Below are 72,089 nucleotides of genomic sequence, written 5' to 3' on the forward strand. Positions count from 1 at the left end.
ATTACCACATATATTTTAATTACTTACCAATTAATTAATTAAAAACAAATTACCAATATTAATTTAATTAATTACCAATTCATCAATTAATTAAAATTAATCACCAATTACATTTTAATTAATAACCAATGAATAATTAATTAAAAATTAATTCTAATTAAATGCCAATAAATAAATTAACATATTTAATTAATTTTAATTAAATTACTTCCCACCTTATTCCCCTATAAACTCACAACCTGCAGCAGAAAATAAATTAATATAATTAACATAATTATCAATTAACCAATTAATTATAATTATTTACCAATTTATTTTTAATTATTTACCAATTAATAATTAATTAACAATTAATTAAAAATTAATACCAATAAACACATTAACATATTTAATTAATTATAATTAAATTACTTCCCACCCTATTCCCCTATAAACCCACAACCTGCTACAGAAAATAAATTAATATAATTAACATAATTATCAATTAATCTAATAATTAAAATGAATTAGCAATTACATATTAATTAATTATCAATTAATAATTAATTAACAATTAATTCAAAATAAATACCAATAAATAAATTAACATATTTAATTAATTATAATTAAATTACTTCCCACCCTTTTCCCCTATAAACCCACAACCCGCTACTGATTTATATTACGCAAAAATAAAATACCACAAAATTAATTAATTAAAATAAATTATAAAATAAATATACACTTTTTTACACATATAGTAACATAAAAAACACTTTTAAAAATTGATATTAACTTACTTACCTCTAATTCGATATTTTTGTTGCCTATATTCTGTCCATTCAATATTTTGTCCATTCTATATTTAGGAATCGATATTAATGCTATTCTACTCGATATTTTTGTAGTCTATATTCTGTCCAGTCAATATTGTGTCCATTCTATGTTTTGGAATCAATATTAATGTAATTCGAAATAAAAAACTCTATATTTTGACTCTATACCGAAATAGACCTCTCAATCCTCCGGATAGAAGTCCTGTTTCCTATAAAGGAAGAAAAATTGACTTAACAGGATTTTTTTTAGACTTCTTTAGTTTTTAAGGAGAGGCACATTCAAGGGAAGATTTATGTAGCCAAAAAGGGGCTAAACATTCTTGGTTGGTATCACCATGGGTTATTTGGTATGACTCTCAGTCCTGGCACCTCTGAACAGGTTTCTGTAGTGGGTGATCAGCCTGTAGAGGAGAGTTTGGTTTATTAGTCAAAAAAAATTCTCAAAGCTTTTGGGAACAATTTAGGTTGTATTACTGGTTTCAAACATTTCATTAAAGTAAAGGATGGGGCTTCACTAATTAAACACAAACTACGCAATGTACCTTTCAGTATCAGAGATGATCTTTCTTCTGAACTCAAGAAAATGTGTGAAAGTGGGGTCATTGAACCTATATAGCCATCTCTTTGGTTAAGTCATTTGGTGGTAGCAAGAAAAAAAATTGAAATCTTAGGGTATGTATTGACTTTTCACCCTGGGAACAACAAGATCGTTGGAAGAGGATGAACAACGATTACGTGCTGGAATTTAGACTGACAGATTACGTTTTAGAAAAACAGGTCCTATGTCCTGAGTGGTCTTGAAAACAATGCATAGAGCCTTGAACTCTATGCGTTTTTTTAATGGCAGCCAATGAAGATCCTTTAGTGCCGGAGAAACTGATTTATATCTTGGGATATTCAGCAGGAGCCTGGCCGTGGCATTTTGGACGACCTGCAGTTTGGCTAAGCATATTTTGCAAAGGTTAATAAAGAGCCCATTGCAGGAATCGGCTCTTGAAAGGACAAGTGCTGAGAGCACCAGCTTATGAAGCTCAGCTGGAATGAATGGGAGGATTTTTTGAAGGATTTTTAATGTATCAAAAGAGAGGGAGGTAACCTGACTGACATTGTATTCAAATGAAAGTTTAGAGTCAAAAGTGACTCCCAAATTCTTAACCTTGGTCACTGGTGTAGGTAGTGATCCCAATTCCAAAGGCCAGAGATCTAGTGACCAAAAGTTGGTGGGAGCCCAGGGAGGACCTGGCCTGGCAGTTCGGGCTGGACTGTTCCCATTGGGCGCAGGGTCGAACTGATTTGCATATGGCTGGGTCCAAACTGGAAAGGCATGGTGAGCAAAAAAACGATGGATTTAGGCCCAGATATCTGTACTGGGGTGAATGTATGACATTGTTCTGCATTCTGTCCATCAATTGTTGTTTTGCATTTGCCACCCGAGTGGGATGGGTATGCCAAGATGTCGGTCCCATGCTCTCCATGCCACTGGAGTCAAGCTAGCCTGGTTGATGAGGGCTGAAAGCCTGAAACCGGTCCTAGGATGCTTGTTTGCAGTCCAGGGAGGACCTGATCTGGCAGTTCGGGTTGGACTGTTCCCATCAGGAGCAGGGTCAAGACTGATTTGCAAATGGCTGGATCCAAACTGGAATGGCATGGTGAGCAAAAAAACTATGAATTTAGGTCCAGATCTCTGTACTGTGGTGGATGTATGACATTGTTCTGCATTCTGTCTACCAATTGTTGTTTTTGCATTTGTCCCCCCGAGTGGGACGGGTATGCCCAGACGTGGGTCCTGTGCTCTCCATGCCACTGGAGTCAAGCTAGCCGGGCTGAAAGCCCAAAACCGGTCCTAGGATGCTTGTTTCCAGACCAGGGAGGACCTGGCCTGGCAGCCCGAGCTGGACTGTTCCCATTGGGCGAAGGTCGAGGCTGATTTGCATATGGCTGGGTCTAAACTGGATTGGCATGGTGAGCAAAAAAACGATGGATTTAGGCCCAGATATCTGTACTGGGGTGAATGTATGACATTGTTCTGCATACGGTCCATCAATTGTTGTTTTAACTAAGGAGGGACTAACAAGCCTATTTACAATCAGAAGCCAGCATTTATGAAGGACAATGACACAAGCCAATGACAAATATGGGCGTAGAGTGGGTGGGGCTCCAAGTGAATACTCCATACAGCATGCCTCGCATAGCAGTACATGCTCTGCCCAGGCTCGATATAAAAAATGTAAGAATTCAGGACCCGCTTGGAGCATTTTTTGTAAAATAAGAAACCAAAATAATTTGCTGTTAAAATGCTGCAAATGTAAAAAAAAATTGCAACTCAAAATTCTCGTTTCAGTGCCCCTAAATGTACTAATTTATGCCGCAATATCCTGGGGGGGGGGGGTTCATGATGATTTGAATTGTGTTAATTTTTGTTGTCTTCTGCATCAGTCATTCAGTGAAAAGGCTTAGCCTTAAAAAATGTTGTTTGAACTCCCTCGATTTTCACCTGATCTCTATGAAAAGGCTTAATACCATGGACCTCCGTGTCCATTCTTGTTCTCTGTCAAACTATTCTGCTATCTCTATCTTTGATATATGGAAATGCGCACGCTCCGGTTCGCGCCCTTTTCTCATCCGGGGAAAAGCGATTAGCTTGCCCGGCTCCTTTTTTGGGACTTTTCGATAAACCCCAAAAGGTTTCACATTTTCTCCGGAAAGCCTGCGCCGTGGGGCTCAGGAAGGACTTATTTTAAGTGGGTGGAGCGCAGAAACGTTTTCCCTACCCATCCTACCCTCCCATTCCTGCATATCTTCCAAATCCTGTGCTTTTCCCGCGGGCAGTAAACGCAGCGTGGTGCCAGGGCTCAGTCCTGGCGCGGTGCCCCCGCACGAGGTGGTTAATCCCTTGTTCATATTTTCCTCGCAGCTTGTAAGCAGACCCAGGCCCTGTTAATCTCATTTTCCGGTTCCCACTCCGGATCGAATCCCACAGGCCGTCCGTGGCGCTGGTTAGGGACAGCTTCTGAGCTTTAGTTTCCTGATTTCTCAGTTTGCTTTTTAATGGTTCTGCAGTTTCCTACCTCCCCTTCCTCATGGCGTAAAATGAGTTTTCAACAGCTGGACCCAGGCAGAGGATTATAAATTCTTCTCCGGAAGGGTACCGCTGGTAGCGTGCTGGGCAAACTCCGTCTGCGATGAAATACTGTCTAGGGTGGTACTAAAGGGAAGTGTCTACACGACCAACACAGTCGTAAAATAAGTGGTCTTTTTTGAACGATTTAACAGCAAATGAATCACAGGTAGTTATGCTACGCCTTTTCATGTGGAAAGAAGTTCATCAGCCCATCTGCTTTAGTCTTGCAGAGCTGCAGCAATGAGAAGGTGAATCGGATTTTACACTCTGTAAATAAGGACAAATAAGTAACCATAGTACATGTGGTGCTTACCTTCTACTAAGGAATGAAAGTGCAAATCAGTTGATGCAAAGGATCTGCCTTTTCCTTATCCTCCCTTTAAGCTCAACCCCAGCTCAGCTCAGAGTTGGCCAACAATTTAGCAGAATTCTTGAACTTGAAAATTGCCAGGAACTGTCAAATTTTACCCACCACCATCCTGTTCTCTCCATCACCCCTTTGAAATTTACCATCTTCCTCTTGTCTACTTCTCTCAAATGGAGCCCATTCTCCACTCACCTTTTTGCTCCTGTGCCCCTCTGGGAAGTTTCAACATCTCTACATGCCATTCATCTCCTTGCCTTTACTTCATCTGATCATCTTCCAGGCTATTTAATCAATGACTATATGACTGCCATGTTCCATCTCTCAAGAGGCTGGAAGACGCCGAATGGTTAAATACACACAATAGGGTTTGCATCCATGTCAACTATCAGTGTGCATCTAGTTCCTCATGTTGAAAGTCATGGCACGCCTGATCCCCCTTTACATCTCAATGAATAATCTTTTCACTCCAAACCAATCAGACATATCGACTGCATACCATATTGAGTACTCCATAAGGGTCTGTCTTGTTGCCTCCTCTTCTCACTGAGAAACAACAACTATTTGATATCATTGCCACATTTGGATACCTCGACTTTGTCTTCACTTATGAGAATCAGATTGTAATTTATTTGTACTGCTTCAGCTCCTACATCCATTTCAAGATAGCATGCTCCCTCACTATATCCCAGCATTACATGGACCATCGCTGCACTTTTCCACAAACAGACAGAGTTTCTATTTTGTACGTCCCATCATTCACCCGCCTACATCTGCCACTCCCATATCACAATTTCATTGCCCCCTGATCAGAACCTTGGACATCACCTAAACCGGGCATGAGGCTATCCCTCTAGATTGTCACAACTTCGTTCTCCATCAGCTTTGACCTCCTCAACACCCACCGTGATCTACCTACCCGGCTCTTGATTTTATTGGCCATCGCCAAATAATAGGTGGCTATAGAAGATGAACATGCAGACCATGTACATAAATGAACATACACTTTACTAGCAGCACTACTTTCTATCTGGTGATGAATGTGCTTATACTTCCGATAGTCACTCCATCAGCCATTAGTGGTTTGATCATGGTGGTGTAGCGTGAACTTCAGAAAATCTATGTTCTACAGTTTAAGACTTGAATGCAACCACTGGATAAGACTGAATCAACTCTTCACCAGATTGTGCTTGTTGCACTCCGGCTTGCAATTCTCTCAGAAATGCCATCATGGCTAAAGTGCTACCTATACTTTTCAAGTCCTACGAAAAGGAGGTTGGCAGAACATTTATGGCATTATATATTGTTCCAGAATATGCACTTAACAATTGTTAAAACTATGAACTAAACAATTATAAAAAATATGAAGAAGGCCTCAATCCTGATAGTTGTTCACAATTCTCAAAAATCACAACAATTTTTTACGGAGTTCATTTATTTCCCGATGTTTATATATTGCTATCGATTAGAACATATCCTTTTTTCTTATTGTGTACAAATTATTACAGTAAAGAATAACACAGTTCATGTTTAATACACAATTCACATCACTTAAAAAGATCTTTTTGTTGTAATCCAATTTTTACAACACAATATTAATATTCATGTCTCTTTAACACATATTAATAGTGCACAATAATATATTTAATATTATAAAAACATATGAGAAACAATTGATTTTTTTATTGTATTTTCTGTCTCTCTTGTTTTCTCCTGCAGATGTGGTGCTCTTTGTGGGTCATAGTCCAGCTTCATCTTCGTTGTTGTCATCTTTCACGTTATTCAAAGGCGAGATTCAAGTCGCAGTAGAAAAAAATAAGACATTGCAGTGGTGGTTGAGACGCGCTTACAGCTCTTCGGGTCCCCCTGTCCTGTCCTGCCTGGTGTATCCTTGGCTGCCAGGAAAAGACTGGATGGTGGCACTGCTGTCCTCTCCTTCGGTTCAGGGCCTGTGCTCCTTATGGTGGTGCCCCACTCTCCTATGGGAATTATCTTTGGGCGATCTGTCTTGCCCTCCCAGGCTTCAAAAAGGTGGCAGCGGTGGTCCATGACGACAATACATGATACAAAACCAATGTAATTTGAGTTGGTGGAATTGGTCATGAACTTCATCATCTGTCACTTTAAAGATCAGCCTTCTTTGTAGAGGCTCATGTGTTTAGTTTCTCAGCCATTCAGAGTGGAGGTGTACAAAACAGGAGCAGACAACTTGAATGGAATTCCTCACACCTCCACAATTTCTGTCTCTGACGGGAATCCTGTTCTTAGGTTCAGATTAAGGGTGGGCGTAGTTCGCGAAGTAGCGCTACGCGAAGCTACGCGAAGTGCACTTCGCACTAACGCGAACTTCACGTAGCACTACACGAGCCGCGTAGTAGCATGTTCGCACTGTGCAAGATGCGTTTTCAATGATTGCACAGCGCGGACAAGCATCCAGCACTGTGCAATCATTGAAAACGGCATCTTGCACAGTGAGAGCTGTAGTTTGCTGCTGCTCGAGTAGATTTTTACTCGAGCGGCAGCTTTCTCAACACGAACTGGTAGTTTCTCATTGCGAGCAGTCGCGAGCATGCGCAACCACTCGCAATGAGAAACCTGACTTCCCCACGTTGAGAATCTCGCCGGGATGTAATTTTGCTTGCTCGCGGTCACGAACATGACGTTGAGGACCGCCAACAAGCAAAAATGACTGCTGCACTACGCTACGCTGCACTACGCGTGTTCGCACTGTGCTACGTGCAGCTCGTGTAGTGCGAAGTTGCGCAAACTATGCGAGCCCAGGGATAGTTCTGATCACCTAGAGTGGAACTCTTTGCAGACCACTGGAGTTCACCACATGTCTTGTTCTGCTTCTGCTTCCCAGAGGAAGGGCTGCGTAGGTAAATGCCATAAAGCACCTCTAGCCAGAGCTGCTTCTGTTTGTGTTACCTCTTTTTCCGCTCACTCTCAGGCGCAGGGAACATGTTCTAAAGGAGGTTAACTGGGGTTGGATAATTGTGCCCTTCTGGCTATAAATGCCTTAGTTCCTCCATTCTAGGTAACTGGATTTCAGATGGCCAGAATGCATATTCCCTTTAGATCACTGTCCACCCAGGGCTCCTTTGCTCTCTGTGCGGGCCGCTTCACCAACAAAATGATTCAATTTCAAACAGCCCCAATGTCCATATAAACAGGTGCATTGGCTCCGTTCTGTTTCAGTCCTGTCAACTAATCAGCAACAGCAGCCTCTGCGAATGTATCCATTTCCCCTTATGGGCAACTAACCTGTGAGGTGCAGGTCCTTTTATGCAGTCACAGACTTCTTTTCCGATCTTTGAACTTGTAGGAGTTCCCACTCTTTAATAACACTAGCCCTCTGTCTGTTCCCACTAATGGAATAGACGTTGTGCTTCACCTTGAAGCCACCCAGCCTATAATAATTATATGAAAACTGATCAATGCTGTCTGTTCTGTGCAGTCGATGGCCCATGTTTCTGTGTCTTCTGTAGAGGATGGGTGGCTTTTGACGGTTCTTGAAAGTGATCAGCATATCTGCTCGGAGTACTCAGAAACCTTACGAGAGACTTGAAGATCTACGCACATACTATAGGTATTCTTTCAAATAACTATACTGCTTATCAGAACAAACGATAAGGCACAACAGTACATTGGAGCAACGGATGGTAAATGGATGGACGCGACCGAAAGGCGTTGCAGAGGCTTAATGATGTCACATGCATGTCTTGAGGTAAATGCACTTATGTGACAATTGCATTTAATGTATGAATGAAAATGAATTGTATCACAGTTTGGATTGTCCAGCCTGCTTTCCATTGTCCATCCCAATGTGTGTCGTCCACTTCTATCGCCCTTTGAACTGTCTACTGTGCTTTGCACTGTCACTCGTTCTTGGACTGTCCATTGTGCTTTGGACTGTCCATCATGCTTTGCATTGTGCATTGTGCTTTGCGCTGTCCATTGCCCTTTGCACTGTTCATCGTTCTTGGACTGTCCATTGGGCTGTGGACTGTCCATCATGCTTTGCATTGTGATTTGTGCTTTGCGCTGTCCATTGCCCTTTGCACTGTCCATCGTTCTTGGACTGTCCATTGGGCTGTGGACTGTCTATCATGCTTTGCATTGTACATCGTGATTTGCACTGTCCATCATTCTTTGCACTGTTCATCATGCTTTGCACTGTTCATCATGCTTTGCATTGTCCATCGTGCTTTGCATTGTCCATCGTGCTTTGCACTGTCCATCATGCTTTGCATTGTCCATCGTGCTTTGCACTGTCCATCATTCTTTGCACTGTTCATCATGCTTTGCATTGTCCATCGTGCTTTGCATTGTCCATCGTGCTTTGCACTGTCCATCATTCTTTGCACTGTCCATCATTCTTTGCACTGTTCATCATGCTTTGCACTGTTCATCATGCTTTGCATTTTCCATCGTGCTTTGCATTGTCCATCGTGCTTTGCATTGTCCATCGTGCTTTGCACTGTCCATCATTCTTTGCACTGTTCATCACGCTTTGCATTGTCCATCGTGCTTTGCATTGTCCATCGTGCTTTGCATTGTCCATCGTGCTTTGCACTGTCCATCATGCTTTGCATTGTCCATCGTGCTTTGCACTGTCCATCATTCTTTGCACTGTTCATCATGCTTTGCATTGTCCATCGTGCTTTGCACTGTCCATCATGCTTTGCATTGTCCATCGTGCTTTGCACTGTCCATCATTCTTTGCACTGTTCATCATGCTTTGCATTGTCCATCGTGCTTTGCATTGTCCATCGTGCTTTGCACTGTTCATCATGCTTTGCATTGTCCATCGTGCTTTGCATTGTCCATCGTGCTTTGCACTGTCCATCATGCTTTGCATTGTCCATCGTGCTTTGCACTGTCCATCATTCTTTGCACTGTTCATCACGCTTTGCATTGTCCATCGTGCTTTGCATTGTCCATCGTGCTTTGCATTGTCCATCGTGCTTTGCACTGTCCATCATGCTTTGCATTGTCCATCGTGCTTTGCACTGTCCATCATTCTTTGCATTGTCCATCGTGCTTTGCACTGTCCATCATTCTTTGCACTGTTCATCATGCTTTGCATTGTCCATCGTGCTTTGCACTGTCCATCATGCTTTGCATTGTCCATCGTGCTTTGCACTGTCCATCATTCTTTGCACTGTTCATCATGCTTTGCATTGTCCATCGTGCTTTGCATTGTCCATCGTGCTTTGCACTGTTCATCATGCTTTGCATTGTCCATCGTGCTTTGCATTGTCCATCGTGCTTTGCACTGTCCATCATGCTTTGCATTGTCCATCGTGCTTTGCACTGTCCATCATTCTTTGCACTGTTCATCATGCTTTGCATTGTAAATCGTGCTTTGCACTGTCCATTGCCTTTTGCACTCTCTATTGCCCTTGGCATTGTCCATCGCACTTTACACTGTCCATCGCCTTTTGTACATTACATTTGCACTTTGCACTGTCCTTGGCCTTTTGCACTGTCCATCATCCATTACACTGTTTATCGACCTCTGCAGTGTCTATCTCCCTTTGCACTGTCCATCACTCTTTCACTGTCCATCGAGCTTTGCAATGGACATCGTCCTTGGACTATCCATCATCCTTTGCATTGTCCACTCAGTTTTACTTTGTCCATCTACCGTTGCATTGACCATCTCCCTTAGAATCATCCAATGCCCCTTCCACTGTCCATTACCCTTTTCAATATATTTCTCCCTGTGCTCCGTCCATCATCCTTAGCACTGTTCATTTTACCTTGCACTGTCCATCAACACCAGTTGTACTGTTTGCTTTGCACTGTCCTTCACCCTTTGTACTCTCCCACGCCCTTTGCACTGTCCATTACCCTTTTCACTATCCTTCACCCTTTGCTCCGTCCATCATACTTTGCACTGTCCATAAACACCAGTTATAATGTTTGGTATGCACTGTCCGTCACCCTTTGCACTCTCCTCCGCCTTTTGCACTGTCCATCACTTTTTGCACTATCCATTGCACTTTGCACTGTCGATTGTGCTTTGCACTGTCCATCACCCGTTGAACTGTTTGCTTTTCACTTTCTGTCACCCTTTGTACTCTCCTCCAACTTTTGCACTGTCCATCACACTTTGCACTGTCCATTGCACTTTGCACCATCAATTGTGCTTTGTATTGTATTTGCGCTTTACTTTTTTCATCGCACTTTGCACTATCTTGCTTCACTGTCTATAACACTTTGCCCTGTCCATCGCGCTTTGCACTGTCTATCTTGCTTCACACTGTCCCTCATCCTGTGCACAGTTCATCTCTCTTTTTATTTTCCATTGCACATTTTTTTATTTCACCAACATGCTCTGGAATATCTGTAGCGCTTTACACTGCCCATTATCCATGGCGCTTTACTTTTCCCAGTCCCCTTTGCATTGCCCATCGTACTTTGTGTTTCCCTCTAAGTTTTGTATTGTCCATCACTTTCTTTGTTTTCCATTGCACTTTTATCTGTCCATTTTGCTTTGTGTTGTCTGCTACTCTTACTTTGTCGATCAGACTTTGTCATACACTTTCCGTTGCCCTTCGCACCCTTTTCCCTGCTGTAAGGGTGTCCATCACCCCCTGATCCGAGGTCGCCATTCATAATGACCTATTGCATGAAATCTGACGGTCCAAGAAAGAAGCTGTTAAAGTTGAGGACTGTCAGGCCCCGATTCACAGAACTAACTTAAGACAAAATCCTAAAAGTACTACTCTTGGTATTCACAGAAGGCATTTAGTAGTAGTAAAGTTAGGATTTTGTCCTAAGTCTGTCTTAAGTCTGTCTAAAGTCTGTCCTAAGTTTTTCTTAAGTTTGTCTTAAGTCTGTCTTAAGTCAAACTTAAGACAAAATCCTAACTTTACTACTACTAAATGCCTTCTGTGAATACCAAAAGTAAAAGGACAGACTTAAGACAGACTTAAGACAAACGTAGGACAGACTTAAGACAGATTTAAGACAAACTTAAGACAGACTTAAGACAAAATTAAGACAAACTTAGGACAGACTTAAGGCAGACTTAAGACAAAATCCAAAATTTACTACTACTAAATGCCTTCTCTGAATACCAGTAGTAAGTTTAGGATTTTGTCTTAAGTTAGTTCTGTGAATCGGGCCCATAGTGCGTGAGTTCGCCAATGAGCTTAGCCTCATGGGTCATCAGTAGTACACCCTACAGTTACAGCAGTGTTTAAACCTCAGTTTCACGACTGAATATCAACAGTATAACTATCGTCCTACAAAAATATCGAAAACGAGAAAATCGTCTACCAGTATGTATTGAGAAAGTCAGCATCTATAGTTAAGTGTAGCCCCAGAGTTCTTTCTTTCACCTCAACATACATTGAAGCCACATACTCCCATGGTACGCATATGTGGCGTCAAGAGTAATACAGGCATACTTAACTACATATATACGTACCTTTGCAAAATAGTTAAAGTCCATATTCTGGATACAATCTTTTAATATTAAAACTCGAATTCCTGGTAGTACCCAAGTTGGTTAAATTCATAATAACATTTAACTTAGAATGACAAGATATTATGTTTGTATCTGAGTTCTGTTCTGTCTGCCTCTTCGTGCCTTTATATCATGTTTGTGTCTGATTTCTGGTCTGCCTGCCTCTTCGTGCCTTTATGTTATGTTTGTATCTGAGTTCTGGTCTGCCTGCCTCTTCGTGCCTTTGTATTATGTTTGTATCTGAGTTCTGGTCTGCCTGCCTCTTCGTGCCTTTGTATTATGTTTGTATCTGAGTTCTGGTGTGCCCGCCTCTTCGTGCCTTTGTATTATGTTTGTATCTGAGTTCTGGTCTGCCTGCCTCTTCGTGCCTTTATGTTATGTTTGTATCTGAGTTCTGGTCTGCCTGCCTCTTCGTGCCTTTATGTTATGTTTGTATCTGAGTTCTGGTCTGCCTGCCTCTTCGTGCCTTTGTATTATGTTTGTATCTGAGTTCTGGTCTGCCTGCCTCTTCGTGCCTTTGTATTATGTTTGTATCTGAGTTCTGGTGTGCCCGCCTCTTCGTGCCTTTGTATTATGTTTGTATCTGAGTTCTGGTCTGCCTGCCTCTTCGTGCCTTTATGTTATGTTTGTATCTGAGTTCTGGTCTGCCTGCCTCTTCGTGCCTTTATGTTATGTTTGTATCTGAGTTCTGGTCTGCCTGCCTCTTCGTGCCTTTGTATTATGTTTGTATCTGAGTTCTGGTCTGCCTGCCTCTTCGTGCCTTTGTATTATGTTTGTATCTGAGTTCTGGTCTGCCTGCCTCTTCGTGCCTTTGTATTATGTTTGTATCTGAGTTCTGGTCTGCCTGCCTCTCCGTGCCTTTGTATTATGTGTGCATCTGATTTCTGGTGTGCCTGCCTCTTCGTGCCTTTCCCTTGGTCAGGGCACTTTTAATGACAGGCTCTGCCAGCTGCAGAGGCGGGCTGTACCTGCTGCCCCCGAGCAGCTGACACTGATGTCTGCAGACAGCTTCCCAGCTAGTGCCTGCACTGAAGCGTGGGGTCCTCCCAGGCCTTCCAGCTGGCTCTGCCCTGGCCCCTGCCTGTTGCTAAGAAGTTCCCACCGCAGGCAGGGCGCCGGGCTGCCCCCTGCCGCCACAAGCAATCTTCCCTGCCCTTTGAGCCCCAGCATGTGAAATTAACCGACCTGCTACACGTATGGCTTCGAAGAAAGGTGGGGCAAATTTTACAAATTCCTACAGACAAATCTGTCTGAGAGTCTCCGGTGGGGAGAATAGATACAGAGGCGCTCAAAAGAGGGGGGCATAGGAGGTCTGACTAGCACCCCAGAATGATTAAACTTCTTTTTATAGCACAGACCTGGTCTAAAGGCACTACAGCGGTTTATAACAGAAGCAGACCACTTTCCAAGTTTTGGGCCTCATTTACTATATTTTGATGCAGGGCAGCGCAGCAAGCCTCCCTGATGCGCTGTTGTGCATCAAAATAAAAGGGCAGCAATGCGCTGTGTCAGAGAGATATGGCACACTCCTGTCCTTCCCCTCTGCACCGTCGCAAAAACAGCATCCGTGCGTAGGCGCAGACGCCCATGCGTCATTTTGAAAGAGTGTCTGCGCTGAGGGGATGATTGTTTTGTGCAGGAAGGGACGTTTTCCTGTACAAAAACAATCAATAAATGCATTTTCCTCTTTCTGTGCATGCTGCAGAATGTATCAACCATAGAAAGAGGAAAAAACAAGGAGAAATAAAAGTATTTCTCCTCATTGTGCCTCCTTACAGCTCCTCTGGGGAGGCGTGAGATACTGATGTATTTCTAGGTTAACAAAATGTTGTAAATCTGGGAATGAGTCATGTCCATGGATGTTGAGTGAGAACCCTCACAGCAACCCCCATGATACCCCCTTTTTAACGCGGGCCATGAAAAGTCACGCAGCCTGACTTTACATGGCCTTTTAAATACGGGGAAGCACATTGTGCTGCTGGTGGGTCAATACAAGTGACACACTGGCAGCACATTGGGATTGTAAATATGCCTACCATGCCTAGCAGTCTCTGCGTCACCACATGCTCTTTCAGGGCCTCTGGAAATGTATTCCAAATCAAACGCGTCATATGGGCAGGCGAGCACACCGCAAAAAACGCCCCATCCGCACCCTGAATTATCCATGTGTCTAATCAAAAGTGATGAATCATTTATTGGGGAATAAGTACTGACTTCTCTACAGCCTCCCTTCAGCCATCCCTGAAATGACATGTCATTCTTTAACTCATCAAAATAGGATCTAGATAGGAACATCGGCATCAAAGGGAACCAGAATTCCACCATTTGCTGAATCGAAAAAGGTATATTTTTCCGTACACCCTTCTCCTTCATAAACAAAAGTGATCGCAAGTGCTGTCCATATGTACCAGCCAATACCGGCTTCTCCCAGTTATCACTGTTCTCAAACCAAGAAGCGACGTGCTGTAGTTAGGCCGCCGCATAATATAAAAAAAGAGCTTCAGGAGTCTCATCCCTGACTCTACCCACAGGAGTTTTAATGTATCGAATTTAACCCAGCTACCCTTCCCTGCCCTCCCCAATGCACACATTAAGCTGTCTAGCCTATGAAACGTGGCATTCAGGATAGGAAAAAAAGTACTTTGCAACAAATAGAGGCCGTGAAACAGAAAAAAACTATTTGCCACTGATATATTTGAAAGGGGCAAAGCTTTCCAAAAGTCCACCATTCTGCCTAGCCTCTCCAGCACTCCCTGCATGTTAAGCATGTACTGAGCCTGTGAGCATGATGACACCCACATCCCCAAGTATTGAAAACTATGCCGTTTCCATTCCAGTCCCACAGTCAGTAGGTCAATCAATCAGGCATTTGTAGAGTGCACTACTCACCCGCTAGGGTCTCAAGGCACTAGGGGGGGGGAGGGGGGGACTACTACTGCTCGAACAGCCAGGTCTTGAGAAGTCTCCTGAAGGTCAGTTGGTTTCCGGGTCTGTTGCAGGTGGATGGGGAGGGTGTTCCATGTCTTGGCGGCGAGGTGGGAGAAAGATCTGCCGCCAGTGGTCATTCGGTGGATGTGTGAAACGGTGGTGAGGGCAAAGTCAGCGGAGCGAAGCTGGCGGTTGGGAGTCTAGAAGGTGAGTCGTTTATTGAGGTATGTTGGTCTGGCGTCGTGGAGTTCTTTGTGAGCATGGGTGAGGAGTTTGAAGGTGATCTTCTTGTTGATGGGGAACCAGTGCAGGTCTCTCAGGTGGGCAGTGATGTGGCTGTGGAGGGGGATGTTGAGGACGAGGCGTGCTGAGGCGTTCTGTATGTGTTGAAGTCTTTTCTGGAGTTTGGTTGTGGTTCCCGCATAGAGGGCGTTGCCATAGTCCTGCCTGCTGCTGACAAGGGCCTGGGTGACCGTCCTTCTGGTTCCAGTGGGGATCCATCTGTAGATCTTGTGAAGCATGCAGAGGGTGTTGAACTCGGAGGAGTAGACTGTGTTGACTTTCTGGGTCATTGACAGTGATGAGTGCAGGATGAACCTCAGGTTGCATGCGTGGTCGGTGGGTGTCGGCGCAGCTCCCAGCGAGGCCGGCCACCAGGAGTTGTCCAAGGTGGAGGGGGTGGAGCCAAGGATGAGGACCTCCGTCTTGTCCGAGTTTAGTTTCAGGCGACAGTTCTTCATCCATTCGGCGACGGCCTTCATTCCTTTGTGGAAGTTGGTTCTGGTGGTGGCGGGATCCTTGGTGAGGGAGAGGATCAGCTGGGTGTCGTCGGCGTATGAGACGATGTTGAGGTCGTGCGATCGGACGATGTTGGTGAGCGGTGTCATGTAGACGTTGAAAAGGGTCGGGCCGAGGGAAGATCCTTGCGGTATGCCGCAGGTGATCTTGGTGGCTTCGGAATGGAGGGAGGCTTACTCTCTGGGTTCTGTTGGTGAGGAAGGAGGTGATCCAGTTTAGGGCTTTGTCACGGATAACTGAGTTGCAGAGGCGTGTGCCTATGTTGTGGTGGCAGACGGTGTCAAAGGTGGCCGAGAGGTCTAGGAGGATGAGGGCAGTGGTTTCGCCGTTGTCCAGCATGGTCCTGATGTCATCGGTGGCAGCGATGAGGGAGGTTTCGATGCTGTGGTTGCTGCGGAGTCCGGATTGGGACGAGTTCAGGGTGTTGTTCTCTTTGAGGAAGCGGGTCAGTTGTTTGTTGACGATCTTCTTGATGACTTTCGCAGGGAACGGGATCAGGGAGATGGGCCGGAAATTCTTGAGGTCCTTAAGGTTTGCCTTGGGTTTCTTGAGTAGGGCGTTGATCTCGGCGTGTTTCCAGCTCTCCGGGAAGGTGGCGGTCTCGAAGGAGTTGTTGAAGATCTTCCGGAGTTTGGGGTGCGATGATGGAGCTCGCTTTGTTGAAGATGTGGTGAGTGCAGGGGTCTGACGGTGAGCCGGAGTGAATGGTGTTCATGGTTTCTATGGTGTCTTTGTTGACTTGGTTCCAGGAGAGCAGGAGGCCGGTGTGGCTGGGAGGCAGTGAGTCTGGGGTGTCGGCGGCTGTCGGGTGGGTCTGAGTGTTGAAGCTGTCGTAGATGTCTATGAACTTGCAGTGGAAGAAGGTGGCTAGAGAGTCACAGAGGTCTTGTGACGGCAGGATGTCGTTAGAGCTGGAGCTGGGGTTGGCGAGTTCCTTCACTATGTTGAAGAGCTCTTTGCTGTTGTGTGCGTTGTTGTTGATGTGTTCTTTGAAGGAGGTCCTTTTGGCAATTCGATTGAGTTGGTGGTGCCTGCGGCTGGCGTTCTTGACGGCTGCGTGGTTGTCCGTTGTCTGCTTGTGTCACCACTTCTTCTCGACTCTTCGGCAGGTCTGCTTGGATGGTGAACCAGATGACCCTTCTGTTGGTGCGTCTTTTTGAGGGTTTCTTAATCGGGGCAAAATTGTTGGCGCAGTCGTTGATCCATTGCCTGAGGTTACGGGCAGCTGTGTCGGTGTGGTCGGTTGGTGGGTCTCGGGCGAGAGTGGTGATTAGCTGGTCTTCGGTGACCTTGTTCCAGCTGCGGTGGGGGATTCATTGCGGGTGGTTGTGTGCGGTGTTTTTCTCGAAGGAGAAGTGGATACAGTGGTGGCCGGTCCAGTTGAGTTTGGTGGTGTGGCTGAAGGTGACGTGGTTGCTAGTGGAAAAGATGGGGTCGAGCGGGTGTCCAGCGGAGTAGGTGGGTGTCGTTATGAGCTGTTTAAGTCCGAGATTGTCGAGGTTGTCGAGCAGGGTGGTGGAGTTGCTGTCGTTGACATTCTTGAGGTAGAAGTTCAGGTCTGTGAGGAGGATGTAGTCTGTGGAGGCCAAGTCGTGCGAGCTGACGATGTCGGTGATGGAGTCATTGAACTCTGGCCAGGGTCCATGGGGTCTGTAGATTAGGGTTCCTCTGAGGGTGGTGTTGGGATCGATGTGGATCTGGAAGTGCAGGTGTTCGGCGGTGCTGAGGGTGTTTTCGGTGCTGGTTGACATTCTGAGGGTGTTCTTGTGGACGATGGCGATTCTTCCTCCCGGTCTGTTGGTGCGGTCCCTTTGGGTGATCTTGTAGCCATCCGGGATGACTATGGAAACATCGGGTGCCGATGAGGGGTTCAGCCAGGTCTCCGTCAGGAAGGCAATGTCCGGGGAGGATGAGTCGAGAAGGTCCCAGAGTTCGACGGTGTGTTTGTGGACCGAGAGGATGTTGAGTAGTATGCATTTGAGGTGGTTGTGGCCTGCCCTGGTGGGATGGGCAGGACGTGCAGGTCTTCGCTGGTTAGGTCCCATATTCAACATTCCTGGCCCCACTGTGCCACAGAGGAAAACGTCTAGATTAATCACTTTAAACTCCTCCAAGCTTTATAGAAGCTAAGGCACCAATGGTCTAGTGGTGAAGTTAGACTAGAGCAACACATAAAAATGATTAACAGAATGCTGTACATTGTCAAACATTCACCCCAATCACATTCCTCAGTTAAATCCATCTGTTTCCTGCTCACCATGCCCCTCCAGTTTGGACCCAGTCATATGCAAATCAGTCTTGACCCTGCTCCCCACAGAAACAGTCTAGCCCAAACTATCAGTCCAGGTCATCCCTGTACTCGAAAACAAGCATCCTGGGACCGGTTTCGGAGTATCACCCCTCATAAGCCAGACAAGCTTGAATCCATTGTCATAGTGAGCATACGACCTACTTCTGGGCATACCGTTCCAACTTAGGGTAACCATAACAATATAAAAAGATGACGGTGGAATGCTGAACATTGTCAAACATTCACCCCCAGTTACAGATCTGGGTTGAATCCATTGGTTTATTTTGCTCATCATACCACCCCAGTTCAGACCCAGCCATGTGCAAATCAGTCTTGACCCTGCTCCTCATGGTGAGTAAAAAAACAGTGGATTTAGCCCAGATCTATGACTTGGGGTGAATGTTTGACAACGATCACCATTCCATCTAACATTGTTTTCTGGTGAAAAGTAAATAAAGCACTATAATTATCAACATTTTCAAGATAGGTCTAAACAAGGGGAGATGAAAAGCTGCTAATGGTGTAAGCCCCAATTGGTCTTGTACAGAGTAATTTGCTTTCCAGAGGGTTTGCTGGGTTTTTCAGAAGGCGTTGCGATAATACCTGTACACATATATAAGTACTTATCTCTGTCTGCGTGTTTGTGTAGGAAGGCATTTGTGTGTGTTTGGATACAAGTTTGTAAAAAAAATATTTGTGGAATTACAATGGGGGTTTGAAAGAAATATATAACATACGTGACAAATGTTTTTTGCACTTGATTCCTTATACTGCTTTGGAGTTCGTAGCAGAAAACACGCAAGCTCAGGTTATGCACTGAATCTGAGTTAGACCAAGTGAAAGTTGTTTTAATATGATTTTAAGCTTATCTCATGCTGCTTGACAGAAACAAGGTAGAACGTCTGTTGAACATGTGGCCTTCCTTGATACTTTTTAAGTAGACCTTATTGCCTGGCTTCACAGATAAACAGTTTTGAATTAATAAGCAAGTGCCTCATCATGGTGGCTTACAGTGCCCAAGAAATGGTGGATAATTTATTAAAAATTCCAATTTAGAAACTTGTAAAGAAACATTGTTCTTTTGGGGTTTGGGTTATTATGAATAATGCAGCACTATTTTAAGGTATCGAAAAAGAAAATTAGGATTAATAAAATATTACTTTCATTTTCCTGAGATACTGCTGAGATATGGCAGGATAGATCTGGATCTGTAGGAACTCAAAATAAGGTAGTGAGATATGGAACAATATCGTTTAATTAAGTGCTTCCTATCAGGTCAACACATTTTGACTAACTTGTAATAGATTCAAGACACCTGGAATTAACTATTGTGCAGACAAGATCTGAAAGGAATCAGCAGTGGTGAATGAGTTAAAAGCACACTGAATAATGGATCTAGAGTTGTTGCATCCAGGTAAATACCTAACCCATGTACAGAGTTTCATAAGAGCCCAGCGGAAATTCCATAACGAAATTTGTAATAAAAGGATGATCCCATGGAAAAGTGAGGTCCTTCAAAAGGACATTAGAAGGCAATGGACCACTGAAAGACTTTAAAAAATGTGAGCGAGCATAGCTATCGACACAGGGAGACATTTGTAGAACAAACATCTCTTAGGACAGACCGTACAGACGTCATTTCAAAACGATGTAATTTAAGAAAAAACTTTGCTCATTTCACAGAGTGGGAATCACTTTCACAAAGAGGCTTTCGTGAAACTTTGAGACAACTGGCCTCATTTATGAGGCTGTGCGTCACTTTTATGCCGCCGGTGCGTCACTTTTTGTGACGCACAAGTGGCGTAAAAAATGCACCTTGTTGCGCCATAATTACAAAGTGACGCATCTAGGTAAATGCGTCACTTTGTAAACCCCTGCACCACATTATACCTGCGCCAGGTATATTGGGCCTCATTTATGAAAAGTGAAGCATCGCTGCGTAAAAAACAGCAAAGCGTCACTTTTCAGTTGCGCCCTCCTTGAGACACCAATGATGTGTCATATTTACAGTATGACGCATCATGTTGCAAGGAGTTACAGATACGTCAGTATTTCCTCATGGGAACAGTCCAGCCCGAACTGCCAAACCATGTCTTCCCTGGACCGGAAACAAGCTTCCGAGGACCGGTTTCTGGCATCCCACCCGTCTTCAGCCCGGCTTGCTTGAATCCAGTGGCAAAGTGAGCAAGGGACTCACGTCTGAGCATACCCTGCCACACGGTGATGGATTAAACCCAGATCTTTTGACTGGGTGTGAGTGTTTGATTGATGCAGATGCTCCGTCCATCACCACCCCCTTTTGTACCACTTTGTAAATATGGCGCAACAAGGCGCATTTTTTACGCCACTGGTGCGTCACAAAAAGTGATGCACCAGTGGCGTAAAGGTGACACACAGCTCATAAATGAGGCCCAATGTATGCAAGGGGGGCGTATTGACGCAAGAAAGGGTCATGGAAGTGATGCAGTGAAATCTATGAGATTTTACTGCGCCACTTCTAGGACTCAAATGCGTCAAAATCTTACGCCTGCCTCACAGCAGACATAAGACTGACGCAAGCCCTTTCACATGGGGCTTGCCCCATGTGAAAGGACACATTGCTGGAGTTGCGTCACTTTTGTGACACACTCCAGCAATGCGTCACTTTTGCGCCTACAGATACGTCAGAAATTCTGACGTATCTGTAACTCCTTGCGACATGATGCGTCATACTGTAAATATGACCCATCATTGGTGTCGCAAGGAGGGCGCAACTGAAAGTGACGCATCGCTGTATTCATGCAGCGATGCGTCACTTTTAATAAATGAGGCCCAACATCTCTAACACAGACACATACATTTTAGCATCCAAATAATTTTCTTCTGAACTTTCTACATTAGTCAAAGCAGTGTACACATTTTTAAACAAAACAACTGTGCATTGTGAGTGAGAGAGATGATGTGTACTGGAAAGAGCCAGGAGTGAGGAAACAGAGGTAATGAGAGCACTTAGGACTGAGCGTACCTGCCCTTGTATTGGAGAAACAGAATGTACAGGTGAGAGAGCTACTGGAGCCACCGCTTTCTTGAGGATGGCATTTTCTGGTAAGGTGAAAGGCGATTAATAGTAATGAACTGTATGTCCTCCTCCTCCCAAGCTACCGGTACCCCCTATGTTGGTAACTCCTGGGTAAAATACCATCCCTTTTCCAAGAATACTATTAATGGAGCCAGAATTAGTTTTTTTCACAATAGGAAGCCATTCCGAAAAAGACCCCGTGAGTCAAAAATGCAATCAGTTAGATATTGAATGTACAAATCTTAGAAAAGTGTGCTAATCACAAAAAGAGACAAGTGCATTTCCGAGTTACTTGTTTAAAAATCTGAATTCTTTTAATTACGGTTTTACAGACAATCTGCTGTAGAAAACCTAATTCGTGGTTCAGTGTGGGGCCTACAAAATACCACTAGAAAATGTATAAGACTAGTTCTAGGTGTGGCATTAGGAAACGAAAAAGAGGGAATCTCAATGTCTCTGTACCCTAAGAACGCCCCATATAGCAAGCCCAATTCACTTTGAATTTTCATTCACAGCAGACGTTTTGAGGCATGGGCTAAGTGGGGTCTAGTCCAGGGCCCCAGCTTTTCAGGGGGGGGGCCTGATAGAGACAGCTCTGTACTGCAGAGAGTGTTGCCCTGATGGCCTTGAATAATTCTTAAACAGATTGTTTTAGAAAGGGGTTTGCTTTAATCTCTTTTTAATGTGGGTGATGTGTGAATGTCTATAACAGACATTTTGGAAAGAAATGTTTGTGTTTATGTTGCATGCAACACCCATAAAAAAGTTTCTTTTACATCAAAACAGGACCTCACATATGAGAAATGGGAGGGTGTCAAATAGATTATTTTCAGTAATATTAGTGAGCAGCTGCTGTCTTTCAGTATTGAAAGCACACATCTCTATTCCTGTATATTTGATGTAAACACATTTAGAATTGTCTGAGTGTGCCTGTTCACTGTCAGTTACCTGGCCAAATATGGCATAAAAGAGATGAAATTGCATCGTAATTCAAAACAGTTCCCAGTTCCAAACAGGGCCCCCTAAAAAATGTTTGGCCCAGTGCCCCCAAAATCCTTAAGATGTCCCAGAGATGTTTTACGGCATGGGCAAGGAGGGCTCTGGCCCAGGGCCCCTGCCTTTCAGGCCCCCCTCCCCCGGCTTGACAGAGCCAGCTCTGTTTTGCAGAGCATTGAGACCTAGAATAATTCTTAAACAGATTGTTTTAAATACTTTGTTCCTTTAATTATTTTTAAATGCAGGTAATGTGTGAGAGTCTATGACAGACCTTTTGCAGATAAACATTATGTTTATGTTTTTTGCAACATCCATAAAGAAGTTTAATTTAGATCAATATATGACCACACATATGAGAAATGGGAGGTTGTCTCAGAAATTGTTTACAATAATGTTAGTGGGCTGCTGCAGTGTTACAATATTGAGAAGACACCTCACTATCCCTGAATGTTAGATGTGAAAACATTAACCCTGGGCGTAGTTCGCTAAGTAGCGCTATGTGAAGCTAAGCAAAGAGCACTTCGCACTACGCGAGCTACGCATAGTGCGAAGTGCACGAACTGCGTAGTACGCTGTTCGCTATGATTGCACAGTGTCGGATGCTTGTCTGCACTGTGCAATCATTTAAAACGGCATCTTGCACAGTGCGAGATGTCTTTTACTGCCTCACGAGTAGATTTTTACTTGAGCGGCAGCTTTCTCAACGTGGACTGGTAGTTTCTCATTGTGAGCGGTTACGAGCATACGTGAACACTCGCAATGAGAAACCTAACCTCCCCGCTTTGAGAAGCTCGCCGGGAGGTTTATTTTCCACGCTCGCCTTGGCAACTTGATGTTGCTGATCGCGAACAAGGAAAAAGTCTCACTGGGATGTCATTTTGCTTGCTTGCGGTCGCCAATTTGACGTTGAGGACCGCGAGCAAGCAAAAAATGACAGCTGCACTATGCTATGCTACGCTACGTGTATTTGCACTGTGCTACGTGCAATTTGCGTAGTGGGAAGTAGCGCAAACTACGCAAGCGTAGCGTAGTGCTTTGCCCAGGGTTAGAAAACATGTAGAATTTGGAGGAGCGTGCCTGTACATTGTAAGTGACCTGGACAATGAAGGCATAAAAAAGATGAAATTGGATCATAAATTCAGAGCTGTTCCGAACAGGGGCCCCAAAATACATTTGGTACAGGGTCCCGAAAGTCCTTAAGATGTCCCTGCTGCTCCGCGATCGTCCAAGTGGTGCGTGCGGGGGAAACTTACACTCCCATAAGCTTGTCAATGATGGGACTACTTAGAAGGGCTTTTACTCCCACAACACGTCGTACTGGCCAGAGGGGCTCAGCTGATTAAACTGAGCCACTGCAGTGATCAGACCACAAGCTGTCCCCCTAGCCTGTTGCCAGGATGGCAGCCAACCACTGACTGCACTAATATGGGCTATTCCTTAGAGCATCACGATCACGAGAAAACGATGTTAGATGGAATGTTAATCATTGTCAAACATTCACCCCAAGTCATAGATCTGGGCTAAATCCACAGTTTTGTGCCTGATCCCACTTCTTCCACTCAAAGAGCCAATCTCCAAGGGGTGAGGCAAGATTGTGGATGGCACTGGAGTGACTGGATTCGAAAGGCATATATCAGACAGACATAGCACGAAAATGTCGGTCTTCCTCTCTCTGCTCCACCAGGAAAGTCAACAGTGTGCCAAGGTATTCAATCCCCAGGGGCTCCCATAGGCGTAAGTGTCCTAAAGCAGAGGCAGCAGCTCCACACGGCTGCTCAGAGAGGCAGGTTCAAGGGATTGCACCAGGGGTCAGGGCCGCTCATTGACGCCAGTCAAGAGTCATGAGGCTGCCAAGTTGGTGTTCGTTCCTCCCTCTGCATGGGCACTGTAAGTGTTGGGGCCCTAGGCCCCCATGCAGTTATAATGACCCCGGAGACACAGTGACATACATTCTGGAACTGGCCCAGGGCACATGAGCCTGGCCCCTTTTATTAGCAGGGTCTCATGACCTGTGACACCTGTGATGGATGCTGTGGGGTGAGTGTGGAAGCCAGCCCTCTATTAGTGGTTGGTTAAAGCATATTATTCAGAAACATTAGAACATGACCAGCCGGTCAATACAGGCACCACCCGGGGGACAGGCGTGCCTGGGCCTCTCTAAGCAAGGGTGCCGCACTAGGCCAAGGTGATGCAGTGTGGGTCCCGATGGAGTTCACAAGCATCTCTCATCTGCGACACTCGGGGACCTCCATCGGCTGTTTCAGTGGTCCATACTGCCGCCGCATTGCGGGAACCCCATTTGCTTCATAGTCGGTCCCAAGGCAGGACTATCACAGCACTCTTCACAGCAGTGCCATGTCAGGCCACTCACCCTCCGCCCGCTCACTGCACGCAAGGCCGGTGCTCCAGTCCACCTCCTAGGCCTCGCTGCAAACCTCGTTGGGGGTAAGTGTTAGTGGGCCATTAAACACATCACCAGAATCTCCGCAGATCACAGGGCAAGGAGGAGTCCTGCGGTATTGGTAGATGGATGTTGAAAGGAAGGTGAAAAGGATAGTTCGGGATTTGACTAGCTGCAGAAAACAGCCATCTCCCTTGGCCTACGTGACTAACTCTTGAACGTTGAGTGGTATATCTTATGTTATCCCTCTTTTTATCGAGAGCAATTCGGACACATTTTGCACAGTTCCTGTCTTTTGCTTGGTGTTATATTATTGCATTTTGGCGTCAACTTGTCTGGTCTTGTCCTGTGTTTACCTCTACTTGTACCCTTCTTAGACTTGTCAGACTCTGTAAAGACTGCTGCGAATGGGAGTTTATCTAAACACTTAACAACAAAAACATTTGTAGGCTGGAGGCCAAGTTCCGAAAAAGAAATGTATGTCAATTCAACAAAACTAAAATCTAGTAGAAAGGCACTGCGGCTTTGGCCTTCCTAATAATGGGATGCAATGTGTGCGTTGTCCTGTTGTCTCTACATCAAGAGTCACAAATATAAACTTGGCCTGCCAATTAGAACTATATATTTTGGCTCCTACATTAGTAGGAGTGTCCCCATTTATCAACACATGGCACAGGGTCAGATGCCTACTTTCTATTATTAAGATTTTTTTTCTCCAAAAGCACAATAGTGAAACCGGGTGTTGATCACACTTTCCCAAAAGATGGATGAACCTCATACCACCATCACAAATCAGCAAACCCCAGGCTGACTCCTGTCCATTTAGGAATACAAGAGGTTTATCCTCCAAGCTCTTCAGCATCTCCTAGGCTGGGGATTAATGTCCTCTGTTAACCTCTGGCTGGGAAACAATGAGAAGATCTAGATCCCAATTTGCTCCCACAGCAGCATTAAAAGCATGAAACCTGCCACTAAATGTCTTAAAGCATTCCAGCAACAAAGCCGCTCATTTCCTAGCCGCTGCTTTACTTCCGATGACCTTTCTAGTAGCAATCTGTCTGCATAAAGAACAACATGGATGCTGTAAACAATGGCAATGCATTGAAGAAGATCAACGAAACTGAGTGCAGAAAGAAGGGCACACCAAATTCTGAATTAAATGGAGAAAGGACGAACTAGAAACAGAAATAGCACATGCGCTCTCTTGACCGGTTGTGTCCTCATGCGAACACTTTTAATAACATTTTTTGAAGTTTCTCATAAGGTAAAGCAATATCAGTTCACGCAGGTTAAGTAATTCTGTTTTCATAAAGTTGCAACTCTTTTTAAAACTTTTCCAACACAAGATGCAGGATTAGTATCCCTGTGAGACAGGGGCAAACATTTCCTGCAGCTGTGTGGTGCTGCAGGCAGCAGTGCCTGTACTGCTACTGCTCGTCAGCCATGCACTGCAATTCCCTACCAGAAGCTACACCCTCTAAAGCATTGGTACTCACAAACATTTCCCTGAGGGCTGCAAACTACTGTCTGTGGCATGCCCGAGGGCCGCACTGATGGCAGCAATGCAAGGGTCGTGGTGATGAAAGACGTAGGTAGAGGACGCGAAGCAGATGCTTACTGTGGACAACAAACTGAGCCTTCAAAAAACTTCTGTTGTCCACCAATGCTCTATTCTCATGCACCAAAAATTTAAGTCAAAGCATTAACTTCTAATGTAAAACATGAGAGGGAAAGAGATACTTACCTGGTGGCTGAATTGCAAAATGTGAAACCAGAAAACCTGGTATCAGTCCTGGCTTCTCCACTTGACCAAATTGTGTGATCCTAGGCAATTGTTTACTTTCACTTTGCCTCCGATTTGTTCATTACCACATATGAGACCCCCTTAAAATATCTGAGTTCAGAATGTGAGCTGTACAAATCTTTTCTTGTGTTTTATTTAATAAAATATAATGTTTTTCCAATTATATACAACCAAGGCTACACAGAAGGTGCACCTGACAATTGACTTGCCTCTTGGTTCACTAATGGCATTGTTTTAAGTATGGGGATGGCATGAATGTTTCCAAGATCATTTTTGAAAAATATCACTGATAATAAATTCCTCCCAATGCAGTAATATCATCTGACCTACCAAGGTAAAACACTCATACAAGTTAATAAAATACATTTTTTTGAAGTTTGCAGAGAGTTTACCATGTTTTTAAATTTTTAGAGCAAAATGTCTTTGAGTGTTCCTAACGATAAATTATTTAGGACACTTTCTTTTCTTCTATACAGTTACCGTAGATAATGCTTAAATAAAGCATGCCTGTTTGTTTCACAGCTTTCTGAATGTTCCTTCTCTGTCAAGTGAACAGCAGCCCAGTGTTGCTGTTCACCAGGGGGCCACAATTAAAGGTCAGAAGGGCCACATGTGCCCCCCACCCCCCGGGCAGAACTTTAAGTAGTTTTTAGGTCTCGAATAAGCAATTGCGTTAGCAATGCTTGATGGCAAGATATCATGTAGGGGCTTTAAAAAAATTCACCCAAAGGTTTTTCTAGTCGGATTGCCTACAGTGCATGTGTGCCGGGCGCATGCACATAGCACATCATTTGTCAGCCTCTGCATCAGACTTCAAAGGAATCCGTTCCCCCGCCCCGCCACACAATGCCGAGAGCTTGTTAAAGGAGCCGCTTCTCCCCGGCAAGCTCTTAAACACAAGGAATCCGCTCCCCCGCCACGCAATGCAGAGAACTCGTGTTCTTTGAGAGAGCTTTTCATGAGCGGCAGTTACAATGTGCTTTTTTTTCCCTATCTCCTTCACTTCACCTTGCCTTATATCAGTCTTGCCCCTTGCCACTTTACGCGTACTGGTGCACATTAAGCCTAACTCAGGCAGCACTGCACTGTTGTGAATAACACCTACTGTTTTATTTAAAGCACAAAAGTATTCTTAAGACGTGCTTCAGCGGGTATACTGGGGGACATCTCACTGGCTCGAACATGGCCAATATTGTCTTAAATTCTGATCATGTGGTGGTTGAAGTGCTGTTCCTACCACGGTATCCATTGTTTATTGTATTAATAAGTACATCACGAGATCAACATTCAACAAAGAGACAGAATACCAGTGCTGCACACAACAGCACAAATATTGCTTTTTAAGTATTCGCCTTGAGCATAATTTAGAAAAATTATGTCACAATAGACCTAATTGCCCCTCCACCTAGAAATATGTATATATAGTACTCTGCATTTATTAATAGTTCAATTTAAAACGATGAGCACTTCTACAACCTCACACACACACAACCCCCACACAGACACAAACAACCCCACACACACACAAACCCCACAACCACACAACCCCACACACACAACCCCCAAACCCCCCCACACACACAACCACACAACCCCACCCACACAACTACACACACAACCCCCCACACACAACCACAACCCACACACACACAACCTCACACCACACAACCCCCCACACACAACCACAACCTCACACACACTAATACCCACACCACACACCCCCCACACACACAACCACAACCCCACACACACAACCCCACCCACACAAGCACACACACACACACCCCACACACACAACCCCCCACACACACAAACACACAACCACACACATGCAAAAATAAAACCACACACACAACCCCACACACCCACAACCACACACAACCCCCCACACACACAACCACACACACACAACCACACACACATACCCACACACACAACCACACACACATACCCACACAACCACACACACAACCACACACAACCCCACACACACAACCACACACACACCCACACACACACACACAACCCCACACACACACAACCCCACACACACAACCACACGCACTCACAACCACACACAGCCACACACACAACCGCACACCAGGATAGCAAGCCATAGCATAGCAAAACAAAACATAGCATAGCATAACAAAACATAGTTTAACATAACAAAACATAGCATAACAAACCACAACAAAACATAGCATAACAAAACACAACAAAACATAGCATAGCATCACAAAACACAACAAAACATAGCATAGCATCACAAAACATAGCATAGTATAACAAAACACAACAAAACATAGCATAGCATAACAAAACATAGCATAACAAAACAAAGCATAGCATAGCATAACAAAACATAGCATAACATAGCATGACAAAACAAAACATAGCATAACGAAGCATAGCTTAACAAAACACAACAAAACATAGCATAACAAAACATAGCATAGAATAACAAAGCATAGCATAGAAAACACAACAAAACAGAACATAGCATAAGAAACACAACAAAACATAGCACAACAAAACATAGCATAGCATAACAAAGCATAGCATAGCATATCGCAACAAAACAGAGCGTAGCATAGCATAACAAAACGCAACAAAACATAGCACAACAAAATATAGCATAGCATAACATAGCATAGCAAAAACAAAGCATAGCATAACAAAACATAACAAAACATAGCATAACTAAACAAAACCTAGCATAACAAAACAAAGCATAGCACAGCATGGCATATCATACCAAAACACAACAAAACACAGCATAGCATAGCATAACAAAACACAGCATAGCATAACAAAATAAAGCAAAGCATAGCATAACACAGCAAAAGATAGCATAGCATAACAAAACATAGCATAGCATAACAAAACACAACGAAACATAGCATAACAAACCATACCATAGCATAACAAAGCACAGCATAACAAAACAAAACATAGCATAACATAAAACATAGCATAACAAAACACAACATAGCATCGCATAACAAAAGATGACATAGCATAACAAAACATAGTATAGCGTAACAAAACATAGCATAGCCTAACAAAACATGACATAGCATAACAAAATAAAGCAACACATAGCATAGCACAAAAAAACATAGCATAGCATAATAAAACAGCATAGCATAACAAAATACAACAAAACATAGCATAACAAAACAGAGAATAGCAAAACAAAACATAGCTTAGCATAACAAAGCGCAGCATAACAAAACAAAACATAGCACAGTATAACAAAACACAACAAAACATAACATAACAAAACAAAGCATAGCATGGCATATCTTAACAAAACACAACAAAACATAGCATAGCATAACAAAGCATAGCATATCGCAACAAAACAGAGCGTAGCATAGCACAACAAAACATAGCACAACAAAACATAGCATAGAATAACATAGCATAGCATAGCAAAGCATGGTATAAAAAAATAGCATGGCTTAACAAAACATAACAAAACATAGCATAACAAAACAAAACCTAGAATAACAAAACAAAGCATAGCATGGCATATCATAAAAAACACAACAAAACATAGCATAGCAAAACAAAACATAGCATAGCTTAACAAAATAAAGAAAAGCATAGCATAACACAACAAAACATATCATATCATAGCATAAGAAAACATAGCATAGTATAACAAACACAACGAAACATAGCATAACAAAACATAGCATAGCAAAACAAAACATAGCTTAGCATAACAAAATAAAGCAGAGCATAGCATGACACAACCAAACATAGCATAGCATACCAAAACATAGCATAGCATATCAAAACACAACGAAACATAGCATAACAAAATATAGCATAGCAAAACAAAACATAGCATAGCATAACAAAGCACAGCATAACAAAACAAAACATAGCATAACATAATACATAGCATAGCATAACAATACACAACAAAACATGGCATAGCATAACAAAACAAAACATAGTATAGCATAACAAAACATGGCATAGCATGACAAAACACAACAAAAAACAGCATAACAAAATATAGCATAGCATAACAAAACATAGCATAGCATAGCAAAACACAACAAAAGATAGCATAGCATAACAAAACACAAAAAACACAGCATAGAATAGCATAACAAAGTATAGCATAACAAATCACAACAAAGCATAGCATAACAAAACAAAACAGAACAGCATAACAAAGCATAGCACAGCATAACAAAGCATAGCATAGCATAACAAAACACAACAAAGCTTAGCATAGCATAACAAAACATAGCATAGCATAACAAAACATAGCCTAGCATTACAAAACATAGCATAACAAAACACAACAAAGCATAGAATAACAAAACATAGCATAACATAACAAAACAAAGCATAGCATAACAAAACACAATAAAACATAGCATAACAAAACATAGCACAACACAACAAAACATAGCATAGCATAACTCTCTAACTAACTGACTCTCCCACTCTCTCACTCCCTCACTCACTCACTCACTCACTGTCACTGACAGACTCTCACTGACCGACTCGCCCACTCTCTCTCACTCACTAACTGACTCTCCCACTCACTGACTGACTCTCCCACTCATTCTCACTCACTGACTCACTCACTCTCAACACATATTGCATTACAAATGCAATAGGTGTCACAATTGCAAAAGTTTAAGCTATTGGCATTGTAAATGACAATGCTATTAATGTATCTATTTTCAAAACCAGCACATAAATAAAAAATGTGTCATTTACAATGACAATAGCTCAAACTTTCCTAATGCAAGACCAATTGCATTGCAATTGCTTGCTCTCTAAAGGGAGGGACTTTTGGTGGCAGTGAAATGCTAGCGTATTGCCAGGGCCACAAGAATTATTAGGCCTGGGTGGGTCAAATTACGTGGCAAGGGTGACTAAATTATATGACAGTTAAAGGCAAATTATGCAGTATAATATGGCACATTTTGTGATAGCATAATTTAATTATTTTGTCATTTTTAGACTTGTTAACACTCTCTGGGCATAGGTTGAACCTCATTGGTACCAGTTTAATACCTAAATATACCAATAAGAAACAGAAAGGTGACATTTCATCCTTTGTAAGGGCCTTTCACTGCACAGCCACACATGTCTGTTCGTTATTAGTAACTTTTGAACTGTGTGAGCTAGAACAAAGTGTCTTTGTTAATAAAATCTGCAGAGCATGCAGCAGACGATGAAGTATGTGGCAAATGCAACAAACCCCTATTTATGTGCAAAACGCAGCAGCCGCACAAACGTATAACTCCAGTGGTCCTGCCAATGAATGGCTGACAAGCAGCGACTGTTGCCCCTTGCTGCTTATGTCTAAGGTGACCCATGAGATGTGGTGGGTAAATATCCCTAGTTGGTAGCCAGTGTTCACTCAGAGGTTCTAGTCCTCAATGATTCCCTGCCACTGTAGGTGCCTACCTCCTTGAGTCGAACACCTGGCACTGAATGGACCTGCTGCAGGCCAAGATGCTTAAAATTCATCTCGGGATAAAACATTTCACTCATTTTTAGGGGGAAATATTTGAAATGTTCACTGCCCCCTGAAAAATGTGCGCCCTTTCTGTCAGGGCCTCATAAACAAATCAGGACTGGCAGAAGTCACAAATCTGCTACTGTAGCCTTACTTGAATGAGTGTGGTGCACTTCAACAGCCAGATGTATCAAGGAATTGCGAATCCTAAATAGCGATTTTTAAGGAATCGCTATTTAGGAATCGCAAAAGCCTATGCATGTAGGAATCGCTATAAAAATAGTGATTCCTACACATTCCTTAATTGCGACTCGCAAATTGCGAGTCACAATTAAGGAATGCTGTCCCATTCATTCCTATGGGTCTACAGGCCCATAGGAATGAATTGGAGATTGCATGAGCAATGTGCGAGTACCAGTACGGTACTCGCAAATTGCTGATGCAATTTCAATGGTGCAAGGGTGTCAAAATGACACCCTGTTGCACCCCTGAAATTGATCTGTGCACACATGTTGCACATGAAACTTTGAAAAATGCACAAAAGTGAATTTTTCAAAGTTTTTGCAAATTACCATGAAGTTCAACTTCATGGTATTTTGCTACTCCTGTTAGCGAAATCGCTAATTTTTTGACTTTGATGCATTGCATTTAAGGAACCTCAATTTGGGGTTCTTAAATGCAATCACAATTTAAGGAATCTCAATTTAGAGATTCCTTAAATTGCGATTTTTGCATTTGGGATGATGCATCCAAAATGCAAAAATACGGGTCGCAAAGGGGCAGATTCTGAGATCTGCCCGTTTGCGACCGGTTTTTAGCTTGATGCATGTGGCTGCAAATTTTTTATGGATTTACAAGGAATGTCAGCAGTACTGCTGTACATCTATGACAGCCGAAGAATGTAAGGGGTTCACCATCTGGCCAAAATGGGCTCGTGTATATTTTCTAGGGTGGACAATATGCATGAAAATATTTCATAATCCGGCCTCTCCAAGTCATATTAACACTCGCCCTTAATGTTACACGGCTATTTTTCCGTTCCTCGTGAAGAAACACTTCCCCATAAATCTCCATAAAATAAGGGTGGGCTGCCTTGCATTATCCAACAAGTGTTAGCTAATAATAGTTTTACTTGCATTTTCAGGATGTTAAACTACCTGCAAAATGTTGGTGAATTCTCATAAATGTACAAGCCTGTATGCACTAGTAGTCTTACAGCATGAATGCAGCAGAGGTAGCAAAGGAGAGCTTTAATGATGTGGGAGGCTGGGAGCTGCTACAAGAAGTGCCGAGTTACATCTTTGAAATAAACAATTACATTTCACATATTTACATTTTTAACCACAGTGAGATTAAGTGATTTTCCCAGAATCAAATGATTTTCAGTTAAGTGTTGTTGTGGCTGCGATTCTGGCTCAAATACTTAAGTTTCGTAGTGCCCACCTTTTGCGACTAGACTACAATTCTCTTTTGTGGGAGTTTAATACATTTTTCGGAAAATCCTTCAACCTCACTCCCTCTTTGACTGAACTATTTGCAACGAAATTCTTTACAGCAGTGAAAAATCCACCACACTGAGGGGCAGATTTACAAGAACTTGCGCATCTCAGCATATTAGCAGAGATGCGCCAGTTAAAATGCATCACGTAAAAATGCCCTTGCGCCACCATGGATGCGTCGCATTTACAATGTGGCGCACTGTGGTGCAAGGATAGACAGATGCATGATGCATCTTTTAATGTACAAGCAGCGCATTGCTGGAGTCGTGTCGCAAGCACGACGCAACTCCAGCAATGGTTTGAAGGGCTATTCCCAACATGCTGTGTCACTCCTTACACCTGTTTCAAGCAGGCATAGGTTTTTGACGCAGTGCCATTGTAAAAGTGACTCAGTGAAACTTTTACGAGGCTTTTCTGCATGGGGACGCCCACCCTGCATACATTATAGCTAACGCAGGTATAAGGTAGCGCAGGGCTTTACAACGTGACGCATCTCCCTAGATGCATCACGTTGTAAATATGTTGCAACGTGGAGCATTGTTTACGATGTTGTGCATCACAGAAGTGACGCAACTGTGGCGCAAAGTTGACGCAAGGAAATTGTAAATCTGCCCCTGAGTCTTTTTCCCTTTTCTTTTATGTTCTTCAAAAATTCCGCTATTCCTTTTTACATGAAACTGGATGTGAAATTTCCAAGACCAACTTGAAATTTGTTGACACTTACGTGCAAAACGTTATGTGATTTGGGTCCTCTGTGAATTGGGCAGTGAGGGGCACTTGTATTTTAGCAAATCGGTGGCAGGAACTAACGCCACTTCCGAATCCTCTATTGTGGAGTTTCACCCAGTGAGAAATCGGAAATTCCAGGCTGAATGCACGGTGCATGAGGGGCCGAAGGGGCGGTCACAGGTTCAATGGGTTTATAAGCTGAGCTGAGGCTGGTATTTCTTCTTTGTTCCTGTGCCTTCCCGCTCATCCTTGCCCCCTCTCGCCCACAGTGCCAAGTACCTTCCTATGTTTTGGCCTTGCCGCAGGTGGACCACCATCCCTTGCACTATTTCTGAGTCAAAAGTGAAATCTTTCTTTTATCTCTGGTGTGGGTTTGAGGGGGTTCTTAGTGTCAGTGTCAGGGTCGAGAAGTAGCTATTCACGAACCTAACTGGGTGCTGTTCTATATCCAGGGCCAATGGAATTCTGCGGCAGGGGAGGCCCAAATTATGCGACATAGTTGGGTAAATTATACGGCAAGAAAAGGCGAAATATGCAGCATTATGCAGCACATTTTGGGATAGTATTACTTCATTATTTTGTAATTTTTAAACTTGACACTTCTTGGGAATTAGTTGTAACTCATTAGTACCAGTTTAACACCCAGACACAGGAATAAGCTACACATAGGTGACCAGTCAACTTTTACAAGGGGTGTTTCACTGCACACAACACTTGTCACTACGTTTTTAATAGCTTTTGAACCATTTGAGCAAGAAACAAAAAATGTTGTCGTTAAAATCTGCAGATTTTGCAGTAGATTATGGATTATGCGGCAAATCTATAATTACGTGAAACCCGCTGCACCCACACAATCGCATAGTTCTTGTGGCCCTGTCTATATCTCATAGGACCTGTGGAGAGGGGCCTCGACCAGTGTTTATTGTTTCTGTCCCAGTTTCCCAGTACTGCCCCCTAGGAGGGTGTCAGGTCAAGGATCCTTACGTGTCACTTTCTGCCATGGCTTGGATCCAATCAAAATTATTGGAATGGATGCCCTGTGTGGGGATTTAGAGTTAAGAAAAGAATTGGAGCAGCGCTTTATACCTCTTCAGAAAAAAAGCGTTGGGCATTAAAGGGCTTCACTGGTGTATCTCTGGGTCGTATTGCTTGGCGCTATGAAGTGCACAGTAAATTCTGTAAATTGTGTTTATATAAATATGCTCAATGATTGATCTTTTGCTTTTGAATGTTATGGTACCTTCCTTCTTTCACTGATAAATGTGTTACAATAAGTGCTTCAAATGAGCATCTACTGTCCAATACTTTTTACCTGCAATTCTTTAATTTGAAAGGAAGAGTACCTGAACTTCTCAGTACTGTTGCAATACATTTAATGGAAGAGTACCAGCACTTCTCAGGAGCAAACAGGTAGTCTAAATAGTGAGGGCCTTATTTATGAAAAGTGATGCATTGCTGCGTGAAAACAGCGATGCGTCACTTCTCAGTGCACCCTCCTTCTTGCGACATGATGGATGCGTCATATTTACTGCATGACGCATTTTGTCGCAAGGAGTTACAGATATGTCAGTATTTCTGACGTATCTGTAGGTTTAAAAGTGACGCATTGCTGTGGTGTGTCTGAAAACAGACGCAACTCCAGCAATGTGTCATTTCACATGGGGCAAGCCCCATGTGAAAGGGCCTGCTTCAGTCTTACGCCTGCTGTGAGGCAGGCATAAGATATTGTAGCAATGGCGTCTTAGAAGAGGCAAACTAAAATCTCACAGATTTCAATGTGCCACTTCTACAATGCTTTTCGCAGGGTGAAACACCCACCCTGCATACATTATACCTGGCGCAGGTATAATGTGGTGCAGGGTTTTACAAAGTAACGCAGTTGCATAGATGCGTCACTTTGTCAATAGCCAGCAGCAGAAACGCACACGATTCAAACCACAGTGGGAAATGACGACACGCAAACAGCATTACAAGTCGTAAAACCATCCTCCATCATTAACATTTCCGAAAAAATTCTGACTCCAGCTGAAAAAGAAGTTTTGGAACTAGGTCTTTCCTTCGTTCCCGGGATCGCTATGGACTTTACCAAAATCAAACTAGAGGTGATTGAATTTTTCAGAAAAATAAGACTGAGATGGTTTTTTAAAGAGTCACCACACCAGCTCTCTGTGGAAGCCTCAGGACTACGCAACAAATCTACATTTTGTCCTCCTAACCATAACACCTCTAAGAACATCATCGCTTTCGAACGTTCTGTGATGTCATCCCTCAATATACTTGAGAAGAAACGCCCATTTGTGCCTGGGAATGTTACGAAAAAACAGAGAGAAGCTATCTGTGAATTGAAGAACCAGAAGGAGGCCATTATAAGGCCTGCAGATAAAGGGGGAGCTGTAGTTCTTTGGTCTAAGGATCTGTATCGAGCCGAAGGACGTAAACATGTATACAACCAGGAATGGTACCGCCGGATCACACATGACCCCACAGCTCAGATACTTGATGAGATCAACAGACTGGTCAAGACTGCCAGAGAGGCAGGAACATTGGGTCCAAAGGAGGCCGAATACCTGGTCAAAAAATATCCACGTACTCCCCATCTCTACTTTCTTCTGAAGGTGCATAAAGACTCCAAAACACCGCCAGGACGTCCAATCGTGTCGGGTTGTGACTCTGTGTTCGAACCTATTTCCCTAATCGTGGACATCTTCCTCACACCCCTTGTAGTCCAAGTACCATCTTACCTTAGAGACACCATGGACTTCATTACCAAGGTGGAAGGCATCAAATTTGATTCTAACTCCCAACTGCTTGTCACCATGGACGTATCTTCTTTATATACGCAGATTCCGCAGCAGGATGGCCTTGATGTAATTGAACTCTATTTGGAGACTAGACCTCGTCCACACAGGGTCCCCACAGAGTTCATCGTCTCGTTCGCCACGTTGGCACTGAAAAAGAACTTTTTCACCTTTGAAGAAGAAATGCTCCTGCAAATTAAAGGCTCAGCTATGGGCTGTCCCTTTGCGCCTGAAATGGCTATTCTTTACATGGGCCAATATGAGGAGAGATACGTCTATACCAACAACCCTTACAGAAACCATATTGAGCAATGGCTCAGATATATAGACGATGTCTGGTGCATTTGGAATGGGTCCCCCTCTTTACTGGAAGAATTTCACACCTGGTTGAACGACAGGAGTCCTGACATCAAATTCAGTCTCAGCTACGATTCCAAAACTTTACCTTTCTTGGATGTCGAGGTGTCAGCGAACACAGATGAACTTGTGTGTTCCCTATATCAGAAAAAAACTGATAAAAACAACGCACTTCACTACAGAAGTTACCATCCCCGGAGTCTGAGGGACAATCTCCCATATGGACAATTCCTCCGGGTGCAACGGAATTGCTCGTCAACTGAGCAATTCAATCTCCAGGCACTCGTGAATAAACTTCACGAAAGAGGGTATCCCGAAAGTTGCTGAAGCATTCTATGAAAAGGGCAAGATGGACACCAAGGGAGCATCTTCTAGAAAAAAGATCAAGACCCCCAACCCAAAGGATGGTATGCGTCTCGACTTTCGGGCCCCATACCAACCAGCTACAAAAAATCATTAAGAAGTCCTGGCACCTGGTGGAAGAAGTGCTACCAGACGTGGGGGCACCATTGTTCGCCCTCAAAAAGAACAGGAGCATTGGCCAAATGATCACATCGACACGGCCGCCGATCAAGAAAGACCCACAAAGTACCATCTTCGGGTCAAATCCTGTGATGGGGCATCGGAAATACGGTACATGCACAGTCTGTGACCTCACTATGGAGGGGTCTCTGTTCACAGATGGCAAAAAAATTTGGAGACACGATGAACACACAAACTGCAAAACTAAAAACACAGTGTACGCCATCCAATGTCCGTGCAAAAAGGTGTATATTGGGAAGACCACTCAAGAGGTTCGTCAACGAATCCTCCAACATCGATCCAGAATAAACAACAAGACTCTGACAGCCCCCATTGTCTCTCACTTTTTGCAACACAAACATTCAGCCAATGACATTAAATGGACTGTGCTTGCAGTCATAAGAGGAGGAAGTGGAGACCCTGATGCACGCCTCGCCCAAAAAGAGGCGTATCTGATTTTGAAATTTGATACCTCTAATTCGGGGTTGAGTGAGATGTCTGAACTTGGTAATCTGTAATCTTACCCCCTTCCTGCGGTTAGCTCTAGCCGTGCTGCTTATATAACGACGTGTATTTGTCCCATTTATATTAAACACTGTATTGTTATTTGTTATTTTTCATTTCTTTCACCTTAAGAAACTCTCTGTGACATTTACGTTCTGTGTCGAGAAGTGAATTTTTGTTTAGCTGTGGCTATGCTCTGTGACAACTACCTGTACCCTTTGGACGCTGTCTAAATTCCCCAAATCACACAATGTCGTGATGGCGTGCACATATACTTCGCAATTTGAACTGCACCTTGAATGCTGTTCTGGGTATGGCTACAAACTCCGTTATTAAAGTGTGTAATTATTGCTTGAAGAAACGCACGGTTCTGCTGCACACAAAGTTCGTATTTGTGCACTGATGCTATGTCCGTGAAGAAATCACTGTATTTGGACTTTGTTATTATTACCATGAAAGTGTGACTCAAGGCATTGTAGACTTGGTTAGCGAGAACTTCACAATAATTACATGTTACATGCTGTGTTTCTGTGGAGTCAATGAAAAGATAGAGACTCTGGTACATTTAGTTGATTATTTATTATCAAGACGGAGCGCTGGGAATACACTTCTGCTCTGCTCTAACGGTAGGCGCCAATGGTTACAACGGCCGCCTTCCGTTAACGCCTGACGTATTTCCTGTCCCGCCTAGCGGAACGCTGACGCGTTGACGCAAGTGCGTCACCACATATCTCCCCCCTTTACACAGCACAATTTAAATTTTAAAGTTCTTACTTCCAGTTCATATCAAAGTCTTTGAATCTCTCTGGCGTCTTCACTTCTCTTCCCCTTCTGGTTCTCACCTTCGTCAAACCCTCTCTGCACTCCTGTTCCTCGCTCTCTCTGATCAGTGTACCACTCTTGTCCTTCATGTCCTTGCTCCCTTCTCCGTTACGTTCTCTTCCTGATTCTCCTTCCTCTCCTGCTCCGTTGCTCTCCTCTGCCATCTCCTGCTGTCCTACTTCTACTTCCACGTCCATTCCTCTGTCACTTTCATCTCTTCCACTGTATTCGCCATTCTCCATATCTTCCTTCACGTCACTTTCCACGTTTATCCTTCCGCTGCACTTTGCCATCCTGTCCTGTGACCAAACCCTTCCGTCACTTAGCAAGGCAGACCTGTCGTACGGTTCCAAAACTTGCAAAGGCGACGAAAACTTGCTCTCGCCCTTTTTCTTATGGACTGCCAGTTTAACTCTAACCCAGTCCCCTTTGTCCAGTTCCGCTTCTTTCACTTTGTGGTTCTTGTTGAAGTGATTAGTGTACATTTCTTGAGCTCTTTCTAGGTTTCGTTTTACAATCGCCGGGGACCACTTACTTTGTATCACCAGCTTCTTCCATGCCAGATTGTCCTTGGTGAACGCTTCTCTCCCTCGCAATACTTTGAACGGGCTGTACCCGGTGCTCCCCGGGGTGATCCTGTACGCCCATACCATCTTCTCCAGTTCCTTCTCCCAATCCAACCCGTCGTTGATGGCCGCCTGGATGGTTCCCATTATGACGCGGTTGAACCGCTCCACTTGGCCATTGCCTGCTGGGTGGTATATGGGTGGATGTTTAACTACAATTCCATTCCTTTCAGTGAAGGATGCCCATCTCGTTGATGTGAACTGAGGACCGTTATCACTCACGATGATCCTGGGTATGCCTTCTCTCAGGAATACGGACTGTAAGAAGTTCACCACCGCCTCAGTGTCCATGGTTTCTTTAACTTCAATCTCGGGCCATTTGGAATACTTGTCCACCAACGCCACCACGTACTTCTGAACCCCTGCTTTGTTCTGGACTGGCCCCAAGATGTCTACCGACAGCACTTCCCACGGGCCGTCCGGTATGGGAAACTTCCCCAGGGGTGGTCTGATCATGGTTTGGGATTTGTCTGCCTTCGCACAGGATTCACATTTCCTCACGTGCCTTTCGATTTGCATGTCCACCGCTGGCCACCAGTAAGCCTGTCTGGCTAGGGCTTTGGTCTTTGTGATGCCCTGGTGTCCTTCATGCAGCAACCCCATCAGACGTTCCAATATTCCTTTCGGTGGTATGACTTTGTCTCCTCTCAGGAGAAAGATGGAGTCTTCCGCCAAGGACAGCTCATCCCTGACCTCCCAATATCTGCGGAGTTCCTCTTTTAGGTGCCTCTTCTCCGGCCATCCGTGGACAATGTATCCTTTAATGGCTTCTAGTTCCTCATCCTCATTGTACGCCTCCTCCCAGTCTTGTCGACTTATCGCCTTCTTTGTCTCCTGGATGGTGGCCACCACATATCCTGCCCATTCCCGATTTTCGAGTTCACTCCTCACTTCCATGGCAGCTGCCCTGCTGAGAAAATCAGCGACTTTGTTTTGTGGCCCGGGGATGTGTTCCACGTCATAGAGAAAGTCTAAGAGACGCAGGGTCATCTTTGCGATTCTAGGCGTGGCGTGTGCATGGCCGCTCGATGTTAACACCCGGACCAGAGGCTTGTGATCCGTTTTGACTAGGAACCTCGCTCCCCACAGATACTGGCGGAATTTCTCCATGGCCCATACCACCGCCAGCATCTCCTTCTCTACCACGCTGAACTTCTCTTCGTTGGGGGCCAGAGACCTGGATGCGAAGCTGACTGTGTGCACATCTCCATTGCTCGAGCGCTGTGTTAGGACTGCTCCCAGACCTCGGTCGCTCGCGTCAGTCGTGAGAATTGTCTCTGCCTGTGGATCGAAGCCTTTGAGCGGGATGGCAGTGCCCATTTCCTTCTTTAAGTTGTCGAATTCACTTTGTTCCGCTTGTCCCCACTGGAATCCGTTCCTTTCCTTGAGTAGTTGTCTTAGGTGGTGTGTTTTTTAGGCGAATTGTGGCACAAACTTGCTATAATATTCGGCCATTCCTAGGAATGACCTAACATCCTCCTTTTTGCTCGGGGTGGGTGCGTCTTGAATAGCCTTCATGTTGGTCGTTTTGGGTCTGATGCCTTCTTCACTTATTTCGTGCCCTAAGTAAGTGACTGTTCTCACTCCCAATCTGCACTTTGACCACTCTGCTGTCAATCCGTTGTCTTGTAAGATCCTGAAGACTTTGTGGAGCTTTTCGTTATGGTCGTGCATGGATTTCCCCATCACCAATATATCATCCTGAAAGAATTGGACGTCGACCACTCCTCTCAACAGTTTATGCATCATTTTTTGAAAGACTGCCGCTGCCGAGGCTAGGCCGAATGGCATTCTTAGGAACTCGTAGCAGCCAAATGGTGTGATGAAGGATGTGAGGTGTGTGCAGGAAGGGTGAAGCTTTACTTGATGGTACGCAGACGACAGATCCACTGTGGAGAACCACTTGATGTTCTTTGTCTTGGATAACATCTCGTTTATGCGTGGCAGGGGGAACTTGTCCACTAGTATGTTCTTATTCAGTTCTCTCAGGTCCACGCATAATCTGATCTTGCCATTTGGTTTGTGGGCCACTACCAAGGGGGAAAGCCACTCCGCACTTTCTATGGCCCTGATCACACCTTCCTTCTCAAGCCTGTCCTATTCCTGCTGCACTGCTTCTCTGCTCCTGAACGGGATGTTTCTTACTTTGTGAATCACTGGCAGTGCGCCTTCTTTCAGTCTGATCAAATGCTTGTATTTCGCCAACTCCCCAATCTGTCCGTTAAACACCCTCGGGTACGCTCTCCTCCACGACTCTACGTCGTCACTTTTTTCTACGTCCATCAGGAGAATCTTCTCGATGACCCCCGGATTCAACTGGATCCCTAGGGCTCCCAGGTCTCTCCAGCTCAGCACTGAGGGGCCTTTCTCCGCCACATACAGCTTGCATAACGCCTGTCTGTCTCTGAATTCAAATGACAAAGGGCAGTACCCTAACATTGGGATCTTCTGGCCCGTGTACGTGACTGGACGCAGGTCCATGGGACGTAGCTTTTCACCGTGTGTGGAGGCGAACTTGTCTTCCCATACCTTCCTCTGAATGATCGAGATGGGTGCACCGCTGTCCGCAATCATTTCTAATGGAATGCCTCCAATGTGCATGTCCAGCCTGGGTTTGTCATTGCCTGAGTCGTCCATCTCCAACACTTGGACGTCGATGTACAGAATTTCTTCCTGGTCATCGGTGCTCTCTCAGTCACCAGTACCTTCTTGTTGTTCCCGGTCGACAAACTTCACCGTGGGCCCCTTGGGTTTCCGGCGGCAAACCTTCTCATAGTGGCCAAATATTCCGCAGAACGAGCACTTCGCTCGGAACGCTGGACACGTTTTGTCATTTCCTAGATGGTTACCGCTCCCACATCTGTAGCAACTCGGGCGTCCACCCTTTGCTCCCCTCTGGTCGGTGTGATGCGTGGACTTCTGCTTCTTGCCGTCGAGTTTCTTCTGTGGTTCTTTTTGTTTCGGGCGGTCTCCTTTCTGATGAGCCGATATCTGACACACTGACGGTGCATTGCCTGAGTCTTTCTTGGCTGCTTGGGCACAGCGTTTCGAGAGTTCAGCCTTTTTGACCATGGCCCAAATCTCCTTGAGTGGGGCATCGCCGTTTACCCACAGTTTGTCTTGAACGTGGGAGCTTGAGGTATGCATTATGATTTGATCTCGGATGAGTTCGTCGTGTAGCGCGCCAAATTTGAACGAAATGGCGAGCTTCTGCAGGGCGACGACATATTCGTCAACTGACTCGCTGTTCTTCTGTTTCCTTTGGAAGAAGTTGTAGCGGTCGATCGCGACGCAGACTACTGGTCGGAAGTGCGCATCCAAGTCGGCAATTGCGTGGCTGAAAACGTCGTTGTCCGCTGCGTCTCTTTCTGCCTTCACGATGGTGTCGTAGACTCTTATTCCCTCCGGGCCCAGGTTGTGAAGCAAGATCTTTTTCCTGCGTTTGCTCGAATATGGAGCGCCTGCTTCCTCCTCTAAGGCGTCGAGGTAGTTGAGGAAGTACCTCTTCCAGTCTTCCCATTGCCTCTCTGGTTCTCCTGGGTTGGTCCAAAATGGCACCAGTTGCGTGAGGGACGACGAGTGCGCCGCCATTTTGTCTTCCCTGTGTCTGGAGGGATGAGCTGGGACCGGTTTCCCTTGGGGGCTGCCCGGAGCGTCGTGCTTGGTGGAATCCCTTTCTTCTGGGTCACTATCGCTGTCTGTTCGTAGTTGTGCGTCGGGAAAGGTGGGTGATGGTTGTGCCCCGGCCCCTTCTCCCGCCTGCACCAGCTCGTCGGGGCGAGTGTTCGATGACTCTCCCTTGCTTTCAATCTGTTCCGCCAGTTTGCTCAACGGTCTATATCTCTTTGGGCTGTGAACCCCCTTCAGTCTCTTTTAATGCTTCCGTTGGCGCGGGCACCCTCAATGCGCCTGCTAGCTATCTCTGGTCTTCTTGGCGCCTGGCACCTCATGTACTGCAGGCCTACCTCCGTTTCTGTGCAGTTTCGCGTGACTTGCTGGGGTGTGCGCCCGTCGGAGTAGAGTGTAGGCCTCTGCCACGCTCCGTCTTGCAGGTTGACACGTGGGGTTGAGTCCGCCGCTGGAATGAGCGACTCTCGGCCTCGGTAGCTGTCTGCTCGCCTCAGGGTTCTAGGTCAATCCCGTATCCTCGTCGCCATTGTGGAGTCAATGAAAAGATAGAGACTCTGGTACATTTAGTTGATTATTTATTATCAAGACGGAGCGCCGGGAATACACTTCTGCTCTGCTCTAACGGTAGGCGCCAATGGTTACAACGGCCGCCTTCCGTTAACGCCTGACGTATTTCCTGTCCCGCCTAGCGGAACGCTGACGCGCTGACGCAAGTGCGTCACCACAGTTTCTGGTAAGAAGGGGTGCGCTGGTGACACATTGCTAATACTGCAGGTAATTTGACCATGCCCACTTTTAGTGTAGGATACACTCCAGCCGTGTGCTAAGACAGACTGTCAGGTTAGGGACGTACACTTCAGATCCCAGTTACCGAGCCGCGACCCCGCTGGACTACTAGTACCAGCATCCCCGGTTACCTCCGTCGTCCCTTTTCGCTTTCGTTCATTCAGAAAGCTTTTAACAACTGATTCCCGGGCCCGCGCCAAGGACTATCGGAACGCCTTCAGCAGCGGACCTGATCTCCGGTTGAAATGTAAGTCGTGCACTGACTTCTCCAGCGCTTTTTATCAAAACAGTATTCGCTCCTCTATACAGATCACCATATGCCTCTGTTATTTCCCCTCCATAGTTTCTCATTGTTAACGCCGCCTTCTATACTTGATGTTTTGCGGTAGGGTTACATGTATCTGGTGGCCACCGAACGTTGCAGGCACTCATGATTCCTCATTTTCATTCATTTTTTCAGTACACTAAGGATGTGAGTGTCGTCTCACCTCACGACAGCGTACCGCTGGGCGGACGCCAATAATTTCTGACACTGACCGTATTGGCTCAGGTAATGGAGATTCCATTGTTTACCACCCAGCTGCTTGAGTATGCCACAGTTTCCGAATTCTCCACCTTGACTGCCTCCCCCTGCTTTTTATTTCTGTAGAGAGCCACTGTCCTGTTCTACAGTTCTCGCTGTCACACGTGCAATTCTCTGTGCTCGGGTGCAGGTAAATCCTCATTTTCTGTTTATATGTCGAGATAGAGAGGGCGTGTACATTGTGAGACCTTCATTTTTGACACCATCCCTTAAATTTCCCTACAGTGATTACTCCAGTCCCTGTCCTGAGGAGAACCTTGAATTTTGTTGGTTCGAAACGCGTAGACCCCCAGCCTGTGACAAGAAGGAAGTGTGCGACTTGGGATCAACTTACCCCACTGTGGTGGGCCCTAGTGTGCGACTAGATAGAATACAGAGTCACAGGTCTTGTGGACAGGCAGGCAGTCATTCTCCACCTTGTATTCCGCCTGTCCATTGGTATTGCAGTCAAAGGACTGGTCTTGCATTGATTCTTAATGTTATATGTTTTTGACTTCTAAATTGATTTGTTTTGTGTGTATAGAAGTCCAAGTCATCTTTTGATGTTTATTTAATGTAACAAGATTCATTCATTTTTTTCATTGTCTGTATATTTTGTAACTTCGGTGTTCACAATTGCCTGTTTTGCTTTGTGATTTAACTGTCCTGATGGTGTGTTTTCTTTGTACGTCATTTTCTTATCAACTTTGAAGATTTGTCTTTTAAATTAAAATAAACGTTTGCTAACAAAAGGCGTGACCACGCAGCACTCATTGGCTGTGTGGGACCTGATTGGCTTTTTAAAGTTGTCTGACCAGCCGCATGTTTTTCTGTTTATGCAATTGTTGAGGTCCTGGCTGGCCAGGTTGTGGACCCAAAACCTTTTTTGTACGCACTTTGTCAATAGGGCGCAACATGGCCCATTTTTTACACGCACCAGGCGACATAAAAGTGACGCACCAGCAGCGTAAAAGTGACGCAAGGCCTCATAAATAGGACCCTGAGTACCTGCACTTTTACATTTCCATTTAAAGCAGTGGTTACAATAGATACAACCCAAGAAGTAATTCTCTAACCATAACAGCTGTGGTGTGTCTGTCTCGTTTTATGCCCTGGTCCCATTTCCACATAGAAGCAACATTAGAAACAAAAATCTAAAATCCTGCGTTTCAGCCCACTTTACCAAACTGAATCATAACAGTCAAATCCACTTCCTCATCCTAGAGGTTGCCCAAAAAACAGAAGGAATTGATCCTAAAAAACATTTACTGCAACGAGAACTATTTTGGATTTATAAACTTGGGTCCATCGTTCCGAAAGGTCTCAATGAGCGCCTGGAATTTAGCAGCTTCCTCTAATAAGTTTCATGCAATGTTTCATGTTGGTTCTTCTTTATTCTGTGCTGCATATTGAATGTACTGTGCTTTTTGATACTCAATTATTATGTATGATGTCACGCTGATTTTTTCCGCATTTTCATCACCTCCATTTTCTCTAACCTTAATTTTCCCCTTTTTTCCACCTTTTCTCTGTTCCCCACATTCACATTTTTTCAGGGTACTGAATATCCAACACACACGTGGTATCCTACACACACGTGGTTTCTCTGTTACACACACACCAATTTTCCCTTTCATTCCCCATGCCGCTTTCTATTTCCATTTCTTCCGATCTTCGGCACACAGTCAGTTTTCCTTCTTCACTCGCGTTTTTCTTTATACGTATGCGCCGCACGCCTCTACTACACTTCCGGATCTTCCGATGGCGGTTACCGGTATACTCCTGATGGTCCGTGATCCACATATTCCTGGTGAGTTACAGTTGCGCTTTACCCCACTAGTACTTAGCCCGCATGTCTAGCACTTTCGTTTTTCGGTCACACTTTTGTGCCCGTCACAGGGTTCACGCTCGTATTCTTATACGCTTCCTGCGAGTTCTGCACGGAGTTTGGCCACTCTTTTTTCTCACTACAGACGGATATCATGCATGTTCCCTTTTCTATTTTGTGCACCTCGCACATAACATACTTTGATTCACCACCTTATTATCAATTTTTGGTCACCCTGTTTTTGTAACATTCTATGGCACTCTATTTTCCAGTATCACTCATCAGTGATTCTCTTTGTTTCCGCTTGGCTTTTTTACTCCTTGGTATTAATTTGGGGGAATTTCAGACTCGTATATATAATTTCTCAGAAACACTCGGCTCCTGACTGACCCCACGTCCTTTCCATTTTTACAGTATGACCCTAACCCCCTGACGAAGAGCGCGTTGCTCGAAATGCATTGGGGACTTAGATTACCTATGGGATTTGGATTATAATGATTACTCCATGATTGGAATTTACTTTTGGAATTGTTCGAACACCTCTGTGTGAAACATGTTATTCTACTACATGGAGATCTTTAGAATTGAACTGTTTACAAGATGATATAAAGTGAATAAAACTTTTTATTACATCTACAATTACTAGACAATTGCTTTTTTCAGCACACAGGAGTGCTCAGGCTATCCACCTTGTGCTCACAAGGTCTTTTTTTCTTCTCTTCTTCCCATTTCCACTTGCTCAGTCCTCGTCCTAAATTAGGAAAGGAATCTAGTGCCTTCTTTTTTTACAAAGGCAAGGTGTCAGACTATCCCTAACCATCGCTTCGCTTTTTACTTTTTCCACAAACCACCACCATGGAGAAGGCGATGGTCAAACAGCCGCTCAGGCCTTCAGAGATGACTTTGGAATGTCTCTTGATGTGAATGGATGCCTTTGGCATCTGCTCCCCACCCAAGCTTCCTCAGCATCCTTCCAGCTGCGCAGCTCGCCAGCAGTGCCTGCCCTGCCTACTGGGAGCTCTAACTGGCACTGTAAACACCAGGCCTGGCCAGCAGGGATGTGCTCACACATGCTTTGGATAAGATTGCTTCTCACTTACAGACAGAACCTTGGGGCATATGACCAACAAGTAGCGATATTTATCACTAAATAGGCTTAGAGACGATTTTTTCATCGCTGCCTATCGCTAGATATGTTAGTGGGGAAAACATGCTATTAGCAAAATTTTTCTCCATCGTGCTAAAATATCCAGTGATAGCGGCTAAATGTGTGAATATCGCTGAGAATACAGTGATATTCACGCATTAGCGATGAAATGCTCTTAGCCATGTTATCCACCTCCCATTGGATAACATGGCTAAGAACTGGTCTGGGCAGGTGTTAGTATTTGGAGATATTCGCGCTTAGCGCGAATATTTCCACCGCTACGCCTTCCTTGCTAATAGGCGATAGCGACATTAGCGACTGCTTTCAGTCACTAACTGGTTGGGTATGCCAAGCGGTTCCCAAACTGCTTGCTATTGCCTATAGCTGTCGCTAACATCAGTTAGCGACAGCTTGCTAATAGGGCAATAGAATTATCGCCGCTTAGCGGCCGAAAATGGCCGCTAAATCGGCGATAATTGCCTATCGCCCCCCTTGGTAATAGGCCCCCTTATTCGTCTTTTAACACAGACTACTAGCTTGGTATACTCATGTGCATCAATAAAACACCACCAAAGAAGTGAGTGCACATTTGTGTTTAACCACATTCCTTGAGAAAGGAACTCCAATCTCCATCAGCAGCATCACCTGGTGAACTCAAGGTATCACAGTATATTTAAAGGGGTTTCGCATAGTGCTAACGTGGCCCATGCAACGGTCTTCAGGGCACTTACACAAACCCAACTGGACAAAAAGGACTAAGAAGTGGATGGCAGGTAGTAGAGGTATGCGATGAAGGAAGACTGCTTTTCTGAAGATTCCGCCCAGTAGCATCCTGCAATCTGAACATATGTACTCTCCCGAATACCACAAGCATTGGTTGGTTTCACTTTCACATGGCAGGTCCAACCACATTCTGCACCCAAACAGTCAAAATGCTTCCTTCTTACAGACTTTTTTTTCAAGTTATGAGGTTTGAACAAATAACATTACTTGCACCCTGTAGTTGCATGCTTTGAATCCTCTTGTTTGCTTGTAATGACTGCTTTATGACAGCTCTATGTATAGAGCAAGATCTAATCCACAGGGGCGGGGGCGCAAAACGACTTTACAGACAGTGACTATATGCAACTTGTTTAAACAATCACTGGTTATCTCGAGAACCAGTCTTGAAGCCAACCTCCTAAATATATATTGGACCATTTCCTATCTAAAGCAAGTCATTAACTCTTGATGTGATATGAAAAGTAGATTGAAAAAATCAACCAATCAACTTAAACTTTATTCGGCTTTAGAAATAAAAACCATAAAAATGCTAGAAATCATTTTATATACATCAGTTAAAAAGCCGACCTCAAAATGTTACAATAAAAGTTTTTTAGGCAATAAATAAAAACAAATGAAAAAAATCCAATTTTACAAACCATCAATACAATTATGAAGGCAATTTCTCAATAAGGTATTGCAAAAACAGGAGTTAGCCTAAACACCCAAGGCAATTGATCACAACTTTTACAAGCCAAACAACAACTTAAAAAAAATTAAGAACCTTAAGTTCAATATCTCCCAAAAGCATTTGTAAATAAATCAGGGCCAGGCAGAGCAGACTAAAATTAACAAATCACAAGGGGTTTTTACTCGATTTAGGCCTTAATACAACTATGACCCAGTCAAGCCATGTTTTCTTGATTATCCTAACATCGCCATAGGAAGCGCCAATCTCTGACCTAAAGTCGCTTTTGCACCTTGGCGACTGAGGTGTAAAAAATGGAGAACTTCCTCTTACTAAACTGTTTCACAACAATCCGAAGGCCACTGTTTCTCATTCCCATAATCTGAGATTAGGCACCCGTTAGAGATTTTTGTAAGAACTAGACAGGTGACCAAACTCGAAACTACCCTCACTCCTAAGATGCCTTATTGATACATAGACTCCTTGCCACTGCCCGGGAGGTGTTCCCAATATTCCCTGATGCCCCACTGGAGCTCCAAGCACCTGAAACTTTGCTGGCTGCCACCTCGCAGAGGCATCTCATCACCAGGATATATGGGACAATGCAGGAGAAAGCGCCACTCTGTACCCCGAGGACTCATGCTTTCTAGCAGCTGGACTTAGGTGCGGAGTTAAGAGAGAACCTATAGGTATACTGTTGTACCTTGATGAGTATGTTATACCCGAACCATAGGCTGCACCTGATTCACTTTAAAGTCTTTCATAGATTGTATTGCACTCCCTCTCCGCTCCGTAAAATGGGCCTCCTGAAGGAGACTCAGTGTGCGAGATGTGAGGAGCTGGAAGCAGAGTTTTTACACCTGGCGTGGCGCTGCCCTGGAGTGACAAACTTTTTGAACTCTGTGTTGGACACTGTGGACACTACCACTGACTGTCAACTCAATAGAACCCCACTAGTAGCCCTACAGGGGTATGTGAAAAATTTCCCAAAAGGAGTACAACGTCTTACGGCCCTACTCCTTCTCCTCGCCAAGAGATATTGCGCTATGCATTGGGAGCAATTATCAGTTCAGGCAATCCAATGCTGGCTACAGGACACCATGTACTATTGTGAACAGTTGGATACATACTGACATCTTATGCCTCCTAAATGGAGTCCCAAGGACATATGGGCACCACTAGTTGCTTTCTTGTCTAGTCGGGATACACTGTATTGCCCTGACTCCCAGGCTGTGGAAAGGGGTGGGCAATGAACTCTGCTCTGCCATCGGAGTTTGGGGAGTTTTTCCAACTCTGCGCTCGGCTTGGCGCGCGGAGTTTGGCAAAAATTCAGATTCCTTATGTATATAGAGATAACTCTAATCACTAGTATATGCAGTAGACCTTTGTACTCTCTACCATTCCTATGTGACTCTTAGAGTATATCCATTTGTATCTCTTCCGTGAGTGACTTTACTACTTGTACATTTGCAATTTTTCTTTCTTTTTGTATCTCCTCCCCGTGTGAATTTACATCTTGTACATTTGCAATTTTTTCTGTTTGTATCTTTTATGTAACGCATGTAATCCTAAATCCTTATGTTTTGCAACTGGTTCTTATGTAAAGCGCTCTGACACCTTCGGTTAAAGTTCGCGCTATATAAAATCGCATTAAATAAAATAAAACAAATAAATAAATAAAAGGGAATGCAAATCAGACTGGTGTCAGCACAAATGTGAGTTGGGGGGGGGTTGCTGTGGCTATAGAATATTTTGTTAGGATGTTACCATCCATGATTTTTATTCAGTGCCCAAAATTCATTCCCACACTCCTAAGCCCCATGCAGAGAATAAAAAATACCAGTGAGAAAATGGAGGCTGTCGGCTGGCAGTGTCAGGGAGAGATAGAGAGATCAGGGGGGTGGAGAGGGGAGGGGTGTGATGGCGAGGGAGAGATGAACAGAGATGGGCTGGACCTCTCCAGAGGGCTGCAGCAGGGATGCACAGCAGTGAAAGATGAGGGGGCGGGTTTCGAACAGGTCTAAGATCTCGAATATTAATATGGCGCTGCATCCCAGAAGACAGTTGCCCGTTTTTGCTTCAGTTCAATTAGTCTTTATTTCGAATAAAAAAATTCATAAAAGACAACCAAATACATGTATATAAAAACATTTTTCAGACTTACTGGATTGTACATTAGATCCCCCAATACATAAAAAAAAAAATTTTGTACAGCAATATGTAAACATTAAAACTGATAAAAAGGCGGTTTACTGTTTCTTAGCACGAAATAGCCACAGCCAACCCAAAGATTTTGCAATACAAATTACTGATTTAGCAGTGTGTGAGTCTCTTAATTTGAGCAGGGCTGCGTGACTACTTCCACAGTTGAGTGTTTTACAGATTGGTTTCAACCATTTTAGTCTAGGCGATCGATACACAGGACATGCAAAGAATATATGGCCTAGACTTTCTACCTGATCAGGACAAAAGGGGCATTTGTTGCTTTGGTTTATTGCCCACTTCGCAGTAAATGACTTGATCGGCAACGTTCCCACCCGAAACTGGTGGTACAGTTTGCGATCAAGTGTTTTGCATATCAGGTCCCAATAAGGTTCAAGAAATGGGGTTATCTTGTGCATTAGAAACTGTCCCGTTAGGTTGTTAACAGAGGAGAGAGTGACCAGTACAGATTTTTTAACAGCCCAATATAGTTCTTTAAATTCCACTTTCGAAGGGAAGCTAGAACTTTCGGGATGTAGCCATAGCTCTGGGAGGCCCATAGAATATAGTATTTGTTTAACTTCCCGTAGCCATGGAATCTTCTGCGCACCCCACAGTGCTCTAACCTCCCCTAATTCTTGGGCAAATAGGCTAAGTTCTTGGGTCGTCCAAAGGCGGCGCCAGAGAGCTACAAGACGGTACTGTGCCATCTCATCCAGCGGTCTACAACCTAAGTCTAAAAGCAATGGTGTAATGGGGGAAGATTGGGGAAGCCCCACTAGGTTCCGAAAAAACCTGTTCTGAGCACTGATAAGAGCCGACAAACCTTTGTATCCCCAAATATCCGCTCCATACAGGGTAGCCACATTCACCTTGGCCTCATATATTTTTAACGCGGGTGAAATGCGTTTTGTCAAGGTTTTTTTCTGTTCCTTTAACAGACATCCTGTAAGGCGAACAAATTTAAGGGTTAGCACCTCCAGCTGGGGTTTCCAAGTAAGTTGGTGGTCCAAAGTCACGCCCAAATAAGACATGACTTTAACCTGTTCTATTGGAACACCCTCTAATGTAAATGAACTGGTGATGGGTTTATTTTTGTTAAAGACCATAAATTTGGTTTTATCAGCGTTGATCTGGAGGTCATTTATTGCACAAAATTCAGAAAATCTATTTAAAGCAGCCTGTAGGCCGCTTCGAGTCCGTGAAAGGAGCAGGGTGTCGTCGGCGAATATTAACATGGGATACTTTGACCCCCCCCAGGGTAGGAGCATCAGTGTTAGTGTCTTTAAAGAATGCCACCACCCGGTTGATAAACAGGAGAAACAAGGTAGGGGCCAGCACACAACCCTGCCGGACACCACGTTCGACAGGGAAGCTAGCGGCCACCTGTCCCTGTTTGCCCCATCTTACGCGTGCAAAGTTATCCTCATGAAGACGCCTAACCAGATCTAGTAGTTCTGGAGGAAATTCCATGTCTCTCAGGGCGTCCCAAAGTTTAGCCCTGGGAACCAGGTCAAATGCCGACCTAAGGTCGACGAAAGCAGCGTAGATGACACCACCGCCCAAAAGAACCACCTTCCAGTAGATCATGGTAAGACGAAACACCTGGTCAAGGGTACTGGTGCCTGATCTGAACCCTGCCTGCATGGGGGAGAGTATGTTGTTTTGCTCCATCCACCACTGTATTCTAGCTAGGGCCATTCGTGATACCACTTTCTGAATGGTATCGATCAGGCTAATGGGGCGATAATTTTTAGGTAAAGATCGATCCCCTTTCTTAAAGACCGGGATTATCTCAGCCCCTTTCCAGGACTGCGGTATCCTTTCCCTGGCTGCGATGGAATTTGCTAAAATTGTTATATATGGGACCCACAGATCTAAGTTCAATTTAAAAAGGTCAGCTGGTACAGAATCAATACCTGGTGCTTTCCCAGACTGAATGGAACCTAGTGCATGTTCAGTGTCTGAAATACTAAAAATAAGTTTATCCCCATGCGAGGCTAATATGGTCCCTGTTAGAGGCCCTTCTGCCAACTGGGGGACATTTTGGTTAATAAATTGGGCAGAAAAGAATTTAACCCAATCTGCTGCAGAGACATGGTTTTCAGGGGATAGTGAATCCGTACCCCTACCCCACCTGACTATCTCCCAGAACTTGGTTTGGTTGGAAGTCTCATATGCATGGAGAAGGTCAAGCCAATAGGAGTCATCCCAATCCCTTTTTGCTTCCCAGATAGTGCGTTTGTAAACCTGTCTCGCTACCCTAATATCTGGAGTATTTCTAGATTTAACCGCCGCAATAAGGATTCCATGGGCTTCTCTGCAATTTTTGTTATACCAGCCTTTGGGTTGCTTTACCTTCTGTTTCCGGCATGGCCTGGTGAGAAGTTCCTTGATAGCCGCAAAACATGCCTCATGAAGGTCAACATTGTGAGACTTAGGCATGTCATTGGGGGAGGGTGCCATCGTCTTATCTTTGGTGTGTAGGACCAATTCTTCTATCTGACTGACAAGCTCTGGGTCAGCTATCACTCTAGACCATTTGACCCGTCTTCTGTTGTCACACAAGACGAGGTCAGATGTAAGACAGTCTGATTCCACCTGGAGTGGCCCTAGTCCCGGGACCATGAGTGATAGTGAGAGAGGATTGTGATCACTCTCTGGCCTGGTATCTATTGTCATGTCAGTTACTGAGGCCCAAGATTCAATATTAATTAGTATGTAGTCAATGCGACTTGCGCAAGATCCATTGTCAAAGGTTGGCTTCCCCTCCTTATCAGAAATACTGCGACCATTCACTGCTCGGAGCCCCCATTCCAGGCAGAGCCCAAGCCAGTTAAGAGCGGCCTCTGTTCCCCTAACGCCCTTAGTAATTGATAGCGGGGGAATATTCCATGTGGAATCTTCTTCTAAGCCAACATCCTCGGCAAGGTTCAGGATGGGTTCAAATGAGCAGTTCAAGTCACCAGCCACTATTATGAGCTGGTCGCTTTTGTGCTCATTTAGAAGGGCTTCCAGATCATTAACGATCGGTTGTTTTCTACCACCCTGACATCCTCTGGCATAGATATTAATAAGAATTATATCCGTGCAGTTCTCCCTGCTTAAGGATATGCAAAGAAGATCAGGATTCGTCCCCACTATTTCTCTAGCGGTGAATCCCAAGCTGCTTTTTATCCATATGGTGAGACCACCCGAAGCCCTGCCCTTTGTGCCCTGTATTGCCGGTTTATAGAAGTTTAGATAGCCAAGTCTAAACAATGGGGCAACTGACCAGGTTTCCTGGAAAAGGATGATGTCGTGGGATGAGATGTAATCTACCCAATCATCATTTTCCAGGCGACCCCGTAAACCTGCTATATTCCAGGATGCTATTTTGATTTCGTTGGCAGGGGTACTAATGCAAGGGGTTACAGGCTGAGCTAAGATTCCTACCTCAGCCGGGAGGGAATTAGGGGCATTAACAAGTGTTATTTCTTGATCTACTGGTAACGTTGGACAAGCCACACTAGAACCTTTCGTGGTGTACGTAATAGGGTCTGCCATCTTCCTTTTTAGGTTCTCCCCCCCGAGTCAGTCAACCTCCTCTAGGCAACCAAACATATTAGACGTAGGAGCACCCTGCCACCAGGCTTTCTGGCTTGATCCCCCCATTCCTAAAACCCCTATTCCTGGACTTTTGAATTGATGTCCAAGTCCCACCCGTCCTATGCTGATTTCTAGGGGGGTAAAAGAAAGTGAGAGGTCTGACAACAACTGTATGGTCATCTTCGCAAGGGGCCCATGAACAGAGGTGCTGTGCAGTGTGAGGGTCAGCAAAGGTCACCACTATGCAGTCGCCCATGATGGATTTGTGGCTCGGTCCGACCCATGGTACTCTTCGCACCATGAGTACACGGCTTCTTTGGTGGCTTGGGAGCTGTCTGTTTGTATTAAGCCAGTGTATTACCTTGTTTTTAAGGGACCAGTGGTCCTCTTTTACTAGAGGATCAAGAGTAGGTACACCAGCCAATACAAGAACATAAGGAGTAGCTTCCGGTGGTAAATCGATATAGCCACCACGGAAGTTGGGTCTGCTAGGTTCAAGAGGTGGCTGGGTATTGAGGGATAGCTGGTTGGGTTGCTGATCAGCTAAAGGCACATGTTTTGGACGTGCAGTATTCTGCTGGGAATGTGAGTCAGCCCCAGCGCGAGAGGCAGTATGCTTTGGTTTGAGTGGCGCTGAGGACTCTTTAGGAGGGCCAGCCCTAACATTTGGGATGGGAATGATATTATTCCCTATTTTCGTGCGAGGTTTAGGTACAGGTACAGGTTTGGGTCCCAAGGAAGGAGCATCAGATGCATCTGCTTCTAAAGGTTGTGGGGGTAGAACCTCTCCCTGTGAAAATCTAGCTTCCATCTGCTTGAGACTAAGACTGGCCAGTGTAACGATTGTCCTGTCCATCTCAAGCAGATGGTTTTCCATTCTGGAAAGTTTGAGTTCCAAGGGGGCAAGTAACTTCTTGAGTGTATCCCAAACAGTTTGTACAAATTCCTCATCACCCCTCTTGTCCCACTCAACCCCACTCAATCTTCCCTCCCTTGTCCCATCTTTACTCGAGCCAAGAAGACATTCTACCTGTTGAACATTCACAGCTCCCTCCAAAACATGGGCGGTAGCACTAGCAGGCAACTCTGTGTAGGTTTTGTCATTTGGTTCCCCAGAGGCTGAGGCTCCTAATTGGCGTCGGCAATTAAAAAACTGGGCTCTCGCAATTTTGGCCTTTTTACGGGCGAATGCAGACCTAGCCAGGCTTTTCTTTTGCTGAAGCGCCATTTTATTAGCATTTTTATTAGCCTTTGTAACAGCCCTAGGCGATTTGCTCTTTACCTGTAAGCTAGCACCAACCACAAGGTTGGGTGGCGCAACCTCCTCCGGAGGATTTGGTGGAAGATCCTCCACTTGGTCGCATGGAGGCAAGGATGGGCAGTGGTGTATTTCTGCCAGTGTGAGCAAGGGACGGGGGCCTGCTGTGCGCTCAGGGGTAAGTGCTAAAGCAAAGTTGCCTAGTGAGGATTTCTTCGAGGAAGCAATGTTTAAGGACAATTTACGAGCAGCATCAAGTTCCAGGGTGTTGCATTTTGTTAATTTCGGCGTCAATGACCAGATTGGTCTTTGTTAAGAAGTCATCCAGGGTCCCACTCGGTCTACTGAGTCCCCTAGCAGTTTTGCTGCGTGTGGCTCGTGTACACATAACGAACGGTGGGGAGCTAAACCACAGATAAGAAAACGCTAACTCGCATGAAAAAGGACAGCCGTACAGCCAAGGGACGTGGCCCAGCCCAGACCTCTTTGACCTCGAACGGCCTCAAACGGCCCGCTCTTTGCCCGGTCTTCGCCCCGGCCTAAGCCCCGCGCGCGTCCCGCGTGCGCGTTACTGGCTCTGTTTATCAAGGAGAGGGGCAGGTTGAGGGGGCGGGAAGAGGACCAGCTGCGGCCGATCAGCGCCGCTCAGCATGCTGGTCCTCGCAGTCCCGCCTCAGGCCTTCGTGTGTGGATGGGCAGTTCCTGAGGGCTCGTTGGTGCTCCAATGCACGATAATCCAGGTGGCAAAAGTCCCCAACAGTGTCTTACGCCTGCGAGCGGCTCCCGCGGAGCGGGGGCCGCGAGGCGTGGTGTGGCGTAGCGGCCGGAGAACAGGCGGGCAAACCGGGACAGTAGCAGCACTCCCAGCAAGGTTAGGAGAGAACACCCAGGCAGCTCGCAATCCGTGAAGGCTTTAACAGATGGAGGGGGCGAGAAGAGGACCAGCTGCGGCCGATCAGCGCCGCTCAGCACGCTGGTCCTCGCAGTCCCGCCTCAGGCCTTCGTGTGTGGATGGGCAGTTCCTGAGGGCTCGTTGGTGCTCCAATGCACGATAATCCAGGTGGCAAAAGTCCCCAACAGTGTCTTACGCCTGCGAGCGGCACCCGCGGAGCGGCTCCCGCGGAGCGGGGGCCGCGAGGCGTGGTGTGGCGTAGCGGCCGGAGAACAGGCGGGCAAACCGGGACAGTAGCAGCACTCCCAGCAAGGTTAGGAGAGAACACCCAGGCAGCTCGCAATCCGTGAAGGCTTTAACAGATGGAGGGGGCGGGAAGAGGACCAGCTGCGGCCGATCAGCGCCACTCAGCACGCTGGTCCTCGCAGTCCCGCCTCAGGCCTTCGTGTGTGGATGGGCAGTTCCTGAGGGCTCGTTGGTGCTCCAATGCACGATAATCCAGGTGGCAAAAGTCCCCAACAGTGTCTTACGCCTGCGAGCGTCACCCGCGGAGCGGGGGCCGCGAGGCGTGGTGTGGCGTAGCGGCCGGAGAACAGGCGGGCAAACCGGGACAGTAGCAGCACTCCCAGCAAGGTTAGGAGAGAACACCCAGGCAGCTCGCAATCCGTGAAGGCTTTAACAGATGGAGGGGGCGGGAAGAGGACCAGCTGCGGCCGATCAGCGCCGCTCAGCACGCTGGTCCTCGCAGTCCCGCCTCAGGCCTTCGTGTGTGGATGGGCAGTTCCTGAGGGCTCGTTGGTGCTCCAATGCACGATAATCCAGGTGGCAAAAGTCCCCAACAGTGTCTTACGCGTGCGAGCGGCTCCCGCGGAGCGGGGGCCGCGAGGCGTGGTGTGGCGTAGCGGCCGGAGAACAGGCGGGCAAACCGGGAAAGTAGCAGCACTCCCAGCAAGGTTAGGAGAGAACACCCAGGCAGCTCGCAATCCGTGAAGGCTTTAACAGATGGAGGGGGCGGGAAGAGGACCAGCTGCGGCCGATCAGCGCCGCTCAGCACGCTGGCCCTCGCAGTCCCGCCTCAGGCCTTCGTGTGTGGATGGGCAGTTCCTGAGGGCTCGTTGGTGCTCCAATGCACGATAATCCAGGTGGCAAAAGTCCCCAACAGTGTCTTACGCCTGCGAGCGGCTCCCGCGAAGCGGGGGCCGCGAGGCGTGGTGTGGCGTAGCGGCCGGAGAACAGGCGGGCAAACCGGGACAGTAGCAGCACTCCCAGCAAGGTTAGGAGAGAACACCCAGGCAGCTCGCAATCCGTGAAGGCTTTAACAGATGGAGGGGGCGGGAAGAGGACCAGCTGCGGACGATCAGCGCCGCTCAGCACGCTGGTCCTCGCAGTCCCGCCTCAGGCCTTCGTGTGTGGATGGGCAGTTCCTGAGGGCTCGTTGGTGCTCCAATGCACGATAATCCAGGTGGCAAAAGTCCCCAACAGTGTCTTACGCCTGCGAGCGGCACCCGCGGAGAGGGGGCTGCGAGGCGTGGTGTGGCGTAGCGGCCGGAGAACAGGCGGGCACACCGGGACAGTAGCAGCACTCCCAGCAAGGTTAGGAGAGAACACCCAGGCAGCTCGCAATCCGTGAAGGCTTTAACAGATGGAGGGGGCGGGAAGAGGACCAGCTGCGGCCGATCAGCGCCGCTCAGCACGCTGGTCCTCGCAGTCCCGCCTCAGGCCTTCGTGTGTGGATGGGCAGTTCCTGAGGGCTCGTTGGTGCTGCAATGCACGATAATCCAGGTGGCAAAAGTCCCCAACAGTGTCTTACGCCTGCGAGCGGCTCCCGCGGAGCGGGGGCCGCGAGGCGTGGTGTGGCGTAGCGGCCGGAGAACAGGCGGGCAAACCGGGACAGTAGCAGCACTCCCAGCAAGGTTAGGAGAGAACACCCAGGCAGCTCGCAATCCGTGAAGGCTTTAACAGATGGAGGGGGCGGGAAGAGGACCAGCTGCGGCCGATCAGCGCCGCTCAGCACGCTGGTCCTCGCAGTCCCGCCTCAGGCCTTCGTGTGTGGATGGGCAGTTCCTGAGGGCTCGTTGGTGCTCCAATGCACGATAATCCAGGTGGCAAAAGTCCCCAACAGTGTCTTACGCCTGCGAGCGGCACCCGCGGAGCAGGGGCCGCGAGGCGTGGTGTGGCGTAGCGGCCGGAGAACAGGCGGGCAAACCGGGACAGTAGCAGCACTCCCAGCAAGGTTAGGAGAGAACACCCAGGCAGCTCGCAATCCGTGAAGGCTTTAACAGATGGAGGGGGCGGGAAGAGGGCCAGCTGCGGCCGATCAGCGCCACTCAGCAGGCTGGTCCTCGCAGTCCTGCCTCAGGCCTTCGTGTGTGGATGGGCAGTTCCTGAGGGCTCGTTGGTGCTCCAATGCACGATAATCCAGGTGGCAAAAGTCCCCAACAGTGTCTTACGCCTGCGAGCGTCACCCGCGGAGCGGGGGCCGCGAGGCGTGGTGTGGCGTAGCGGCCGGAGAACAGGCGGGCAAACCGGGACAGTAGCAGCACTCCCAGCAAGGTTAGGAGAGAACACCCAGGCAGCTCGCAATCCGTGAAGGCTTTAACAGATGGAGGGGGCGGGAAGAGGACCAGCTGCGGCCGATCAGCGCCGCTCAGCACGCTGGTCCTCGCAGTCCCGCCTCAGGCCTTCGTGTGTGGATGGGCAGTTCCTGAGGGTTCGTTGGTGCTCCAATGCACGATAATCCAGGTGGCAAAAGTCCCCAACAGTGTCTTACGCCTGCGAGCGTCACCCGCGGAGCGGGGGCCGCGAGGCGTGGTGTGGCGTAGCGGCCGGAGAACAGGCGGGCAAACCGGGACAGTAGCAGCACTCCCAGCAAGGTTAGGACAGAACACCCAGGCAGCTCGCAATCCGTGAAGGCTTTAACAGATGGAGGGGGCGGGAAGAGGACCAGCTGCGGCCGATCAGCGCCGCTCAGCACGCTGGTCCTCGCAGTCCCGCCTCAGGCCTTCGTGTGTGGATGGGCAGTTCCTGAGGGTTCGTTGGTGCTCCAATGCACGATAATCCAGGTGGCAAAAGTCCCCAACAGTGTCTTACGCCTGCGAGCGTCACCCGCGGAGCGGGGGCCGCGAGGCGTGGTGTGGCGTAGCGGCCGGAGAACAGGCGGGCAAACCGGGACAGTAGCAGCACTCCCAGCAAGGTTAGGAGAGAACACCCAGGCAGCTCGCAATCCGTGAAGGCTTTAACAGATGGAGGGGGCGGGAAGAGGACCAGCTGCGGCTGATCAGCGCCGCTCAGCACGCTGGTCCTCGCAGTCCCGCCTCAGGCCTTCGTGTGTGGATGGGCAGTTCCTGAGGGCTCGTTGGTGCTCCAATGCACGATAATCCAGGTGGCAAAAGTCCCCAACAGTGTCTTACGCCTGCGAGCGGCTCCAGCGGAGCGGGGGCCGCGAGGCGTGGTGTGGCGTAGCGGCCGGAGAACAGGCGGGCAAACCGGGACAGTAGCAGCACTCCCAGCAAGGTTAGGAGAGAACACCCAGGCAGCTCGCAATCCGTGAAGGCTTTAACAGATGGAGGGGGCGGGAAGAGGACCAGCTGCGGCCGATCAGCGCCGCTCAGCACGCTGGTTCCTCGCAGTCCCGCCTCAGGCCTTCGTGTGTGGATGGGCAGTTCCTGAGGGCTCGTTGGTGCTCCAATGCACGATAATCCAGGTGGCAAAAGTCCCCAACAGTGTCTTACGCCTGCGAGCGGCTCCCGCGGAGCGGGGGCCGCGAGTCGTGGTGTGGCGTAGCGGCCGGAGAACAGGCGGGCAAACCGGGACAGTAGCAGCACTCCCAGCAAGGTTAGGAGAGAACACCCAGGCAGCTCGCAATCCGTGAAGGCTTTAACAGATGGGGGGGGCGGGAAGAGGACCAGCTGCGGCCGATCAGCGCCGCTCAGCACGCTGGTCCTCGCAGTCCCGCCTCAGGCCTTCGTGTGTGGATGGGCAGTTCCTGAGGGCTCGTTGGTGCTCCAATGCACGATAATCCAGGTGGCAAAAGTCCCCAACAGTGTTTTACGCCTGCGAGTGGCCCCCGCGGAGAGGGGGCCGCGAGGCGTGGTGTGGCGTAGCGGCCGGAGAACAGGCGGGCATACCGGGACAGTAGCAGCACTCCCAGCAAGGTTAGGAGAGAACACCCAGGCAGCTCGCAATCCGTGAAGGCTTTAACAGATGGAGGGGGCGGGAAGAGGACCAGCTGCGGCCGATCAGCGCCGCTCAGCACGCTGGTCCTCGCAGTCCCGCCTCAGGCCTTCGTGTGTGGATGGGCAGTTCCTGAGGGCTCGTTGGTGCTCCAATGCACGATAATCCAGGTGGCAAAAGTCCCCAACACTGTTTTACGCCTGCGAGCGGCACCCGCGGAGAGGGGGCCGCGAGGCGTGGTGTGGCGTAGCGGCCGGAGAACAGGCGGGCAAACCGGGACAGTAGCAGCACTCCCAGCAAGGTTAGGAGAGAACACCCTGGCAGCTCGCAATCCTTGAAGGCTTTAACAGATGGAGGGGGCGGGAAGAGGACCAGCTGCGGCCGATCAGCGCCGCTCAGCACGCTGGTCCTCGCAGTCCCGCCTCAGGCCTTCGTGTGTGGATGGGCAGTTCCTGAGGGCTCGTTGGTGCTCCAATGCACGATGATCCAGGTGGCAAAAGTCCCCAACAGTGTCTTACGCCTGCGAGCGGCGCCCGCGGAGCGGGGGCCGCGAGGCGTGGTGTGGCGTAGCGGCCGGAGAACAGGCGGGCAAACCGGGACAGTAGCAGCACTCCCAGCAGGGTTAGGAGAGAACTGGATGATTTTAGGTATTGAAATATCATTTCTCTAAGGGGCTGCATGTTTTTCAACTTCGGAAGGCTAAATTGGCCCGTTTAGTTTAAGAACATATGATCCGTAGTTTGCAGACTCAGACACATGCTGCTACTGCTCAACCACCAGAGCTACCCCAGAAGCAAAAGAAAGAATGCCGGGAGAGAGAGAGATGGTGTGCGTGTGTGCGTGTGTGTGTGCGTGTGTGTGTGTGTGTGCTTGTGTTGAGGTTAGGGTCTGGGGGGGTTCGAGCGGAGAGCTTTGCCACTGACCCCACAGTTCATTTTGCTCACATAAAACTTCATCTGTATACTTTGATTCTCTGGGAGTGTTTGTGTTATTGGGAAGCTGTGTTCGATGTGTTGCTAACAACAGTCATAAGGCTGTGGCCTGCTGTCCAGGGAGACTACCCTCTCAGGAGGACAATACATCGCTAGCCTGCTGGATCCTGTAACATTTTCAGGCCTGCGACCCAATAGGTTCCCGGCTCAGAAGTAGGCCTGGGCGTAGTTCGTGGAGTTTTGCTATGCCGAACTCCGTGAAGTTACAACAAAACTCTGCGAAGTTCCGCAAATAGTGGAGTGCAGTGCGAACTGCAGTTTGTGCTGGTATTCCTGCAGCTCGGTAGAAACTCTACCCGAGCGCCAGCTCGCACTCGTGAACTTACCATTCACGATCACAAACTTATCGATCGCGAGCAGGTGAAAAAATCTGCTACACATTGCGAAACTGAGTTTTCATCACTCCTCTATCTCTGTGGAATGCAGAAAACACTGCAAACGCTGCGAACAGAGAGAAGGTCACCCCCTAGGCCGACTCAGAAGCAACAAAGTCCAGCAGCTCCAGGAGACACCATTATTGCCCCAAGACCCTCCACAGCTGTCAGTTTCAGCCCACATCCAGAGGCATGCCATGAGTCCAAACACCCTGAATCAAGAAAGACCGTCATGTTAGGAAAGACGGGCTATGGGGGCGCAAAGGGGTCTTAACTAAAGGCGAGGGGTGCAGGAAGGACACTCAAAAATACTCAGCTCTACATGGCACATTCCCCTCCACCACCATGGAGCTTGCCTGGAGTTGTACCAACACCAGCACCTGAGAAAGAGAGAAAGCCACTATAGGCACCAGTCGGGCGGTGCTGAGCCATGGGTGGGAAAAAGGTGCAGCAGGAAGGGAGTCCCTGTTATATGCATGTCCCTGGGATGCCAGGCAAGGGACCGGAACTGGCCAGTAAGTGTGCCCTCCAAGCATGCAATGCACTGTTTCCTCCATTGCCCGGTCAACTGCATACACGCACAGGGCAGGTAACATGATGAAGCCTGTGTCTGAGCTCAAGGTCCCCTGTCCCCCTGTGTTGTCTTAAGGGGTCCTGAAGGTGGTATCCAGCAGCATAAGCGTCCCGGGCTCACAGATGGTGTCCGGCATCGGGGTGTAGACGTAGCACGAGGCCAGCCATGCAAGTGGCCAGCACAGCGTGGACTATCTTGATCCTTGAAATGTCCCGCTGAGTGACAAACTTCAAGGAGCCTCTCTGGCGCTGTGATACAGGAGACACCCCCGAACATAGTGCCCACACCGCCATTCACTCCCGCCCGTTCATATATATACACAATTCCCACCCAAATGAAACTCTGGAGACGTATTTGTGGGAAAGAACTGCTGCAGGTTTATTTCATACAACACGCGTATGACGTTTTCTGGTGGGTCATCTTACGGGCGATCCAAAGCAGGCAGCCCCTCGCTGTCCCGCATGCCTAAGGAGCCATCTTGCACGGTGAGTCGATGCTCTGATGGTGCAGCACATTACCATCTTCGTTATACTCCCGCCACCCCCGATCAGGGCGGAGCGGTGTGGCACACCCCCGATCGGTTCAGGCCCCCCGACTGCCCGAAGGACTAACGGGGCGCCGTCGCGGTTTCTCGGAACCTCCTACGGCTCCTGGTCCTTGGCTCAGGCACCCTTACTGTGCCAGGCAGAGGTACCCTTACTGTACCCTTCTGCCGCAGAGGTACCCTTACTGTACCCGTCTGCTTCCAGATCGCCCTGTAACTCCGCCTGCAACACAAAGAAGATCATTACAACATTCTGTTACTTCGCGCCGCCGCTCAAGCTGCTGGGTCAGGGTTCAGGGTGGGTTACAGCACTTGAGCCGCGGGTGGACAGGGATAGAGAGAGGCCGAGCCCTGGCCACCGGAGTATAAGTAGCGGGTTCGCCCCTCCCACGGGTGAGCCCTCCCCTGGCCGGTGAATGGTGGACGCGAGGAGGGGCGCTCTTACTGGTGTTGGCTGGAGCTTGCCGGGTGGGACTAAAGCGCTGTCCCGCCCATGTTCCCCTGCGGGTCACGCGGTCAGCGGCAGAGATTCCAGGGCACCTTCCGGGGTACACTTAAACCGGTGTTAGCAGCAGTCCCGAGACCTGAAGCACTGGCTCGCATATGCTCAGATGTCATGGGCCGGTCCGACTCCTCACACATCCTGTCACGGCTGGAGAGTCTGTCTGCATGTGCCTGAGTGCTGAGCAGCGTGAATACAGACTTTTTACAAGGTAAGGGCAGAAAGGCTGGGGACGGTGCTTAATGACTGCACATTCAAGAAATTAGAAAATAAACCCCATGACTAGGGAGGAGCGGATTCCATGGAGTTTTATGCAACTCGGTAGAATTCCACGTGGTGCAACTCTGCCCACCCCTAGATGTGGACGATGTGGACCTGGTAGGAATGTGGCCGGAGCTTGTGAGCACTGCTCCTCCTAAATCCTCTATAAGACATGTTATTATAGGTGAAGAGAACACGCAAGCTTCTCGAGGTCCCTACTGATATTTTTTATTTGTTTTACAGAGTTTTATATAGCGCGAACTTGACCCGAATCGAGTATCAGAGCGCCTTACATAGCACCAGTTGCATTACATGAGGACGCATTCATTTTTGATAGGCACTGAGAGATTAAGTGATTTGCCCAGAATAACAGGAGGTTCAGCGTCATTGCTGAGACTCAACCCAGTTCCCCAGATTCGAAGTCGACCGCCCTAGCCGTGAGGCCAACCACTCTCCTATGATCAAGATAAGTGCCACTAGCATAACCCTATTCATGTCCTACGTTAGGAAGGTGCTGCCTTGTACTGTTATCATGTTACTTCTGATAAGGGTAGTGTTTGTAAGTGTGGCCTCCCTTTTTTCTCTTTCTGGATTGTTTCGGTATTACTGACGACTCAAAAATGAGTTAAAAAAAACTCAAAACGTTTTTATCTAATGGCATAAACTTGCTTCTCATCTTTTAGTTATGAGCTTGCTCCACTAACTGTTCCTTGAAAAACTCTGGCCAGTTGAATAAGTAATGCCCAGATAATTATTTTTCCTATTCGTCTGTAATCCCATTCTGGCTCCAACTAGAGTGTAAGAAGATGTCTATGACACCTGAACCCCTGGAATTATGAACCCATGCATCTGACATGCACAAGTGATGGACTTCAGGGTCACCAAGGGTTCTGCGTTAGTCATTCAGTGGCCCACATAGACTAAAGGTCTGCACATGCGCAGAGAAGTCCTAAACATCAGTGATGCTTCATTATAAGAAATTGCCCAAGGATTTGCAAGTCACTGAAAATTCGATTTTACATAAACATCTCAAATCACGGTGAACTGGTGCCTCCCAGCTGCTCCCCTCTGAAAATTGTAGTGCTGCTGTCATTACTCTCCAGCTGCAGGCAGGTGTGCCGGGTTTAGAAACTATAATCTTCTCTTCTTCCTCGGAGACTTTGGGGCAAAATAACAACCTGCCGCCTTCTTTGCTCTGACAACCAATTAAAGCCAGAGGTACAGCGCAGAGGGGGGAGTAATTAAAGGGGTGCTCCGCGCGTGGAGGAAATGAGCCTCTGCAAACTGGAAATCTCCAGCTCCCTGGACTTTAGGAAACCTGACATTGAAGGAGGGAGGGATGGAGAGAAGGAGAGCGAGTCTGTGTGCGTGTCTGTGTCTCTGTGTGTGTGTCTGTGCTTTTTAAAAAAAATGATCTTTAATGGGTTTTCAATGTCTACAATATACCATATTGCATACTTCTGTGACATTAGTACTCGCCAATAGTCTAATCAATTCCGTTATAACACAATAATTTCACCTGCTGCTCAGTAACATAATATTTACAGAAAAAATACTCAGATTATCGTAGTAACACACAGTTTTAAGAAGCTAAACATAGGAGGTGAGGTGTGATCACATGTGGTTAGTAGCCCGCTTCACCAAGTTACCGTGAAGAATACATATTAGAAAGTTCCAGAACATGGGTACTCGCAAACATTTTCCCAAGGGGCGCACAGTTTGGTCTGTGATGTGACCAAGGGCTGCATCGATGCAGGCAGGGTGGAGGTCAGGGTTGGGGGACGGGGGAGGCACACGGTAAGGTGGCTATAGGGGAAGCAAAGCATATACATCTAGAGGCTGAATTGCACAATGTGAAACGATAAACCTGGGATTAATCCCAAATTCCCCACGTTACCAAATTGTGTGATCCTAGGCAATTGTTTAATTTCACCTTCCCTCCCTTTTCTTTTATCATTACATATAAGAATGTCTTGAAATACATGACTTCAGGATGTAAGGTGTACAAAACCTTCTCTCATGTTTGATTTCATAAACTACGATGTTGTTCATGTGTAATAAGAGGCCATCCTAAGAGTGCATGTAACAACGGACTTACCTCTTAGTCCACTATTGGCATTGTTATCAGTGTGAAGGAAGAATGTATGTTTCTAAATTCTTCTTTGAAAACTATCACTTTAAAAAATACTTCTCAATGCACTGATATAATCTGATATATTGAGGTGAAAAGGTTCTGCAAGTTAATGAAATACACTTTTCGATCTTTTGAAGCAACCTTATCGTATGTTTACACTTTTGCTGCAACATGACTTTGAAAATGAAGATGTTCCTAAACTTAAGTGGTACAGGGCAACCTAGTTCTTTTCTTTCTTTAACTTCAATGAAACCTTTGAATAAGGGCGTACCTGTATATTTAACATTGTTTTAATGTTGATCAGGGAGCCACATGTAAAGTTTAGGAGGGCCACATGCGGCCCCCAGGTTGTACTTTGAGTATCACTATAGTAGAATAACAGTCCTTTAGAATACATACTGTTGACTTACCCAGGGACACTTATCCGTATTTCAGTGGAAATTATTTGCATATTTGTTGGGTATTCCATCCTAAATTATGACAATTGCACCATATTGGTCTTTCAGTTGAAGCTGGATTGTCAGACATGAGGTGGCGCTGACCTGGCTTTGGTCGGACGCAGAGGCCAAGATGACAGTCTTGCAGAGATTCCTCTCTCTGGCTGAATCGATACCGCTGATTCCCTTTAAGGGTAGGCTGTATTCCATCCAGCAGCATTTCAATACTTTAATCTAGGCCAGTAAAGGGCCTATAATTGTGGCTAGACAAATTTTCCGGCCAACAGAGAAGGGTGGTCTTAGTGTTCCACATATTACCAATTATTACTATTCGGCACAGCTGTGATGTGTGATAGCATGGTACAGGAAGGAGAGTGAAGGGATCGGATGCTTTGCGGACCAATCCGTCGCAGGAATGCACATATGGAAAGCGCCAAAAATCACAAACCATGGGGACTTGAGTCCCCCCAGTCACATAAACAATAATTACAGATTGCAACAAAGATGTAGTGAAGCGGGGCGTGGCCACCACCCCCTCCACAATGACATCTATATATGACAATCCCGACCTATACTCCAAAGTCTAAAAGAGGCAGCTGGTGGGTTGAAAAAATGTTTTTGAGATGAGATTGACTTGGGAGGGGCTTAAATCCTTCAAACAGGCTAAGAACCATTATGGAGTCTGGGGAGAGGAGAGGTTCCGCTATGGTTAGATTTGCCACTCAGTCACCCAGACCATGATAAAACTAGCAACCAATCGTCTTTTGCTACCACTGGAACAATGGTTCATCACTAAATCTGGGGACAAAGGCACTCTTTCAGAGATCTAAAAATATCTCACATATGTGCAGGAACACGGGAAAACAGTAGGCCAGATGAGGCCTTAGAGGGAGTTGGCTTGATACACAAGAGGGGGATGCAGCATTTAAGGCAGTAAAAGTAACAGCAGCCAGTGCAGCGTTAAGGAGACTCTAAACAAAGAGGATTCCTATTGGTATTATACCCCAGAGTGGTTGAGCTTTTTGAATGCTACAAGGTCCAAGGATTGTTCGAGGGGCTGTGGGAATACCGGGTCTCTGCTGCAACTGCTCCGTCACTGCCACAAGCCCCCCATGAGGTATTAATCGGCATGAACACCATGTTTGATAAGAATCTGAGGCTACTGGCATATTTATTCCTTGAGGTTAAGGATCGGCTCGCCTACCATCTTCCATCCTCAAGGTGTAAACTCATGATGATCCTCCTGAGTGCCACCAAGCAAGTAATTCTGGGGCATGGGGCACCAACAAAATACCAGACCACAGGCAATAGTTGTAAAAGATATGGGAACTCCAAGAATTGGAAACAATCTCTGGAATTGTTCTCAACTGAAAGGAAGGAAGAGGATGTACGGGAAGGCATAATGTACTAATTTATTTCGACCCACCCACCAGTTGGTTATAGGCAGGGTACATTGTATTGATTTGCACTATAAAACCAATAAAACAAAATTGATTATAAATTCCAAAATGGATTTTACTATTCGGTTGGCTGAAGCTCCCAGCCTTAAACTGGTTGGCTCTGCATTCATTTCAGTGATGCTCTGAACACCTGAGAGAAGTTATCTTTATTGCAGATATACATTCTTAATGGGTGGCATACAACCCTACATAAACATATATGTAACATAACAAGTGGGCCTTCCTCAGATGTTCATCAGATTATGTTTATTGTGAATTATCTTATCATTGATCATCAGGATATCAAGAAGCACCATCAGAAATACTTAACCCCATCTGAAGCTGAATTACATTTGAATATTAAGGGGCAATCCATTAGATAATGTTCATGATGTGGTACAAAAGTATGAGTCTTTCGGAATGCTCAAAAGCGCTCAAGACCATGGTATTTTAGTTTCTAATGGAAGAATGTTCTCAGCCCAAGGGACCAAGCTTGAGACGCTCTGCCACGTAACATAATTGTCATGCTTGTGCCTCCGCGCATAACTAATTCCAAATATAGCGCCGACTGTTGTTTACATTATCAGCCATTACGGGTCCAACCGGGGTTGGCAATGGTTGGCAAAAGGAAGATGAGATCAGTATACGCATGCGCAAGGTTAGCGCATGCGCATTGGCCTGAAGGCATTATTTAACCCCTGCCCAAGACGCATAGGAGGCGCTTCGCGTTTAGCCAGCTAGTTGTGATTCTCGTTCCGGGTCACGGTGACGGGCGTCCGAGGAGCTAGTGTTTCCTGAGTATCCGAAGGGTCGCGTGAGTTAGGAAGCGTCTTGGCTTCTATTGTGTTCCGCTTTTTGTTTCCTCGTTTTTACGTTTCAGTTTGTTTCTATCTACTAGTAAGCCTCATATTGCTGTAAGGATAGGCTTATAGTAGTCTTGACTCCCACTCGTTTTTGTCATAGCGTGAGGTGCCTTGTGATGTTAACAAGGTTGTCTCAGCTGCTCATTTGAAAGATTCCTTTAAGGCCAGTTACAGTATCGTTTAGGGTGAGTGTTGGACACCATAGAATCAATTATCCTCTGAAGTGGTTCTAAACTTTAACGGGTATTTTTTGTTCACAGTATTTGGCTATCTGGTGTGATAACTCGTTCTGTAGCATTATTATTTCCTGGCAAGTCCTGCTTCTCCTCAGTTTTTTACAGGTATTTAAGTCCTCTAAAGATTCACACATGGAGAGTAGTAGTGGGAAGTTCTTTCTATTATAACTCTTGTTTCTTTTACTACAGCCCCAGATATAGAGAAGACCAGGAAGTGACTCTATCCTTTGTGATGCCTGAGGAAAGCTGTGTTTATCCCCTTCTATCCTTGTTTTGTTCCCCTGTTTCCCTGTTTCCCCCTGTTCAATACCTGGGGGTTAGCGTTCTATCCTGACTCCCGTTGGTGATAGGGGTGAAGCAGGGAGCTTGGCATCAGATCTCCAGGACACTCCCGAGACAACAGGTGCGTGCATGACAATAAGGTAGCAAACTTTTTCTTGAGAGTTTGCTCCTCTCTGGAAGGAAAAATATCTTGGTTGGTTTCCAAAAGATGCCCCCAGAGCAGGAGTCTCTGAAATTTTGGAATTGTTGATGTGTACAAGACATGGCGGAAAGTGTCTGAATCCATCTGGAAAATTCAATGGGTTGGCTGCTTGGTTTATCCAATGTCGATGGTAGATATACAAATCTAGCCCGTCCTCTGGATATTGGTTTCTATCAATGGCAGGAATTCAGTGCCCATTTATGGCTTTTTCCCCAAAACTAATATGCAGATAATGTTACTGGTACTACTGGTTTGTAAATGGCAATCATAAGGTTTGTAGACGTGGACTTACAAGCCAGCATCTTGACATGTCTCAGTGTAAGACTTGGTTCAGCTTAAACAATTGCAAGGTAGGCATTTATTCTCTTGGAGAGGGGTGGGGGGTGGGGGAGAGGGTGATAGTGGACTATGAATAACAAGAACTGAAACCCTGGACTCAAGGACTCAAGGTCTCTCTTGCTTTCCTCTGGCATCACCTCAATGACCTCCGGCCCCAAGAGCTCCCTACGTTTGAATGAGTTCATAGGAATCATTCTCTATTCGAGGATATAATGATAAGGGTATTTGTGGAATGTGAAATTACAAACTGCTTTGATGTTTAACACAGAGGTGTCCTGGAGTTGTGAAGGCTGGAGAATCACTGGCCATCTTGATGCTGAGCAAAGTGGGGAAACCAGCACTTTTAAACAAAAAATTTATTTAACGCTCCAAGATGGTAGGCAAATTTAACAAGCATTGGCATAGCCAATAGATCTCGCTTTTGGCACCTTATAAGTATTTAGTTATGTAGCACAATATCCTTGGTGCAACAACATCAACTGTTGCATGGCTAAACACTTATAAGGTCCCAAAGGTGAGACCTATTGGCTATGCCAATGATCGTTTGATATGCTGGCGATATTACCTGAATAGCCTATTTTTAATGAGGTTAGATGGGAATGTATGCATTTTCAGAAAGTTTATCAGTAAGAGTCTTTGTCAAAGACGTCCGCCTCGCTTGTGGAAAAGCAGCACATAGTCAGGGCTGGCCTCTTGGAGCACAGTTCTAGTCATTGATTGAAATGTCCTACTTTTGAAATGTCACCTGTTGCTATTACTGATCCACACACATCATGCCACTGAGCGTTCCTAGCCTTGTATCCTCAAATTGCAAATGTCTAGTTATTTCTTTAGAGCTTAAGGCATTAGTCCGTTTTGATTCATTTTTACATTTTGACGGATAGGTTGATGTGCTGAGGATCACACCACGTGTCACATGTAGAAATCAGGTTGAGAAACCTGGTGTCCTGGATCTAGAATCATCTTTATATCACAAGACTACACCCCTCCTTTGCTGGAATCATACCAGATTGTTTTCTACCAGCACAGAATCCCTCCTAATGAAGGCCTGGCACAGACAAGGGTATTTAGTTTACTGGGATTCTGGGCCCGTCGCCACCTTGGCATGGCCCTCCTGGCCACAGACTGGCACACTGTAGCAGGGATGTCACGTCTGCATTACCATCCAAACCAAGAAACAAATGAAACTCTCTTTAAGCTGCATGCCAATGCACTGTAACTTGTACAATAGCCCTACCCAAGGAAAAAGTCAATTCCTGGTAACTGACCCTAAAACTGGCGTCACATAAGGCTGTAGTCTGCAAGCCCCAGGTTGGATTTGGTTAGCCCGGATCAGGAACATGGCTAGAAAAACGCCGAACTAGCTTTGAAAAGAAAATATACTATTTAAATTAATCTGCTCCTGTGCTGTAGAAGGAATTAACCACATGTTACAAACGTATTCACAGTGACCTTCATAAACAGCAGTGCTATCTCTCTCTATGATCGCATCTTTTAGGGTCAGGTCAGAGATCTCTCAGCTTTATTGAGGCCGTAAATATACTAATGTATTTCTTATGCCACATAACTCCCCTTCAGATTACACTGATGTGGCAAGTGAATGTCGAGGAATCCAGACCACAAGACCTTCGAGGCCCTGGCAAAGAGTTGAGATAGCTCAGAGGAAAGAGAACGCATACAGATACATTCAACATAAAGGACCTCCCTCAGGTGACGTTGATTCACAGGTCCATTGTACAGCAGAGCCATCTCTCAGATTTATAGATTTTGAATAATGTGCTTTTGGACACTGCAGCTATCCGTCACGCTGCTTGGTTGTTACAAGAAGGTGCATTTCTATAGGAGATCTGTTCCTTAGGCCATTTCACTATTTGAGGAACAGACAAGCTATTCCTTGTATTACACAGATCTCTCTGGCTTATGCATCAAACAGCAGAACTAGCCCTTATGTGAGCCAGGTGCACTGCCCCCATGTGTCGTAC

Source organism: Lissotriton vulgaris, chromosome 5, assembly GCF_964263255.1.
Source record: "Lissotriton vulgaris chromosome 5, aLisVul1.2, whole genome shotgun sequence".
Classification (NCBI taxonomy): Eukaryota; Metazoa; Chordata; class Amphibia; order Caudata; family Salamandridae; genus Lissotriton; species Lissotriton vulgaris.